This window comes from Sminthopsis crassicaudata, chromosome 2 (genome assembly GCF_048593235.1).
Source record: "Sminthopsis crassicaudata isolate SCR6 chromosome 2, ASM4859323v1, whole genome shotgun sequence".
Classification (NCBI taxonomy): domain Eukaryota; kingdom Metazoa; phylum Chordata; class Mammalia; order Dasyuromorphia; family Dasyuridae; genus Sminthopsis; species Sminthopsis crassicaudata.
In genome coordinates this window covers 351,395,863-351,467,951 of record NC_133618.1, presented here as the reverse complement: position 1 = coordinate 351,467,951, position 72,089 = coordinate 351,395,863, and positions in this window count along the sequence as shown.

Sequence of the window (72,089 nt, the reverse complement as noted above, 5' to 3'; positions counted from 1 at the left end):
CTATCCAAGAACATTGAATGTCTTTCCAATTATTTAAATCTGACTTTATTTTTGTGGCAAGTGTTTTGTAATTTTGCTCATATAATTCCTGACTCTCCTTTGGTAGATATATTCCCAAATATTTGATACTATCGACTGTTATTTTGAATGGAATTTCTCTTTGTATCTCTTGCTGTTGGATTGTGTTGGTAATGTATAAAAATCCTGAGGATTTATGTGGATTTATTTTGTATCCTGCGACTTTGCTAAAATTCTGAATTATTTCTAATAGCTTTTTAGCAGAGTCTTTGGGGTTCTCTAAGTATACCATCATGTCATCTGCGAAAAGTGACAATTTGATTTCTTCATTTCCTACTCTAATTCCTTGGATCTCTTTCTCGGCTCTTATTGCCAAGGCTAGAGTTTCTAGTACTATATTGAATAGTAATGGTGATAGTGGGCAACCTTGTTTCACTCCTGATCTAACAGGGAAAGGTTCTAGTTTATCACCATTACATATGATGTTTACTGAAGGTTTTAAATATATGCTCCTTATTATTTTAAGGAATAGTCCATTTATTCCTATACTCTCAAGCGTTTTTAGTAGGAATGGATGTTGGATTTTATCAAATGCCTTTTCTGCATCTATTGAGATGATCATATGGTTTTTATTAATTTGATTATTAATATGGTCAATTATACTAATAGTTTTCCTAATATTAAACCAGCCCTGCATTCCTGGTATAAATCCCACTTGGTCATAGTGTATTATTCTGGGGATGATTTTCTGAAGTCTATTTGCTAATATCTTATTTAAGATTTTAGCATCAATATTCATTAAGGAAATTGGTCTATAGTTTTCTTTCTCAGTTTTCGATCTACCTGGTTTAAGTATCAGTACCATGTCTGTGTCATAGAAGGAATTTGGTAGGACTCCTTCAATCCCTATTTTTTCAAATAGTTTACATAGCATTGGAGTTAGTTGTTCTTTAAATGTTTGGTAGAATTCACCTGTAAATCCATCTGGTCCTGGGGACTTTTTCTTAGGAAGTTGGTTAATAGCTTGGTCTATTTCTTTTTCTGAGATGGGACTATTTAGACTACTTACTTCTTCCTCTGTTAATCTGGGCAAGCTATATTTTTGAAGGTATTCTTCCATTTCATTTAAGTTATCAAATTTATCGGCATAAAGTTGAGCAAAGTAGCTCCTAACTATTGTTCTAATTTCCTCTTCATTAGTGGTGAGTTCACCCTTTTCATTTTCAAGACTATCAATTTGCTTTTTCTCTTTCCTTTTTTTAATCAGGTTTACTAAGGGTTTGTCTATTTTGTTGGTTTTTTCATAAAACCAACTCTTAGTTTTATTAATTAATTCAATAGTTTTTTTACTTTCAATTTTATTAATCTCACCTTTTATTTTTTGAATTTCAAGTTTTGTGTTTGTCTGGGGGTTTTTAATTTGTTCCTTTTCTAGCAATTTTAGTTGTAAACCCAATTCGTTGGCCCTCTCTTTCTCTATTTTATGCAAGTAGGCCTGTAGAGATATAAAACTTCCCCTAATTACTGCTTTGGCTGTATCCCACACATTTTGGTATGATGTCTCATTATTGTCATTTTCTTGGGTGAAGTTATTAATTATGTCTATGATTTGCTGTTTTACCCAATCATTCTTTAGTATAAGATTATTTAGTTTCCAATTATTTTTTGGTCTATTTTCCCCTGGCTTTTTATTAAATGTTATTTTGATTGCATTATGGTCTGAAAAGGATGCATTTACTATTTCTGCCTTACTGCATTTGATTTTGAGGTTTTTATGCCCTAGTATATGATCAATTTTTGTATAGGTTCCATGAACTGCTGAGAAGAAAGTATATTCCTTTCTGTCTCCATTTAGCTTTCGCCAAAGATCTATCATATCAAACTTTTCTAGTATTCTATTTACCTCTTTGACTTCTTTCTTATTTATTTTGTGGTTTGATTTATCTAATTCTGATAGTGCAAGGTTGAGATCTCCCGCTATTATAGTTTTGCTATCTATTTCCTCTTGCAGCTCTCTTAATTTCTCTTTTAAGAATTTAGATGCTGCACCACTTGGTGCATACATGTTTAATATTGATACGGCTTCACTATTGATGCTTCCCTTTAGCAGGATATAATGCCCTTCCTTATCTCTTTTAATTAGATCAATTTTTGTTTTTGCTTGATCTGAGATGAGGATGGCTACTCCTGCTTTTTTGGTTTTGCCTGAAGCATAATAGATTCTGCTCCACACTTTTACTTTTAGTTTGAATGTCTCATCCTGTTTCAGGTGTGTTTCCTGTAAACAACATATAGTAGGATTCTGACTTTTAATCCAGTCTGCTAACTGCTTCCTCTTTATGAGGCAGTTTGCCCCATTCACATTTATGGTTAGAAGGACTAATTCTATATTGCTTGCCATCCTATTAACCCCTGCTTATGCTTTTCCCCTTTCCTTCCCTTTTACCCTCCTATCCAGTATTAAACTGGTAAACACCACTTGCTTTTCACAGCCCTCCCTTTTTAGGATCCCTCCCCCACCTTAAAGATCCTCCCCTTATTTTATCCCTTTTCCTCGAAATTACTGTATTCCCTTCCCCTTAGCTTACTCCTTCCCTTTCACTTTTCAATGAAGTGGAAGAAGTTTCACCATAAATCGAATATGTCTATTGATACACGCTATGTTCATCTCCCTCCTTTCTTTCTCTCAGATATAATAGGTTACCTTTGCCTCTTCATGAGATGTAGTACCACCACTTTATACTTTTTTATGATATAATCTCCTTTCCACCTCTAGTTTCTAAGACAAATTGTACATATGTTCTTTACATATTTTTTTGACAGAACTATAGTTCTCAAGATTTCTTTTTACCTTTTTTAGATTTCTCTTGAGTTCTGTATTTGAAGATCAAACCTTTTATGTAGGTCTGGCTTTTTCATCAAAAATAGATGGAATTCATTTATTTCGTTAAATGTCCATCGTCTTCCCTGGAAAACGATGCTCATTCTTGCTGGGTAAGTCACTCTTGGCTGCATACCAAGTTCCTTAGCCTTTCGGAATATCATGTTCCAGGCCCTGCGTTCTTTTAATGTGGACGCTGCTAGATCCTGTGTTATCCTTATTGTGGATCCTCCATATCTGAATTGTTTTTTTCTAGCAGCTTCCAATATCTTTTCCTTTGTCTGATGGTTCTTGAACTTGGCCACTATATTTCTTGGCGTTTTGATTTTAGGGTCCCTTTCAGTAGGTGATCGATGAATTTTCTCAATGTCTATTTTACCCTCTGTTTCCAAAACGTCTGGGCAGTTCTCTTTGATAATTTCCTCGAAAATGGTGTCCAAGCTCTTTTTTTCCTCCCATTTTTCAGGGAGTCCGATTATTCTCAAATTGTCTCTCCTGGATCTGTTTTCCAGGTCTGTTGTCTTTCTGGTAAGGTACTTGACAGTCTTTTCAATTGTCTCATTTCTCTGGTTTTGCTTGACTCCCTCTTGGTTTCTCCTTGAGTCATTCATTTCTACTTGTTCCAGTCTAATTTTCAATGATGTATTTTCTTCACTCACTTTTTTTTATATCTCTTTGTAATTGTCCAATTGAGTTTTTATCTTCTATGGAATTTTTTTCCATTGTATTTTTTAGAGAGCTGATTTCTTTTTCCAGCTCTCTAATCCTGTTTTCCTTGGAGTTGTTTACCTTTTCCAGCTCACTAATCTTGTTTCTCAATGATTTGATTTCTTTATCCATTCTGTCTTTGAATGCATGGGATGACTTCTCCAGGCTCTCTTGCCAAGCTTCCCTTTCCTTTTCCCATTTCTCTTCCAGCTCTCTTGTGAGAGCCTTTTTGATTTCCTCTATGAGGTTCTTTTGTATTGAGGAGCAGCTTATATCCCTCCCAGGGGATACATCTGGGGACATTCTGTTCCTAGTCTCTTCAGCATTTGAAGTCTGCTCCCTCTCCACACAGAAGCTGTCAATGGTTAGAGCCCTTTTGAATTTTTTGTTCATTTTGTCAGAGTAGGAATCAAAGAAAACAAACTGACAAGAGAAACAATTGGTCTGTTTTGCGGGGGATAGGGCTGGATGGTATTAATGGGCTTCCTCTACAGACTGGGGGTAGGGCAGCAGAGAGCCTCTAACAGAACAGCAATGACTGTACTGAGTCTGCGCTCTGAGGCTCTGAGAACGCACCGAGTCAGTCCAGGTGGGGGTTGGGGGTGGCCGGGCTCTGAGAGACGCTGGCTTTCTGGGGTTTTAATCTTCACCTCCAGTGTTTACACCCTCTCCACCGCTCCTGGCTTGCTGCCAAGACGGAGCATCCACACTGGGGCAAAAGCCCTTTCACAAAAACGACAGAGATCACACCCCTCCCCCTCCGGTCTGAGCTGTGTGAGCTGCCTGTCTTGCTCTGGCTGGCTGCCCTCAGTCTGCGCCCAGTCTGATTGACCCTCCCCTGAACAAACACAGACCTTTTCTGGCGACTTTCAAGGATGTCTTCTCTTGGTGATAATTTGTGGATTTCTTTCTGGGTCAAGCATTAAGTCAGAGGCTTGTCATGAAGTAAGTTCTGAGAGAAAACGAGGAGCTCAAGCAGCTGTCTGCCTCCACGCCGCCATCTTGGCCGGAAGTCTCTGATCAAGGGATTCTTAACAGGAATCCTTTACAGTGGAATGAGTGTATATGCAGGCAATATTTCCAGTTATTTCCTTTAGGAAAATCCATTCCTTCGGGTACTTGTTCCTCTCTATTTCCCATTCTATTGAGTCTAGTTTTCCCTTTGTTTCTTTTTCAATTAGGAACTTTATGGTTGATGATAATTCTCTCCTATTTACTTCAACTGGACTTTCTGTACAAGATGCATTATCTTCTGTATATCTAAGGCTGATCAAGGGATTCTTAACAGGAATCCTTTACAATGGAATGAGTGAATGTGCAGGCAATAGTTCCAATTATTTCCTTTAGGAAAATCCATTCTTGTGGATACTTGTTCCTGTCTATTTCCCATTCTATTGAGTCTAGTTTTCCCTTTGTTTCCTTTTCAATTAGGAACTTTATAGTTTATGTTAATTAAATCCTATTTGCTTCAACTGGACTTTCTGTACAAGATGCATTATCTTCTGTATATCTAAAGCTGATCAAGGGATTCTTAACAGGAATCCTTTACAGTGGAATGAGTGAATGTGCATGCAATAGTTCCAGTTATTTTCTTTAGGAAAATCCATTCCTTCGGATACTTGTTCCTCTCTATTTACCATTCTATTGAGGCTAGTGTGCCTGATGTTTCCTTTTCAATGAGGAATTTTATAGTTGATGATAATTCTCTCCTATTTGCTTCAACCGGACTTTGTATTAAAGATGCATTATCTTCTGTATATCTAAACCTGATCAAGGGATTCTTAACAGGAATCCTTTACAGTGGAATGAGTGAATGTGCAGGCAATAGTTCCAGTGATTTCCTTAGGGAAAATCCATTCCATCGGATACTTGTTCCTGTCTATTTCCCATTCTATTGAATCTAATTTTCCCTTTGTTTCCTTTTCAATTAGGAACTTTATAGTTGATGTTAATTAAATCCTATTTGCTTCAACTGGACTTTCTGTACAAGATGCATTATCTTCTGTATATCTAAAGCTGATCAAGGGATTCTTAACAGGAATCCTTTACAGTGGAATGAGTTAATATGGAGGCAATATTTCCAGTTATTTCCTTTAGGAAAATCCATTCCTTCGGATCCTTGTTCCTCTCTATTTCCCATTCTATTGAGTCTAGTTTTCCCTTTGTTTCCTTTTCAATTAGGAACTTTATGGTTGATGATAATTCTCTCCTATTTACTTCAACTGGACTTTCTGTACAAGATGCATTATCTTCTGTATATCTAAAGTGATCAAGGGATTCTTAACAGGAATCCTTTACAATGGAATGAGTGAATGTGCAGGCAATAGTTCCAATTATTTCCTTTAGGAAAATCCATTCCTGTGGATACTTGTTCCTGTCTATTTCCCATTCTATTGAGTTTAGTTTTCCCTTTGTTTCCTTTTCAATTAGGAACTTTATAGATTATGTTAATTAAATCCTATTTGCTTCAACTGGACTTTCTGTACAAGATGCATTATCTTCTGTATATCTAAAGCTGATCAAGGGATTCTTAACAGGAATCCTTTACAGTGGAATGAGTGATTGTGAATGCAATAGTTCCAGTTATTTCCTTAGGGAAAATCCATTCCTTCGGATACTTGTTCCTCTCTATTTACCATTCTATTGAGGCTAGTGTGCCTGATGTTTCCTTTTCAATTAGGAATTTTATAGTTGATGATAATTCTCTCCTATTTGCTTCAACTAGACTTTGTATTAAAGATGCATTATCTTCTGTATATCTAAACCTGATCAAGGGATTCTTAACAGGAATCCTTTACAGTGGAATGAGAGAATGTGCAGGCAATAGTTCCAGTTATTTCCTTAGGGTAAATCCATTCCATCGGAAACTTGTTCCTGTCTATTTCCCATTCTATTGAATCTAATTTTCCCTTTGTTTCCTTTTCAATTAGGAACTTTATAATTGATGTTAATTAAATCCTATTTGCTTCACTGGAATTTCTGTACAATAAGCATTATCTTCTGTATATCTAAAGTGATCAAGGGATTCTTAACAGGAATCCTTTACAATGGAATGAGTGAATGTGCAGGCAATAGTTCCAGTTATTTCCTTTAGCAAAATCCATTCCTGTGGATACTTGTTGCTCTCTATTTCCCATTCTATTGAGGCTAGTTTTCCCTTTGTTTACTTTTCAATTAGGAACTTTATAGTTGATGTTAATTCTCTCCTATTTGCTTCAACTGGACTTTCTGTACAAGATGCATTATCTTCTGTATATCTAAAGCTTACCAAGGGATTCTTAACAGGAATCCTTTACAGTGGAATGAGTGAATGTGCAGGCAATAGTTCCAGTTATTTTCTTAGGGAAAATCCATTCCTTTGGATACTTGTTCCTCTCTCTTTCCCATTCTATTAAGTCTAGTTTTCCCTTTGTTTCCTTTTCAATTAGGAATTTTATAGTTGATGATAATTCTCTCCTATTTGCTTCAACTGGACTTTCTATTAAAGATGCATTATCTTCTGTATATCTAAAGCTGATCAAGGGATTCTTAACAGGAATCCTTTACAATGGAATGAGTGAATGTGCAGGCAATAGTTCCAGTTATTTCCTTAGGGAAAATCCATTCCATCGGATACTTGTTCCTGTCTATTTCCCATACTATTGAATCTAATTTTCCCTTTGTTTCCTTTTCAATTAGGAATTTTATAGTTGATGTTAATTAAATCCTATTTGCTTCAACTGGACTTTCTGTACAAGATGCATTATCTTCTGTATATCTAAAGCTGATCAAGGGATTCTTAACAGGAATCCTTTACAGTGGAATGAGAGAATGTGCAGGCAATAGTTGCAGTTATTTCCTTTAGGAAAATCCATTCCTTCGTATACTTGTTCCTCTCTATTTACCATTCTATTGAGGCTAGTGTGCCTGATGTTTCCTTTTCAATTAGGAATTTTATAGTTGATGAAAATTCTCTCCTATTTGCTTCAATTGGACTTTGTATTAAAGATGCATTATCTTCTGTATATCTAAACCTGATCAAGGGATTCTTAACAGGAATCCTTTACAGTGGAATGAGAGAATGTGCAGGCAATAGTTCCAGTTATTTCCTTAGGGTAAATCCATTCCTTCGGATACTTGTTCGTCTAACTTTCCCAATCTATTGAGGCTAGTGTGCCTGATGTTTCCTTTTCAATTAGGAACTTTATAGTTCATGTTAATTAAATCCTATTTGCTTCACTGGAATTTCTGTACAATAAGCATTATCTTCTGTATATCTAAAGTGATCAAGGGATTCTTAACAGGAATCCTTTACAATGGAATGAGTGAATGTGCAGGCAATAGTTCCAGTTATTTCCTTTAGGAAAATCCATTCCTGTGGATACTTGTTGCTCTCTATTTCCCATTCTATTGAGGCTAGTTTTCCCTTTGTTTACTTTTCAATTAGGAACTTTATAGTTGATGTTAATTCTCTCCTATTTGCTTCAACTGGACTTTCTGTACAAGATGCATTATCTTCTGTATATCTAAAGCTTACCAAGGGATTCTTAACAGGAATCCTTTACAGTGGAATGAGTGAATGTGCAGGCAATAGTTCCAGTTATTTTCTTAGGGAAAATCCATTCCTTTGGATACTTGTTCCTCTCTCTTTCCCATTCTATTAAGTCTAGTTTTCCCTTTGTTTCCTTTTCAATTAGGAATTTTATAGTTGATGATAATTCTCTCCTATTTGCTTCAACTGGACTTTCTATTAAAGATGCATTATCTTCTGTATATCTAAAGCTGATCAAGGGATTCTTAACAGGAATCCTTTACAATGGAATGAGTGAATGTGCAGGCAATAGTTCCAGTTATTTCCTTAGGGAAAATCCATTCCATCGGATACTTGTTCCTGTCTATTTCCCATACTATTGAATCTAATTTTCCCTTTGTTTCCTTTTCAATTAGGAATTTTATAGTTGATGTTAATTAAATCCTATTTGCTTCAACTGGACTTTCTGTACAAGATGCATTATCTTCTGTATATCTAAAGCTGATCAAGGGATTCTTAACAGGAATCCTTTACAGTGGAATGAGAGAATGTGCAGGCAATAGTTCCAGTTATTTTCTTAGGGAAAATCCATTCCTTTGGATACTTGTTCCTCTCTCTTTCCCATTCTATTAAGTCTAGTTTTCCCTTTGTTTCCTTTTCAATTAGGACTTTTATAGTTGATGATAATTCTCTCCTATTTGCTTCAACTGGACTTTCTATTAAAGATGCATTATCTTCTGAATATCTAAAGCTGATCAAGGGATTCTTAACAGGAATCCTTTACAATGGAATGAGTGAATGTGCAGGCAATAGTTGCAGTTATTTCCTTAGGGAAAATCCATTCCATCGGATACTTGTTCCTGTCTATTTCCCATACTATTGAATCTAATTTTCCCTTTGTTTCCTTTTCAATTAGGAACTTTATAGTTGATGTTAATTAAATCCTATTTGCTTCAACTGGACTTTTTGTACAAGATGCATTATCTTCTGTATATCTAAAGCTGATCAAGGGATTCTTAACAGGAAACCTTTAGAGTGGAATGAGTGAATGTGCAGGCAATAGTTCCAGTTATTTCCTTTAGAAAATCCATTCCTGTGGATACTTGTTCCTCTCCATTTCCCATTCTATTGAGTCTAGTTTTCCCTTTGTTTCCTTTTCAATTAGGAACTTTATAGTTGATGTTAATTCTGTCCTATTTGCTTCAACTGGACTTTCTGTACAAGATGCATTATCTTCTGTTTATCTAAAGCCGATCATGGGATTCTTAACAGGAATCCTTTACAGTGGAATGAGTGAATGTGCAGGAAATAGTTGCAGTTATTTCCTTTAGGAAAATCCATTCCTGTGGATACTTGTTACTCTCTATTTCCCATTCTATTGAGTCTAGTTTAACTTTTGTTTCCTTTTCAATTAGGTACTTTATAGTTGATGTTAATTAAATCCTATTTGCTTCAACTGGACTTTCTGTACAAGATGAATTATCTTCTGTATATCTAAAGCTGATCAAGGGATTCTTAACAGGAATCCTTTACATTGGAATGAGTGAATGTGCAGGCAATAGTTCCGGTTATTTCCTTAGGGAAAATCCATTCCTTCGGATACTTGTTCCTCTCTATTTCCCATTCTATTGAGGCTAGTGTGCCTGATGTTTCCTTTTCAATTAGGAATTTTATAGTTGATGATAATTCTCTCCTATTTGCTTCAACTGGACTTTCTGTACAAGATGCATTATCTTCTGTATATCAAAAGCTGATCAAGGGATACTTAACAGGAATCCTTTACAGTGGAATGAGTGAATGTGCAGGCAATAGTTCCAGTTATTTCCTTAGGGAAAATCCATTCCTTCGGATACTTGTTCCTCTCTATTTCCCATTCTATTGAGGCTAGTGTGCCTGATGTTTCCTTTTCAATTAGGAATTTTATAGTTGATGATAATTCTCTCCTATTTGCTTCAACTGGACTTTCTGTTAAAGATGCATTATCTTCTGAATATCTAAACCTGGTCAAGTGATTCGTAACAGGAATCCTTTACAGTGGAATGAGTGAATGTGCAGGCAATAGTTCCAGTTATTTCCTTTAGGAAAATCCATTCCTGTGGATACTTGTTCCTCTCTATTTCCCATTCTATTGAGGCTAGTGTGCCTGATGTTTCCTTTTCAATTAGGAATTTTATAGTTGATGATAATTCTCTCCTATTGGCTTCAACTGGACTTTCTGTACAAGATGCATTATCTTCTGTATATCAAAAGCTGATCAAGGGATACTTAACAGGAATCCTTTACAGTGGAATGAGAGAATGTGCAGGCAATAGTTCCAGTTATTTCCTTAGGGAAAATCCATTCCTTCGGATACTTGTTCTTCTCTATTTCCCATTCTATTGAGGCTAGTGTGCCTGATGTTTCCTTTTCAATTAGGAATTTTATATTTGATGATAATTCTCTCCTATTTGCTTCAACTGGACTTTCTGTTAAAGATGCATTATCTTCTGAATATCTAAACCTGGTCAAGTGATTCGTAACAGGAATCCTTTACAGTGGAATGAGTGAATGTGCAGGCAATAGTTTCCGTTATTTCCTTTAGGAAAATCCATTCCTTCGGATACTTGTTCCTCTCGATTTCCCATTCTATTGAGGCTAGTTTCCCAGATGTTTCCTTTTCAATTAGGAACTTTATAGTTGATGATAATTCTCTCCTATTTGCTTCAACTGGACTTTCTGTACAAGATGCATTATCTTCTGTATATCTAAAGATGATCAAGGGATTCTTAACAGGAATCCTTTACATTGGAATGAGTGAATGTGCAGGCAATAGTTCCAGTTATTTCCTTTAGGAAAATCCATTCCTGTGGATACTTGTTGCACTCTATTTCCCATTCTACTGAGTCTAGTTTTCCCTTTGTTTCCTTTTCAATTAGGAACTTTATAGTTGATGATAATTCTCTCCTATTTGCTTCAACTGGACTTTCTGTACAAGATGCATTATCTTCTGTATATCTAAGGCTGATCAAGGGATTCTTAACAGGAAACCTTTACAATGGAATGAGTAAATGTGCAGGCAATAGTTCCAATTATTTCCTTTAGGAAAATCTATTCTTGTGGATACTTGTTCCTCTCTATTTCCCATTCTATTGAGTCTAGTTTTCCCTTTGTTTCCTGTTCAATTAGGAAATTTATAGTTTATGTTAATTAAATCCTATTTGCTTCAACTGGACTTTCTGTACAAGATGCATTATCTCCTGTATATCTAAAGCTGATCAAGGGATTCTTAACAGGAATCCTTTACGGTGGAATGAGTGAATGGGCATGCAATAGTTCCAGTTATTTCCTTTAGGAAAATCCATTCCTTCGGATACTTGTTCCTCTCTATTTCCCATTCTATTGAGGCTAGTGTGCCTGATGTTTCCTTTTCAATTAGGAATTTTATAGTTGATGATAATTCTCTCCTATTTGCTTCAACTGGACTTTCTGTTAAAGATGCATTATCTTCTGTATATCTAAACCTGATCAAGGGATTCTTAACAGGAATCCTTTACAGTGCAATGAGTGAATGTGCAGGCAATAATTCCAGTTATTTCCTTTAGGAAAATCCATTCTTGTGGATACTTGTTCCTGGCTATTTCCAATTCTATTGAATCTAATTTTCCCTTTGTTTCCTTTTCAATTAGGTACTTTATAGTTGATGTTAATTAAATCCTATTTGCTTCAACTGGACTTTCTGTACAAGATGCATTATATTCTGTATATCTAAAGCTGATCAAGGGATTCTTAACAGGAATCCTTTACAGTGGAATGAGTGAATGTGCAGGCAATAGTTCCAGTTATTTCCTTTAGGAAAATCCATTCCTTCGGATACTTGTTCCTCTCTATTCCCCATTCTATTGAATCTAATTTTCCCTTTGTTTCCTTTTCAATTAGGAACTTTATAGTTGATGTTAATTGAATCCTATTTGCTTCAACTGGACTTTCTGTACAAGATGCATTATCTTCTGTATATCTAAAGCTGATCAAGGGATTCTTAACAGGAATCCTTTACAGTCGAATGAGTGAATGTGCAGGCAATAGTTCCAGTTATTTCCTTAGGGAAAATCCATTCCTTCGGATACTTGTTCCTCTCTCTTTCCCAATCTATTGAGGCTAGTGTGCCTGATGTTTCCTTTTCAATTAGGTACTTTATAGTTGATGTTAATTAAATCCTATTTGCTTCACTGGAATTTCTGTACAATAAGCATTATCTTCTGTATATCTAAAGTGATCAAGGGATTCTTAACAGGAATCCTTTACAGTGGAATGAGTGAATGTGCAGGCAATAGTTCCAGTTATTTCCTTTAGGAAAATCCATTCCTGTGGATACTTGTTGCTCTCTATTTCCCATTCTATTGAGGCTAGTTTTCCCTTTGTTTATTTTTCAATTAGGAACTTTATAGTTGATGTTAATTCTCTCCTATTTGCTTCAACTGGACTTTCTGTACAAGATGCATTATCTTCTGTATATCTAAAGCTTACCAAGGGATTCTTAACAGGAATCCTTTACAGTGGAATGAGTGAATGTGCAGGCAATAGTTCCAGTTATTTCCTTAGGGAAAATCCATTCCATCGGATACTTGTTCCTGTCTATTACCCATAATATTGAATCTAATTTTCCCTTTGGTTCCTTTTCAATTCGGAATTTTATAGTTGATGTTAATTAAATCCTATTTGCTTCAACTGGACTTTCTGTACAAGATGCATTATCTTCTGTATATCTAAAGCTGATCAAGGGATTCTTAACAGCAATCCTTTACAGTGGAATGAGAGAATGTGCAGGCAATAGTTCCAGTTATTTCCTTAGGGTAAATCCATTCAATCGGAAACTTGTTCCTGTCTATTTCCCATTCTATTGAATCTAATTTTCCCTTTGTTTCCTTTTCAATTAGGAACTTTATAGTTGATGTTAATTAAATCCTATTTGCTTCAACTGGACTTTCTGTACAAGATGCATTATATTCTGTATATCTAAAGCTGATCAAGGGATTCTTAACAGGAATCCTTTACAGTGGAATGAGTGAATGTGCAGGCAGTAGTTCCAGTTATTTCCTTTAGGAAAATCCATTCCTTCAGATACTTGTTCCTCTCTATTCCCCATTCTATTGAATCTAATTTTCCCTTTGTTTCCTTTTCAATTAAGAACTTTATAGTTGATGTTAATTGAATCCTATTTGCTTCAACTGGACTTTCTGTACAAGATGCATTATCTTCTGTATATCTAAAGCTGATCAAGGGATTCTTAACAGGAATCCTTTACAGTCGAATGAGTGAATGTGCAGGCAATAGTTCCAGTTATTTCCTTAGGGAAAATCCATTCCTTCGGATACTTGTTCCTCTCTCTTTCCCAATCTATTGAGGCTAGTGTGCCTGATGTTTCCTTTTCAATTAGGAACTTTATAGTTGATGTTAATTAAATCCTATTTGCTTCACTGGAATTTCTGTACAATAAGCATCATCTGCTGTATATCTAAAGTGATCAAGGGATTCTTAACAGGAATCCTTTACAGTGGAATGAGTGAATGTGCAGGCAATAGTTCCAGTTATTTCCTTTAGGAAAATCCATTCCTGTGGATACTTGTTGCTCTCTATTTCCCATTCTATTGAGGCTAGTTTTCCCTTTGTTTACTTTTCAATTAGGAACTTTATAGTTGATGTTAATTCTCTCCTATTTGCTTCAACTGGACTTTCTGTACAAGATGCATTATCTTCTGTATATCTAAAGTGATCAAGGGATTCTTAACAGGAATCCTTTACAGTGGAATGAGTGAATGTACAGGCAATAGTTCCAGTTATTTCCTTTAGGAAAATCCATTCTTGTGGATACTTGTTCCTGTCTATTTCCCATTCTATTGAATCTAATTTTCCCTTTGTTTCCTTTTCAATTAGGAACTTTATAGTTGATGTTAATTAAATCCTATTTGCTTCAACTGGACTTTCTGTACAAGATGCATTATCGTCTGTATATCTAAAGCTGATCAAGGCATTCTGAACAGGAATCCTTTACAGTGGAATGAGTGAAAGTGCAGGAAATAATTCCACTTATTTCCTTTAGGAAAATCCATTCCTGTGGATACTTGTTCCTCTCTATTTCCCATTCTATTGAATCTAGTTTTCCCTTTGTTTCCTTTTCAATTCAGAATTTTATAGTTGATGTTAATTAAATCCTATTTGCTTCAACTGGACTTTCTGTACCAGATGCATTATATTCTGTATATCTAAAGCTGATCAAGGGATTCTAAACAGGAATCCTTTACAGTGGAATGAGTGAATGTGCAGGCAATAGTTCCAGGTATTTCCTTTAGGAAAATCCATTCCTTCGGATACTTGTTCCTCTCTATTCCCCATTCTATTGAATCTAATTTTCCCTTTGTTTCCTTTTCAATTAGGAACTTTATAGTTGATGTTAATTGAATCCTATTTGCTTCAACTGGACTTTCTGTACAAGATGCATTATCTTCTGTATATCTAAAGCTGATCAAGGGATTCTTAACAGGAATCCTTTACAGTCGAATGAGTGAATGTGCAGGCAATAGTTCCAGTTATTTCCTTAGGGAAAATCCATTCCTTCGGATACTTGTCCCTCTCTCTTTCCCAATCTATTGAGGCTAGTGTGCCTGATGTTTCCTTTTCAATTAGGAACTTTATAGTTGATGTTAATTAAATCCTATTTGCTTCACTGGAATTTCTGAACAATAAGCATCATCTGCTGTATATCTAAAGTGATCAAGGGATTCTTAACAGGAATCCTTTACAGTGGAATGAGTGAATGTGCAGGCAATAGTTCCAGTTATTTCCTTTAGGAAAATCCATTCCTGTGGATACTTGTTGCTCTCTATTTCCCATTCTATTGAGGCTAGTTTTCCCTTTGTTTACTTTTCAATTAGGAACTTTATAGTTGATGTTAATTCTCTCCTATTTGCTTCAACTGGACTTTCTGTACAAGATGCATTATCTTCTGTATATCTAAAGCTGATCAAGGGATTCTTAACAGGAATCCTTTACAGTCGAATGAGTGAATGTGCAGGCAATAGTTCCAGTTATTTCCTTAGGGAAAATCCATTCCATCAGATACTTGTTCCTGTCTAATACCCATACTATTGAATCTAATTTTCCCTTTGTTTCCTTTTCAATTCGGAATTTTATAGTTGATGTTAATTAAATCCTATTTGCTTCAACTGGACTTTCTGTACAAGATGCATTATCTTCTATATATCTAAAGCTGATCAAGGGATTCTTTTTTTTTTTTTTTTTTTTTTTTTTTCAGATTCATGTTCCTTTATTAAAGAAGAAGAGGTAGTAAAGAACTGGAAATTTGGGGGATGCCCACTATTTGGGGAATTGTTGAAGAAATTGAAGAACTACAATGATGAGTTTGATAATCTTAGAAAGCCACAGATAAACTTGCATGAAATAATGAAGTGAAATGAGCAGAACCAAGATAACATTGTTTATGATAATAGCAATATTGTTTTTAAGAATAATTCTAAGTGACTAAGTCATTTTTTTTTTTTTTTTTTTTAGAGTAATCTCAAATTGGCATGGGGGTATTTGTTTTTTTTTTGTTGTTTTTTTTTTTATTTTTTTTTATTATATATATATATATATATATATATATTTTATAATATTATCCCTTGTATTCATTTTTCCAATTTACCCCCCCTCCCTCTATTCCCTCCCCCCGACGACAGGCAATACCATACATTTTACATGTGTTACAATATAGTCTAGGTACAATACATGTGTGCGAATATCATGATCAAGGGATTCTTAACAGCAATCCTTTACAGTGGAATGAGAGAATGTGCAGGCAATAGTTCCAGTTATTTCCTTAGGGTAAATCCATTCAATCGGAAACTTGTTCCTGTCTATTTCCCATTCTATTGAATCTAATTTTCCCTTTGTTTCCTTTTCAATTAGGAACTTTATAGTTGATGTTAATTAAATCCTATTTGCTTCAACTGGACTTTCTGTACAAGATGCATTATCTTCTGTATATCTAAAGCTGATCAAGGGATTCTTAACAGGAATCCTTTACAGTGGAATGAGTGAATATGCAGGCAATATTTCCAGTTATTTCCTTTAGGAAAATCCATTCCTTCGGATACTTGTTCCTCTCTATTTCCCATTCTATTGAGTCTAGTTTTCCCTTTGTTTCCTTTTCAATTAGGAACTTTATGGTTGATGATAATTCTCCCCTATTTACTTCAACTGGACTTTCTGTACAAGATGCATTTTCTTCTGTATATCTAAGGCTGATCAAGGGATTCTTAACAGGAATCCTTTACAATGGAATGAGTGAATGTGCAGGCAATAGTTCCAATTATTTCCTTTAGGAAAATCCATTCTTGTGGATACTTGTTCCTGTCTATTTTCCATTCTATTGAGTCTAGTTTTCCCTTTGTTTCCTTTTCAATTAGGAATTTTATAGTTGATGATAATTCTCTCCTATTTGCTTCAACTGGACTTTCTGTACAAGATGCATTATCTTCTGTATATCTAAAGCTGATCAAGGGATTCTTAACAGGAATCCTTTACAGTGGAATGAGTGAATGTGCATGCAATAGTTCCAGTTATTTCCTTTAGGAAAATCCATTCCTTCGGATACTTGTTCCTCTCTATTTACCCTTCTATTGAGGCTAGTGTGCCTGATGTTTCCTTTTCAATTAGGAATTTTATAGTTGATGATAATTCTCTCCTATTTGCTTCAACTGGACTTTGTATTAAAGATGCATTATCTTCTGTATATCTAAACCTGATCAAGGGATTCTTAACAGGAATCCTTTACAGTGGAATGAGTGAATGTGCAGGCAATAATTCCAGTTATTTCCTTAGGGAAAATCCATTCCATCGGATACTTGTTCCTGTCTATTTCCCATTCTATTGAATCTAATTTTCCCTTTGTTTCCTTTTCAATTAGGAACTTTATAGTTGATGTTAATTAAATCCTATTTCCTTCAACTGGACTTTCTGTACAAATTGCATTATCTTCTGTATATCTAAAGCCGATCAAGGGATTCTTAACAGGAATCCTTTACAGTGGAATGAGTGAATGTGCAGGCAATAGTTGCAGTTTTTTCCTTTAGGAAAATCCATTCCTGTGGATACTTGTTGCTCTCTATTTCCCATTCTATTGAGTCTAGTTTTCCTTTTGTTTCCTTTTCAATTAGGTACTTTATAGTTGATGTTAATTAAATCCTATTTGCTTCAACTGGACTTTCTGTACAAGATGCATTATCTTCTATATATCTAAAGCTGATCAAGGGATTCTTAACAGGAATCCTTTACATTGGAATGAGTGAATGTGCAGGCAATAGTTCCAGTTATTTCCTTAGGGAAAATCCATTCCTTCAGATACTTGTTCCTCTCTATTTCCCATTCTATTGAGGCTAGTGTGCCTGATGTTTCCTTTTCAATTAGGAATTTTATAGTTGATGATAATTCTCTCCTATTTGCTTCAACTGGACTTTCTGTAAAAGATGCATTATCTTCTGTATATCTAAAGCTGATCAAGGGATTCTTAACAGGAATCCTTTACAGTCGAATGAGTGAATGTGCAGGCAATAGTTCCAGTTATTTCCTTAGGAAAATCCATTCCTTCGGATACTTGTTCCTCTCTCTTTCCCAATCTATTGAGGCTAGTGTGCCTGATGTTTCCTTTTCAATTAGGAACTTTATAGTTGATGTTAATTAAATCCTATTTGCTTCACTGGAATTTCTGTACAAGAAGCATTATCTTCTGTATATCTAAAGTGATCAAGGGATTCTTAACAGGAATCCTTTACAGTGGAATGAGTGAATGTGCAGGCAATAGTTCCAGTTATTTCCTTTAGTAAAATCCATTCCTGTGGATACTTGTTGCTCTCTATTTCCCATTCTATTGAGGCTAGTTTTCCCTTTGTTTACTTTTAAATTAGGAACTTTATAGATGATGTTAATTAAATCCAATTTGCTTCAACTGGACTTTCTGTACAAGATGCATTATCTTCTGTATATCTAAAGCTGATCAAGGGATTCTTAACAGGAATCCTTTACATTGGAATGAGTGAATGTGCAGGCAATAGTTCCAGTTATTTCCTTAGGGAAAATCCATTCCTTCAGATACTTGTTCCTCTCTATTTCCCATTCTATTGAGGCTAGTGTGCCTGATGTTTCCTTTTCAATTAGGAATTTTATAGTTGATGATAATTCTCTCCTATTTGCTTCAACTGGACTTTCTGTACAAGATGCATTTTCTTCTGTATATCTAAGGCTGATCAAGGGATTCTTAACAGGAATCCTTTACAATGGAATGAGTGAATGTGCAGGCAATAGTTCCAATTATTTCCTTTAGGAAAATCCATTCTTGTGGATACTTGTTCCTGTCTATTTTCCATTCTATTGAGTCTAGTTTTCCCTTTGTTTCCTTTTCAATTAGGAATTTTATAGTTGATGATTATTCTCTCCTATTTGCTTCAACTGGACTTTCTGTACAAGATGCATTATCTTCTGTATATCTAAAGCTGATCAAGGGATTCTTAACAGGAATCCTTTACAGTGGAATGAGTGAATGTGCATGCAATAGTTCCAGTTATTTCCTTTAGGAAAATCCATTCCTTCGGATACTTGTTCCTCTCTATTTACCCTTCTATTGAGGCTAGTGTGCCTGATGTTTCCTTTTCAATTAGGAATTTTATAGTTGATGATAATTCTCTCCTATTTGCTTCAACTGGACTTTGTATTAAAGATGCATTATCTTCTGTATATCTAAACCTGATCAAGGGATTCTTAACAGGAATCCTTTACAGTGGAATGAGTGAATGTGCAGGCAATAATTCCAGTTATTTCCTTAGGGAAAATCCATTCCATCGGATACTTGTTCCTGTCTATTTCCCATTCTATTGAATCTAATTTTCCCTTTGTTTCCTTTTCAATTAGGAACTTTATAGTTGATGTTAATTAAATCCTATTTCCTTCAACTGGACTTTCTGTACAAATTGCATTATCTTCTGTATATCTAAAGCCGATCAAGGGATTCTTAACAGGAATCCTTTACAGTGGAATGAGTGAATGTGCAGGCAATAGTTGCAGTTTTTTCCTTTAGGAAAATCCATTCCTGTGGATACTTGTTGCTCTCTATTTCCCATTCTATTGAGTCTAGTTTTCCTTTTGTTTCCTTTTCAATTAGGTACTTTATAGTTGATGTTAATTAAATCCTATTTGCTTCAACTGGACTTTCTGTACAAGATGCATTATCTTCTGTATATCTAAAGCTGATCAAGGGATTCTTAACAGGAATCCTTTACATTGGAATGAGTGAATGTGCAGGCAATAGTTCCAGTTATTTCCTTAGGGAAAATCCATTCCTTCAGATACTTGTTCCTCTCTATTTCCCATTCTATTGAGGCTAGTGTGCCTGATGTTTCCTTTTCAATTAGGAATTTTATAGTTGATGATAATTCTCTCCTATTTGCTTCAACTGGACTTTCTGTAAAAGATGCATTATCTTCTGTATATCTAAAGCTGATCAAGGGATTCTTAACAGGAATCCTTTACAGTCGAATGAGTGAATGTGCAGGCAATAGTTCCAGTTATTTCCTTAGGAAAATCCATTCCTTCGGATACTTGTTCCTCTCTCTTTCCCAATCTATTGAGGCTAGTGTGCCTGATGTTTCCTTTTCAATTAGGAACTTTATAGTTGATGTTAATTAAATCCTATTTGCTTCACTGGAATTTCTGTACAAGAAGCATTATCTTCTGTATATCTAAAGTGATCAAGGGATTCTTAACAGGAATCCTTTACAGTGGAATGAGTGAATGTGCAGGCAATATTTCCAGTTATTTCCTTTAGGAAAATCCATTCCTGTGGATACTTGTTGCTCTCTATTTCCCATTCTATTGAGGCTAGTTTTCCCTTTGTTTACTTTTAAATTAGGAACTTTATAGATGATGTTAATTAAATCCAATTTGCTTCAACTGGACTTTCTGTACAAGATGCATTATCTTCTGTATATCTAAAGCTGATCAAGGGATTCTTAACAGGAATCCTTTACATTGGAATGAGTGAATGTGCAGGCAATAGTTCCAGTTATTTCCTTAGGGAAAATCCATTCCTTCAGATACTTGTTCCTCTCTATTTCCCATTCTATTGAGGCTAGTGTGCCTGATGTTTCCTTTTCAATTAGGAATTTTATAGTTGATGATAATTCTCTCCTATTTGCTTCAACTGGACTTTCTGTAAAAGATGCATTATCTTCTGTATATCTAAAGCTGATCAAGGGATTCTTAACAGGAATCCTTTACAGTCGAATGAGTGAATGTGCAGGCAATAGTTCCAGTTATTTCCTTAGGAAAATCCATTCCTTCGGATACTTGTTCCTCTCTCTTTCCCAATCTATTGAGGCTAGTGTGCCTGATGTTTCCTTTTCAATTAGGAACTTTATAGTTGATGTTAATTAAATCCTATTTGCTTCACTGGAATTTCTGTACAAGAAGCATTATCTTCTGTATATCTAAAGTGATCAAGGGATTCTTAACAGGAATCCTTTACAGTGGAATGAGTGAATGTGCAGGCAATAGTTGCAGTTATTTCCTTTTGGAAAATCCATTCCTGTGGATACTTGTTCCTCTCTATTTCCCATTCTATTGAGTCTAGTTTTCCCTTTGTTTCCTTTTCAACTAGGAACTTTATAGTTGATGTTAATTCTCTCCTTTTTACTTCAACTGGACTTTCTGTACAAGATGCGTTATCTTCTGTATATCTAAAGCTGATCAAGGGATTCTTAACAGGAATCCTTTACAGTGGAAGGAGTGAATGTGCAGGCAATAGTTCCAGTTATTTCCTTAGGGAACATCCATTCCTTCGGATACTTGTTCCTCTCTATTTCCCATTCTATTGAATCTAGTTTTCCATTTGTTTCCTTTTCAATTAGGTACTTTAAAGTTGATGTTAATTCTGTCCTATTTGCTTCAACTGGACTTTCTGTTAAAGATGCATTATCTTCTGTATATCTAAACCTGATCAAGGGATTCTTAACAGGAATCCTTTACAGTGGAATGAGTGAATGTGCAGGCAATAGTTCCAGTTATTTCCTTTAGGAAAATCCATTCTTGTGGATACTTGTTCCTGTCTATTTCCCATTCTATTGAATCTAATTTTCCCTTTGTTTCCTTTTCAATTAGGAACTTTATAGTTGATGTTAATTAAATCCTATTTGCTTCAACTGGACTTTCTGTACAAGATGCATTATCGTCTGTATATCTAAAGCTGATCAAGGGATTCTGAACAGGAATCCTTTACAGTGGAATGAGTGAATGTGCAGGCAATAATTCCACTTATTTCCTTTAGGAAAATCCATTCCTGTGGATACTTGTTCCTCTCTATTTCCCATTCTATTGAATCTAGTTTTCCCTTTGTTTCCTTTTCAATTAGGTACTTTATAGTTGATGTTAATTAAATCCTATTTGCTTCAACTGGACTTTCTGTACAAGATGCATTATATTCTGTATATCTAAAGCTGATCAAGGGATTCTTAACAGGAATCCTTTACAGTGGAATGAGTGAATGTGCAGGCAATAGTTCCAGTTATTTCCTTTAGGAAAATCCATTCCTTCGGATACTTGTTCCTCTCTATTCCCCATTCTATTGAATCTAATTTTCCCTTTGTTTCCTTTTGAATTAGGAACTTTATAGTTGATGTTAATTGAATCCTATTTGCTTCAACTGGACTTTCTGTACAAGATGCATTATCTTCTGTATATCTAAAGCTGATCAAGGGATTCTTAACAGGAATCCTTTACAGTCGAATGAGTGAATGTGCAGGCAATAGTTCCAGTTATTTCCTTAGGGAAAATCCATTCCTTCGGATACTTGTTCCTCTCTCTTTCCCAATCTATTGAGGCTAGTGTGCCTGATGTTTCCTTTTCAATTACGAACTTTATAGTTGATGTTAATTAAATCCTATTTGCTTCACTGGAATTTCTGTACAATAAGCATTATCTGCTGTATATCTAAAGTGATCAAGGGATTCTTAACAGGAATCCTTTACAGTGGAATGAGTGAATGTGCAGGCAATAGTTCCAGTTATTTCCTTTAGGAAAATCCATTCCTGTGGATACTTGTTGCTCTCTATTTCCCATTCTATTGAGGCTAGTTTTCCCTTTGTTTACTTTTCAATTAGGAACTTTATAGTTGATGTTAATTCTCTCCTATTTGCTTCAACTGGACTTTCTGTACAAGATGCATTATCTTCTGTATATCTAAAGCTGATCAAGGGATTCTTAACAGCAATCCTTTACAGTGGAATGAGAGAATGTGCAGGCAATAGTTCCAGTTATTTCCTTAGGGTAAATCCATTCAATCGGAAACTTGTTCCTGTCTATTTCCCATTCTATTAAATCTAATTTTCCCTTTGTTTCCTTTTCAATTAGGAACTTTATAGTTGATGTTAATTAAATCCTATTTGCTTCAACTGGACTTTCTGTACAAGATGCATTATCTTCTGTATATCTAAAGCTGATCAAGGGATTCTTAACAGGAATCCTTTACAGTGGAATGAGTGAATATGCAGGCAATATTTCCAGTTATTTCCTTTAGGAAAATCCATTCCTTCGGATACTTGTTCCTCTCTATTTCCCATTCTATTGAGTCTAGTTTTCCCTTTGTTTCCTTTTCAATTAGGAACTTTATGGTTGATGATAATTCTCTCCTATTTACTTCAACTGGACTTTCTGTACAAGATGCATTTTCTTCTGTATATCTAAGGCTGCTCAAGGGATTCTTAACAGGAATCCTTTACAATGGAATGAGTGAACGGGCAGGCAATAGTTCCAATTATTTCCTTTAGGAAAATCCATTCTTGTGGATACTTGTTCCTGTCTATTTTCCATTCTAATGAGTCTAGTTTTCCCTTTGTTTCCTTTTCAATTAGGAATTTTATAGTTGATGATAATTCTCTCCTATTTGCTTCACCTGGACTTTCTGTACAAGATGCATTATCTTCTGTATATCTAAAGCTGATCATGGGATTCTTAACAGGAATCCTTTACAGTGGAATGAGTGAATGTGCATGCAATAGTTCCAGTTATTTCCTTTAGGAAAATCCATTCCTTCGGATACTTGTTCCTCTCTATTTACCCTTCTATTGAGGCTAGTGTGCCTGATGTTTCCTTTTCAATTAGGAATTTTATAGTTGATGATAATTCTCTCCTATTTGCTTCAACTGGACTTTGTATTAAAGATGCATTATCTTCTGTATATCTAAACCTGATCAAGGGATTCTTAACAGGAATCCTTTACAGTGGAATGAGTGAATGTGCAGGCAATAGTTCCAGTTATTTCCTTAGGGAAAATCCATTCCATCGGATACTTGTTCCTGTCTATTTCCCATTCTATTGAATCTAATTTTCCCTTTGTTTCCTTTTCAATTAGGAACTTTATAGTTGATGTTAATTAAATCCTATTTCCTTCAACTGGACTTTCTGTACAAATTGCATTATCTTCTGTATATCTAAAGCAGATCAAGGGATTCTTAACAGGAATCCTTTACATTGGAATGAGTGAATGTGCAGGCAATAGTTCCAGTTATTTCCTTAGGGAAAATCCATTCCTTCGGATACTTGTTCCTCTCTATTTCCCATTCTATTGAGGCTAGTATGCCTGATGTTTCCTTTTCAATTAGGAATTTTATAGTTGATGTTAATTAAATCCTATTTGCTTCACTGGAATTTCTGTACAAGAAGCATTATCTTCTGTATATCTAAAGTGATCAAGGGATTCTTAACAGGAATCCTTTACAGTGGAATGAGTGAATGTGCAGGCAATAGTTGCAGTTATTTCCTTTTGGAAAATCCATTCCTGTGGATACTTGTTCCTCTCTATTTCCCATTCTATTGAGTCTAGTTTTCCCTTTGTTTCCTTTTCAACTAGGAACTTTATAGTTGATGTTAATTCTCTCCTTTTTACTTCAACTGGACTTTCTGTACAAGATGCGTTATCTTCTGTATATCTAAAGCTGATCAAGGGATTCTTAACAGGAATCCTTTACAGTGGAAGGAGTGAATGTGCAGGCAATAGTTCCAGTTATTTCCTTAGGGAACATCCATTCCTTCGGATACTTGTTCCTCTCTATTTCCCATTCTATTGAATCTAGTTTTCCATTTGTTTCCTTTTCAATTAGGTACTTTATAGTTGATGTTAATTCTGTCCTATTTGCTTCAACTGGACTTTCTGTACAAGATGCATTATGTTCTGTATATCTAAAGCTGATCAAGGGATTCTTAACAGGAATCCTTTACAGTGGAAGGAGTGAATGTGCAGGCAATAGTTCCAGTTATTTTCTTAGGGAAAATCCATTCCTTCGGATACTTGTTCCTCTCTCTTTCCCAATCTATTGAGGCTAGTGTGCTTGATATTTACTTTTCAATTAGGAACTTTATAGTTGATGATAATTCTCTCCTATTTCCTTCAACTGGACTTTCTATACAAGATGCATTATCTTCTGTATATCTAAAGCTGATCAAGGGATTCTTAACAGGAATCCTTTACAGTGGAATGAGTGAATATGCAGGCAATATTTCCAGTTATTTCCTTTAGGAAAATCCATTCCTTCGGATACTTGTTCCTCTCTATTTCCCATTCTATTGAGTCTAGTTTTCCCTTTGTTTCCTTTTCAATTAGGAACTTTATGGTTGATGATAATTCTCTCCTATTTACTTCAACTGGACTTTCTGTACAAGATGCATTAGCTTCTGTATATCTAAGGCTGATCAAGGGATTCTTAACAGGAATCCTTTACAATGGAATGAGTGAATGTGCAGGCAATAGTTCCAATTATTTCCTTTAGGAAAATCCATTCTTGTGGATACTTGTTCCTGTCTATTTTCCATTCTATTGAGTCTAGTTTTCCCTTTGTTTCCTTTTCAATTAGGAAATTTATAGTTTATGTTAATTAAATCCTATTTGCTTCAACTGGACTTTCTGTACAAGATGCATTATCTTCTGTATATCTAAAGCTGATCAAGGGATTCTTAACAGGAATCCTTTACAGTGGAATGAGTGAATGTGCATGCAATAGTTCCAGTTATTTCCTTTAGGAAAATCCATTCCTTCGGATACTTGTTCCTCTCTATTTACCATTCTATTGAGGCTAGTGTGCCTGATGTTTCCTTTTCAATTAGGAATTTTATAGTTGATGATAATTCTCTCCTATTTGCTTCAACTGGACTTTGTATTAAGATGCATTATCTTCTGTATATCTAAAGCTGATCAAGGGATTCTTAACAGGAATCCTTTACAGTGGAATGAGTGAATGTGCAGGCAATAGTTCCAGTTATTTCCTTTAGGAAAATCCATTCCTTCGGATACTTGTTCCTCTCTATTCCCCATTCTATTGAATCTAATTTTCCCTTTGTTTCCTTTTGAATTAGGAACTTTATAGTTGATGTTAATTGAATCCTATTTGCTTCAACTGGACTTTCTGTACAAGATGCAGTATCTTCTGTATATCTAAAGCTGATCAAGGGATTCTTAACAGGAATCCTTTACAGTCGAATGAGTGAATGTGCAGGCAATAGTTCCAGTTATTTCCTTAGGGAAAATCCATTCCTTCGGATACTTGTTCCTCTCTCTTTCCCAATCTATTGAGGCTAGTGTGCCTGATGTTTCCTTTTCAATTAGGAACTTTATAGTTGATGTTAATTAAATCCTATTTGCTTCACTGGAATTTCTGTACAATAAGCATTATCTGCTGTATATCTAAAGTGATCAAGGGATTCTTAACAGGAATCCTTTACAGTGGAATGAGTGAATGTGCAGGCAATAGTTCCAGTTATTTCCTTTAGGAAAATCCATTCCTGAGGATACTTGTTGCTCTCTATTTCCCATTCTATTGAGGCTAGTTTTCCCTTTGTTTACTTTTCAATTAGGAACTTTATAGTTGATGTTAATTCTCTCCTATTTGCTTCAACTGGACTTTCTGTACAAGATGCATTATCTTCTGTATATCTAAAGCTGATCAAGGGATTCTTAACAGGAATCCTTTACAGTCGAATGAGTGAATGTGCAGGCAATAGTTCCAGTTATTTCCTTAGGGAAAATCCATTCCATCGGATACTTGTTCCTGTCTATTACCCATACTATTGAATCTAATTTTCCCTTTGTTTCCTTTTCAATTCGGAATTTTATAGTTGATGTTAATTAAATCCTATTTGCTTCAACTGGACTTTCTGTACAAGATGCATTATCTTCTGTATATCTAAAGCTGATCAAGGGATTCTTTTTTTTTTTTTTTTTTTTTTTTTTTTTCAGATTCATGTTCCTTTATTAAAGAAGAAGAGGTAGTAAAGAATTGGAAATTTGGGGGATGCCCACTATTTGGGGAATTGTTGAAGAAATTGAAGAACTACAATGATGAGTTTGATAATCTTAGAAAGCCACAGATAAACTTGCATGAAATAATGAAGTGAAATGAGCAGAACCAAGATAACATTGTTTATGATAATAGCAATATTGTTTTTAAGAATAATTCTAAGTGACTAAGTCATTTTTTTTTTTTTTTTTTTTTTTTTAGAGTAATCTCAAATTGGCATGGGGGTATTTGTTTTTTTTTTTTTTTTTTTATTATATATATATATATATATATATTTTATAATATTATCCCTTGTATTCATTTTTCCAATTTACCCCCCCTCCCTCTATTCCCTCCCCCCGACGACAGGCAATACCATACATTTTACATGTGTTACAATATAGTCTAGGTACAATACATGTGTGCGAATATCATGATCAAGGGATTCTTAACAGCAATCCTTTACAGTGGAATGAGAGAATGTGCAGGCAATAGTTCCAGTTATTTCCTTAGGGTAAATCCATTCAATCGGAAACTTGTTCCTGTCTATTTCCCATTCTATTGAATCTAATTTTCCCTTTGTTTCCTTTTCAATTAGGAACTTTATAGTTGATGTTAATTAAATCCTATTTGTTTCAACTGGACTTTCTGTACAAGATGCATTATCTTCTGTATATCTAAAGCTGATCAAGGGATTCTTAACAGGAATCCTTTACAGTGGAATGAGTGAATATGCAGGCAATATTTCCAGTTATTTCCTTTAGGAAAATCCATTCCTTCGGATACTTGTTCCTCTCTATTTCCCATTCTATTGAGTCTAGTTTTCCCTTTGTTTCCTTTTCAATTAGGAACTTTATGGTTGATGATAATTCTCTCCTATTTACTTCAACTGGACTTTCTGTACAAGATGCATTTTCTTCTGTATATCTAAGGCTGATCAAGGGATTCTTAACAGGAATCCTTTACAATGGAATGAGTGAATGTGCAGGCAATAGTTCCAATTATTTCCTTTAGGAAAATCCATTCTTGTGGATACTTGTTCCTGTCTATTTTCCATTCTATTGAGTCTAGTTTTCCCTTTGTTTCCTTTTCAATTAGGAATTTTATAGTTGATGATAATTCTCTCCTATTTGCTTCAACTGGACTTTCTGTACAAGATGCATTATCTTCTGTATATCTAAAGCTGATCAAGGGATTCTTAACAGGAATCCTTTACAGTCGAATGAGTGAATGTGCAGGCAATAGTTCCAGTTATTTCCTTAGGAAAATCCATTCCTTCGGATACTTGTTCCTCTCTCTTTCCCAATCTATTGAGGCTAGTGTGCCTGATGTTTCCTTTTCAATTAGGAACTTTATAGTTGATGTTAATTAAATCCTATTTGCTTCACTGGAATTTCTGTACAAGAAGCATTATCTTCTGTATATCTAAAGTGATCAAGGGATTCTTAACAGGAATCCTTTACAGTGGAATGAGTGAATGTGCAGGCAATAGTTCCAGTTATTTCCTTTAGGAAAATCCATTCCTGTGGATACTTGTTGCTCTCTATTTCCCATTCTATTGAGGCTAGTTTTCCCTTTGTTTACTTTTAAATTAGGAACTTTATAGATGATGTTAATTAAATCCAATTTGCTTCAACTGGACTTTCTGTACAAGATGCATTATCTTCTGTATATCTAAAGCTGATCAAGTGATTCTTAACAGGAATCCTTTACAGTGGAATGAGTGAATGTGCAGGCAAAAGTTGCAGTTATTTCCTTTTGGAAAATCCATTCCTGTGGATACTTGTTCCTCTCTATTTCCCATTCTATTGAGTCTAGTTTTCCCTTTGTTTCCTTTTCAACTAGGAACTTTATAGTTGATGTTAATTCTCTCCTTTTTACTTCAACTGGACTTTCTGTACAAGATGCGTTATCTTCTGTATATCTAAAGCTGATCAAGGGATTCTTAACAGGAATCCTTTACAGTGGAAGGAGTGAAAGTGCAGGCAATAGTTCCAGTTATTTCCTTAGGGAACATCCATTCCTTCGGATACTTGTTCCTCTCTATTTCCCATTCTATTGAATCTAGTTTTCCATTTGTTTCCTTTTCAATTAGGTACTTTATAGTTGATGTTAATTCTGTCCTATTTGCTTCAACTGGACTTTCTGTTAAAGATGCATTATCTTCTGTATATCTAAACCTGATCAAGGGATTCTTAACAGGAATCCTTTACAGTGGAATGAGTGAATGTGCAGGCAATAGTTCCAGTTATTTCCTTTAGGAAAATCCATTCTTGTGGATACTTGTTCCTGTCTATTTCCCATTCTATTGAATCTAATTTTCCCTTTGTTTCCTTTTCAATTAGGAACTTTATAGTTGATGTTAATTAAATCCTATTTGCTTCAACTGGACCTTCTGTACAAGATGCATTATCGTCTGTATATCTAAAGCTGATCAAGGGATTCTGAACAGGAATCCTTTACAGTGGAATGAGTGAATGTGCAGGCAATAATTCCACTTATTTCCTTTAGGAAAATACATTCCTGTGGATACTTGTTCCTCTCTATTTCCCATTCTATTGAATCTAGTTTTCCCTTTGTTTCCTTTTCAATTAGGTACTTTATAGTTGATGTTAATTAAATCCTATTTGCTTCAACTGGACTTTCTGTACAAGATGCATTATATTCTGTATATCTAAAGCTGATCAAGGGATTCTTAACAGGAATCCTTTACAGTGGAATGAGTGAATGTGCAGGCAATAGTTCCAGTTATTTCCTTTAGGAAAATCCATTCCTTCGGATACTTGTTCCTCTCTATTCCCCATTCTATTGAATCTAATTTTCCCTTTGTTTCCTTTTGAATTAGGAACTTTATAGTTGATGTTAATTGAATCCTATTTGCTTCAACTGGACTTTCTGTACAAGATGCATTATCTTCTGTATATCTAAAGCTGATCAAGGGATTCTTAACAGGAATCCTTTACAGTGGAATGAGTGAATGTGCAGGCAATAGTTCCAGTTATTTCCTTAGGGAAAATCCATTCCTTCGGATACTTGTTCCTCTCTCTTTCCCAATCTATTGAGGCTAGTGTGCCTGATGTTTCCTTTTCAATTAGGAACTTTATAGTTGATGTTAATTAAATCCTATTTGCTTCACTGGAATTTCTGTACAATAAGCATTATCTGCTGTATATCTAAAGTGATCAAGGGATTCTTAACAGGAATCCTTTACAGTGGAATGAGTGAATGTGCAGGCAATAGTTCCAGTTATTTCCTTTAGGAAAATCCATTCCTGAGGATACTTGTTGCTCTCTATTTCCCATTCTATTGAGGCTAGTTTTCCCTTTGTTTACTTTTCAATTAGGAACTTTATAGTTGATGTTAATTCTCTCCTATTTGCTTCAACTGGACTTTCTGTACAAGATGCATTATCTTCTGTATATCTAAAGCTGATCAAGGGATTCTTAACAGGAATCCTTTACAGTCGAATGAGTGAATGTGCAGGCAATAGTTCCAGTTATTTCCTTAGGGAAAATCCATTCCATCGGATACTTGTTCCTGTCTATTACCCATACTATTGAATCTAATTTTCCCTTTGTTTCCTTTTCAATTCGGAATTTTATAGTTGATGTTAATTAAATCCTATTTGCTTCAACTGGACTTTCTGTACAAGATGCATTATCTTCTGTATATCTAAAGCTGATCAAGGGATTCTTTTTTTTTTTTTTTTTTTTTTTTTCAGATTCATGTTCCTTTATTAAAGAAGAAGAGGTAGTAAAGAATTGGAAATTTGGGGGATGCCCACTATTTGGGGAATTGTTGAAGAAATTGAAGAACTACAATGATGAGTTTGATAATCTTAGAAAGCCACAGATAAACTTGCATGAAATAATGAAGTGAAATGAGCAGAACCAAGATAACATTGTTTATGATAATAGCAATATTGTTTTTAAGAATAATTCTAAGTGACTAAGTCATTTTTTTTTTTTTTTTTTTTTTTAGAGTAATCTCAAATTGGCATGGGGGTATTTGTTTTTTTTTTTTTTTTTTTTTTTTTATATATATATATATATATATATTTTATAATATTATCCCTTGTATTCATTTTTCCAATTTACCCCCCCTCCCTCTATTCCCTCCCCCCGACGACAGGCAATACCATACATTTTACATGTGTTACAATATAGTCTAGGTACAATACATGTGTGCGAATATCATGATCAAGGGATTCTTAACAGCAATCCTTTACAGTGGAATGAGAGAATGTGCAGGCAATAGTTCCAGTTATTTCCTTAGGGTAAATCCATTCAATCGGAAACTTGTTCCTGTCTATTTCCCATTCTATTGAATCTAATTTTCCCTTTGTTTCCTTTTCAATTAGGAACTTTATAGTTGATGTTAATTAAATCCTATTTGTTTCAACTGGACTTTCTGTACAAGATGCATTATCTTCTGTATATCTAAAGCTGATCAAGGGATTCTTAACAGGAATCCTTTACAGTGGAATGAGTGAATATGCAGGCAATATTTCCAGTTATTTCCTTTAGGAAAATCCATTCCTTCGGATACTTGTTCCTCTCTATTTCCCATTCTATTGAGTCTAGTTTTCCCTTTGTTTCCTTTTCAATTAGGAACTTTATGGTTGATGATAATTCTCTCCTATTTACTTCAACTGGACTTTCTGTACAAGATGCATTTTCTTCTGTATATCTAAGGCTGATCAAGGGATTCTTAACAGGAATCCTTTACAATGGAATGAGTGAATGTGCAGGCAATAGTTCCAATTATTTCCTTTAGGAAAATCCATTCTTGTGGATACTTGTTCCTGTCTATTTTCCATTCTATTGAGTCTAGTTTTCCCTTTGTTTCCTTTTCAATTAGGAATTTTATAGTTGATGATAATTCTCTCCTATTTGCTTCAACTGGACTTTCTGTACAAGATGCATTATCTTCTGTATATCTAAAGCTGATCAAGGGATTCTTAACAGGAATCCTTTACAGTCGAATGAGTGAATGTGCAGGCAATAGTTCCAGTTATTTCCTTAGGAAAATCCATTCCTTCGGATACTTGTTCCTCTCTCTTTCCCAATCTATTGAGGCTAGTGTGCCTGATGTTTCCTTTTCAATTAGGAACTTTATAGTTGATGTTAATTAAATCCTATTTGCTTCACTGGAATTTCTGTACAAGAAGCATTATCTTCTGTATATCTAAAGTGATCAAGGGATTCTTAACAGGAATCCTTTACAGTGGAATGAGTGAATGTGCAGGCAATAGTTCCAGTTATTTCCTTTAGGAAAATCCATTCCTGTGGATACTTGTTGCTCTCTATTTCCCATTCTATTGAGGCTAGTTTTCCCTTTGTTTACTTTTAAATTAGGAACTTTATAGATGATGTTAATTAAATCCAATTTGCTTCAACTGGACTTTCTGTACAAGATGCATTATCTTCTGTATATCTAAAGCTGATCAAGTGATTCTTAACAGGAATCCTTTACAGTGGAATGAGTGAATGTGCAGGCAAAAGTTGCAGTTATTTCCTTTTGGAAAATCCATTCCTGTGGATACTTGTTCCTCTCTATTTCCCATTCTATTGAGTCTAGTTTTCCCTTTGTTTCCTTTTCAACTAGGAACTTTATAGTTGATGTTAATTCTCTCCTTTTTACTTCAACTGGACTTTCTGTACAAGATGCGTTATCTTCTGTATATCTAAAGCTGATCAAGGGATTCTTAACAGGAATCCTTTACAGTGGAAGGAGTGAAAGTGCAGGCAATAGTTCCAGTTATTTCCTTAGGGAACATCCATTCCTTCGGATACTTGTTCCTCTCTATTTCCCATTCTATTGAATCTAGTTTTCCATTTGTTTCCTTTTCAATTAGGTACTTTATAGTTGATGTTAATTCTGTCCTATTTGCTTCAACTGGACTTTCTGTTAAAGATGCATTATCTTCTGTATATCTAAACCTGATCAAGGGATTCTTAACAGGAATCCTTTACAGTGGAATGAGTGAATGTGCAGGCAATAGTTCCAGTTATTTCCTTTAGGAAAATCCATTCTTGTGGATACTTGTTCCTGTCTATTTCCCATTCTATTGAATCTAATTTTCCCTTTGTTTCCTTTTCAATTAGGAACTTTATAGTTGATGTTAATTAAATCCTATTTGCTTCAACTGGACCTTCTGTACAAGATGCATTATCGTCTGTATATCTAAAGCTGATCAAGGGATTCTGAACAGGAATCCTTTACAGTGGAATGAGTGAATGTGCAGGCAATAATTCCACTTATTTCCTTTAGGAAAATCCATTCCTGTGGATACTTGTTCCTCTCTATTTCCCATTCTATTGAATCTAGTTTTCCCTTTGTTTCCTTTTCAATTAGGTACTTTATAGTTGATGTTAATTAAATCCTATTTGCTTCAACTGGACTTTCTGTACAAGATGCATTATATTCTGTATATCTAAAGCTGATCAAGGGATTCTTAACAGGAATCCTTTACAGTGGAATGAGTGAATGTGCAGGCAATAGTTCCAGTTATTTCCTTTAGGAAAATCCATTCCTTCGGATACTTGTTCCTCTCTATTCCCCATTCTATTGAATCTAATTTTCCCTTTGTTTCCTTTTCAATTAGGAACTTTATAGTTGATGTTAATTGAATCCTATTTGCTTCAACTGGACTTTCTGTACAAGATGCATTATCTTCTGTATATCTAAAGCTGATCAAGGGATTCTTAACAGGAATCCTTTACAGTCGAATGAGTGAATGTGCAGGCAATAGTTCCAGTTATTTCCTTAGGGAAAATCCATTCCTTCGGATACTTGTTCCTCTCTCTTTCCCAATCTATTGAGGCTAGTGTGCCTGATGTTTCCTTTTCAATTAGGAACTTTATAGTTGATGTTAATTAAATCCTATTTGCTTCACTGGAATTTCTGTACAAGAAGCATTATCTGCTGTATATCTAAAGTGATCAAGGGATTCTTAACAGGAATCCTTTACAGTGGAATGAGTGAATGTGCAGGCAATAGTTCCAGTTATTTCCTTTAGGAAAATCCATTCCTGTGGATACTTGTTGCTCTCTATTTCCCATTCTATTGAGGCTAGTTTTCCCTTTGTTTACTTTTCAATTAGGAACTTTATAGTTGATGTTAATTCTCTCCTATTTGCTTCAACTGGACTTTCTGTACAAGATGCATTATCTTCTGTATATCTAAAGCTTACCAAGGGATTCTTAACAGGAATCCTTTACAGTGGAATGAGTGAATGTGCAGGCAATAGTTCCAGTTATTTCCTTAGGGAAAATCCATTCCATTGGATACTTGTTCCTGCCTATTACCCATACTATTGAATCTAATTTTCCCTTTGTTTCCTTTTCAATTCGGAATTTTATAGTTGATGTTAATTAAATCCTATTTGCTTCAACTGGACTTTCTGTACAAGATGCATTATCTTCTGTATATCTAAAGCTGATCAAGGGATTCTTAACAGCAATCCTTTACAGTGGAATGAGAGAATGTGCAGGCAATAGTTCCAGTTATTTCCTTAGGGTAAATCCATTCAATCGGAAACTTGTTCCTGTCTATTTCCCATTCTATTGAATCTAATTTTCCCTTTGTTTCCTTTTCAATTAGGAACTTTATAGTTGATGTTAATTAAATCCTATTTGCTTCAACTGGACTTTCTGTACAAGATGCATTATCTTCTGTATATCTAAAGCTGATCAAGGGATTCTTAACAGGAATCCTTTACAGTGGAATGAGTGAATATGCAGGCAATATTTCCAGTTATTTCCTTTAGGAAAATCCATTCCTTCGGATACTTGTTCCTCTCTATTTCCCATTCTATTGAGTCTAGTTTTCCCTTTGTTTCCTTTTCAATTAGGAACTTTATGGTTGATGATAATTCTCTCCTATTTACTTCAACTGGACTTTCTGTACAAGATGCATTTTCTTCTGTATATCTAAGGCTGATCAAGGGATTCTTAACAGGAATCCTTTACAATGGAATGAGTGAATGTGCAGGCAATAGTTCCAATTATTTCCTTTAGGAAAATCCATTCTTGTGGATACTTGTTCCTGTCTATTTTCCATTCTATTGAGTCTAGTTTTCCCTTTGTTTCCTTTTCAATTAGGAATTTTATAGTTGATGATAATTCTCTCCTATTTGCTTCAACTGGACTTTCTGTACAAGATGCATTATCTTCTGTATATCTAAAGCTGATCAAGGGATTCTTAACAGGAATCCTTTACAGTGGAATGAGTGAATGTGCATGCAATAGTTCCAGTTATTTCCTTTAGGAAAATCCATTCCTTCGGATACTTGTTCCTCTCTATTTACCCTTCTATTGAGGCTAGTGTGCCTGATGTTTCCTTTTCAATTAGGAATTTTATAGTTGATGATAATTCTCTCCTATTAGCTTCAACTGGACTTTGTATTAAAGATGCATTATCTTCTGTATATCTAAACCTGATCAAGGGATTCTTAACAGGAATCCTTTACAGTGGAATGAGTGAATGTGCAGGCAATAGTTCCAGTTATTTCCTTAGGGAAAATCCATTCCATCGGATACTTGTTCCTGTCTATTTCCCATTCTATTGAATCTAATTTTCCCTTTGTTTCCTTTTCAATTAGGAACTTTATAGTTGATGTTAATTAAATCCTATTTCCTTCAACTGGACTTTCTGTACAAATTGCATTATCTTCTGTATATCTAAAGCCGATCAAGGGATTCTTAACAGGAATCCTTTACAGTGGAATGAGTGAATGTGCAGGCAATAGTTGCAGTTTTTTCCTTTAGGAAAATCCATTCCTGTGGATACTTGTTGCTCTCTATTTCCCATTCTATTGAGTCTAGTTTTCCTTTTGTTTCCTTTTCAATTAGGTACTTTATAGTTGATTTTAATTAAATCCTATTTGCTTCAACTGGACTTTCTGTACAAGATGCATTATCTTCTGTATATCTAAAGCTGATCAAGGGATTCTTAACAGGAATCCTTTACATTGGAATGAGTGAATGTGCAGGCAATAGTTCCAGTTATTTCCTTAGGGAAAATCCATTCCTTCGGATACTTGTTCCTCTCTATTTCCCATTCTATTGAGGCTAGTGTGCCTGATGTTTCCTTTTCAATTAGGAATTTTATAGTTGATGATAATTCTCTCCTATTTGCTTCAACTGGACTTTCTGTAAAAGATGCATTATCTTCTGTATATCTAAAGCTGATCAAGGGATTCTTAACAGGAATCCTTTACAGTCGAATGAGTGAATGTGCAGGCAATAGTTCCAGTTATTTCCTTAGGAAAATCCATTCCTTCGGATACTTGTTCCTCTCTCTTTCCCAATCTATTGAGGCTAGTGTGCCTGATGTTTCCTTTTCAATTAGGAACTTTATAGTTGATGTTAATTAAATCCTATTTGCTTCACTGGAATTTCTGTACAAGAAGCATTATCTTCTGTATATCTAAAGTGATCAAGGGATTCTTAACAGGAATCCTTTACAGTGGAATGAGTGAATGTGCAGGCAATAGTTCCAGTTATTTCCTTTAGGAAAATCCATTCCTGTGGATACTTGTTGCTCTCTATTTCCCATTCTATTGAGGCTAGTTTTCCCTTTGTTTACTTTTAAATTAGGAACTTTATAGATGATGTTAATTAAATCCAATTTGCTTCAACTGGACTTTCTGTACAAGATGCATTATCTTCTGTATATCTAAAGCTGATCAAGTGATTCTTAACAGGAATCCTTTACAGTGGAATGAGTGAATGTGCAGGCAAAAGTTGCAGTTATTTCCTTTTGGAAAATCCATTCCTGTGGATACTTGTTCCTCTCTATTTCCCATTCTATTGAGTCTAGTTTTCCCTTTGTTTCCTTTTCAACTAGGAACTTTATAGTTGATGTTAATTCTCTCCTTTTTACTTCAACTGGACTTTCTGTACAAGATGCGTTATCTTCTGTATATCTAAAGCTGATCAAGGGATTCTTAACAGGAATCCTTTACAGTGGAAGGAGTGAAAGTGCAGGCAATAGTTCCAGTTATTTCCTTAGGGAACATCCATTCCTTCGGATACTTGTTCCTCTCTATTTCCCATTCTATTGAATCTAGTTTTCCATTTGTTTCCTTTTCAATTAGGTACTTTATAGTTGATGTTAATTCTGTCCTATTTGCTTCAACTGGACTTTCTGTTAAAGATGCATTATCTTCTGTATATCTAAACCTGATCAAGGGATTCTTAACAGGAATCCTTTACAGTGGAATGAGTGAATGTGCAGGCAATAGTTCCAGTTATTTCCTTTAGGAAAATCCATTCTTGTGGATACTTGTTCCTGTCTATTTCCCATTCTATTGAATCTAATTTTCCCTTTGTTTCCTTTTCAATTAGGAACTTTATAGTTGATGTTAATTAAATCCTATTTGCTTCAACTGGACTTTCTGTACAAGATGCATTATCGTCTGTATATCTAAAGCTGATCAAGGGATTCTGAACAGGAATCCTTTACAGTGGAATGAGTGAATGTGCAGGCAATAATTCCACTTATTTCCTTTAGGAAAATCCATTCCTGTGGATACTTGTTCCTCTCTATTTCCCATTCTATTGAATCTAGTTTTCCCTTTGTTTCCTTTTCAATTAGGTACTTTATAGTTGATGTTAATTGAATCCTATTTGCTTCAACTGGACTTTCTGTACAAGATGCATTATCTTCTGTATATCTAAAGCTGATCAAGGGATTCTTAACAGGAATCCTTTACATTGGAATGAGTGAATGTGCAGGCAATAGTTCCAGTTATTTCCTTAGGGAAAATCCATTCCTTCGGATACTTGTTCCTCTCTATTTCCCATTCTATTGAGGCTAGTGTGCCTGATGTTTCCTTTTCAATTAGGAATTTTATAGTTGATGATAATTCTCTCCTATTTGCTTCAACTGGACTTTCTGTAAAAGATGCATTATCTTCTGTATATCTAAAGCTGATCAAGGGATTCTTAACAGGAATCCTTTACAGTCGAATGAGTGAATGTGCAGGCAATAGTTCCAGTTATTTCCTTAGGAAAATCCATTCCTTCGGATACTTGTTCCTCTCTCTTTCCCAATCTATTGAGGCTAGTGTGCCTGATGTTTCCTTTTCAATTAGGAACTTTATAGTTGATGTTAATTAAATCCTATTTGCTTCACTGGAATTTCTGTACAAGAAGCATTATCTTCTGTATATCTAAAGTGATCAAGGGATTCTTAACAGGAATCCTTTACAGTGGAATGAGTGAATGTGCAGGCAATAGTTCCAGTTATTTCCTTTAGGAAAATCCATTCCTGTGGATACTTGTTGCTCTCTATTTCCCATTCTATTGAGGCTAGTTTTCCCTTTGTTTACTTTTAAATTAGGAACTTTATAGATGATGTTAATTAAATCCAATTTGCTTCAACTGGACTTTCTGTACAAGATGCATTATCTTCTGTATATCTAAAGCTGATCAAGTGATTCTTAACAGGAATCCTTTACAGTGGAATGAGTGAATGTGCAGGCAAAAGTTGCAGTTATTTCCTTTTGGAAAATCCATTCCTGTGGATACTTGTTCCTCTCTATTTCCCATTCTATTGAGTCTAGTTTTCCCTTTGTTTCCTTTTCAACTAGGAACTTTATAGTTGATGTTAATTCTCTCCTTTTTACTTCAACTGGACTTTCTGTACAAGATGCGTTATCTTCTGTATATCTAAAGCTGATCAAGGGATTCTTAACAGGAATCCTTTACAGTGGAAGGAGTGAAAGTGCAGGCAATAGTTCCAGTTATTTCCTTAGGGAACATCCATTCCTTCGGATACTTGTTCCTCTCTATTTCCCATTCTATTGAATCTAGTTTTCCATTTGTTTCCTTTTCAATTAGGTACTTTATAGTTGATGTTAATTCTGTCCTATTTGCTTCAACTGGACTTTCTGTTAAAGATGCATTATCTTCTGTATATCTAAACCTGATCAAGGGATTCTTAACAGGAATCCTTTACAGTGGAATGAGTGAATGTGCAGGCAATAGTTCCAGTTATTTCCTTTAGGAAAATCCATTCTTGTGGATACTTGTTCCTGTCTATTTCCCATTCTATTGAATCTAATTTTCCCTTTGTTTCCTTTTCAATTAGGAACTTTATAGTTGATGTTAATTAAATCCTATTTGCTTCAACTGGACTTTCTGTACAAGATGCATTATCGTCTGTATATCTAAAGCTGATCAAGGGATTCTGAACAGGAATCCTTTACAGTGGAATGAGTGAATGTGCAGGCAATAATTCCACTTATTTCCTTTAGGAAAATCCATTCCTGTGGATACTTGTTCCTCTCTATTTCCCATTCTATTGAATCTAGTTTTCCCTTTGTTTCCTTTTCAATTAGGTACTTTATAGTTGATGTTAATTGAATCCTATTTGCTTCAACTGGACTTTCTGTACAAGATGCATTATCTTCTGTATATCTAAAGCTGATCAAGTGATTCTTAACAGGAATCCTTTACAGTCAAATGAGTGAATGTGCAGGCAATAGTTCCAGTTATTTCCTTAGGGAAAATCCATTCCTTCGGATACTTGTTCCTCTCTCTTTCCCAATCTATTGAGGCTAGTGTGCCTGATGTTTCCTTTTCAATTAGGAACTTTATAGTTGATGTTAATTAAATCCTATTTGCTTCACTGGAATTTCTGTACAAGAAGCATTATCTTCTGTATATCTAAAGTGATCAAGGGATTCTTAACAGGAATCCTTTACAGTGGAATGAGTGAATGTGCAGGCAATAGTTCCAGTTATTTCCTTTAGGAAAATCCATTCCTGTGGATACTTGTTGCTCTCTATTTCCCATTCTATTGAGGCTAGTTTTCCCTTTGTTTACTTTTCAATTAGGAACTTTATAGTTGATGTTAATTCTCTCCTATTTGCTTCAACTGGACTTTCTGTACAAGATGCATTATCTTCTGTATATCTAAAGCTTACCAAGGGATTCTTAACAGGAATCCTTTACAGTGGAATGAGTGAATGTGCAGGCAATAGTTCCAGTTATTTCCTTAGGGAAAATCCATTCCATCGGATACTTGTTCCTGTCTATTACCCATTCTATTGAATCTAGTTTTCCCTTTGTTTCCTTTTCAATTAGGAACTTTATAGTTGATGTTAATTGAATACTATTTGCTTCAACTGGACTTTCTGTACAAGATGCATTATCTTCTGTATATCTAAAGCTGATCAAGTGATTCTTAACAGGAATCCTTTACAGTGGAATGAGTGAATGTGCAGGCAAAAGTTGCAGTTATTTCCTTTTGGAAAATCCATTCCTGTGGATACTTGTTCCTCTCTATTTCCCATTCTATTGAGTCTAGTTTTCCCTTTGTTTCCTTTTCAACTAGGAACTTTATAGTTGATGTTAATTCTCTCCTTTTTACTTCAACTGGACTTTCTGTACAAGATGCGTTATCTTCTGTATATCTAAAGCTGATCAAGGGATTCTTAACAGGAATCCTTTACAGTGGTAGGAGTGAATGTGCAGGCAATAGTTCCAGTTATTTCCTTAGGGAACATCCATTCCTTCGGATACTTGTTCCTCTCTATTTCCCATTCTATTGAATCTAGTTTTCCATTTGTTTCCTTTTCAATTAGGTACTTTATAGTTGATGTTAATTCTGTCCTATTTGCTTCAACTGGACTTTCTGTTAAAGATGCATTATCTTCTGTATATCTAAACCTGATCAAGGGATTCTTAACAGGAATCCTTTACAGTGGAATGAGTGAATGTGCAGGCAATAGTTCCAGTTATTTCCTTTAGGAAAATCCATTCTTGTGGATACTTGTTCCTGTCTATTTCCCATTCTATTGAATCTAATTTTCCCTTTGTTTCCTTTTCAATTAGGAACTTTATAGTTGATGTTAATTAAATCCTACTTGCTTCAACTGGACTTTCTGTACAAGATGCATTATCGTCTGTATATCTAAAGCTGATCAAGGGATTCTGAACAGGAATCCTTTACAGTGGAATGAGTGAATGTGCAGGCAATAATTCCACTTATTTCCTTTAGGAAAATCCATTCCTGTGGATACTTGTTCCTCTCTATTTCCCATTCTATTGAATCTAGTTTTCCCTTTGTTTCCTTTTCAATTAGGAACTTTATAGTTGATGTTAATTGAATCCTATTTGCTTCAACTGGACTTTCTGTACAAGATGCATTATCTTCTGTATATCTAAAGCTGATCAAGGGATTCTTAACAGGAATCCTTTACAGTCAAATGAGTGAATGTGCAGGCAATAGTTCCAGTTATTTCCTTAGGGAAAATCCATTCCTTCGGATACTTGTTCCTCTCTCTTTCCCAATCTATTGAGGCTAGTGTGCCTGATGTTTCCTTTTCAATTAGGAACTTTATAGTTGATGTTAATTAAATCCTATTTGCTTCACTGGAATTTCTGTACAAGAAGCATTATCTTCTGTATATCTAAAGTGATCAAGGGATTCTTAACAGGAATCCTTTACAGTGGAATGAGTGAATGTGCAGGCAATAGTTCCAGTTATTTCCTTAGGGAAAATCCATTCCTTCGGATACTTGTTCCTCTCTATTTCCCATTCTATTGAATCTAGTTTTCCATTTGTTTCCTTTTCAATTAGGTACTTTATAGTTGATGTTAATTCTGTCCTATTTGCTTCAACTGGACTTTCTGTTAAAGATGCATTATCTTCTGTATATCTAAACCTGATCAAGGGATTCTTAACAGGAATCCTTTACAGTGGAATGAGTGAATGTGCAGGCAATAGTTCCAGTTATTTCCTTTAGGAAAATCCATTCTTGTGGATACTTGTTCCTGTCTATTTCCCATTCTATTGAATCTAATTTTCCCTTTGTTTCCTTTTCAATTAGGAACTTTATAGTTGATGTTAATTAAATCCTATTTGCTTCAACTGGACTTTCTGTACAAGATGCATTATCGTCTGTATATCTAAAGCTGATCAAGGGATTCTGAACAGGAATCCTTTACAGTGGAATGAGTGAATGTGCAGGCAATAATTCCACTTATTTCCTTTAGGAAAATCCATTCCTGTGGATACTTGTTCCTCTCTATTTCCCATTCTATTGAATCTAGTTTTCCCTTTGTTTCCTTTTCAATTAGGAACTTTATAGTTGATGTTAATTGAATCCTATTTGCTTCAACTGGACTTTCTGTACAAGATGCATTATCTTCTGTATATCTAAAGCTGATCAAGGGATTCTTAACAGGAATCCTTTACAGTCAAATGAGTGAATGTGCAGGCAATAGTTCCAGTTATTTCCTTAGGGAAAATCCATTCCTTCGGATACTTGTTCCTCTCTCTTTCCCAATCTATTGAGGCTAGTGTGCCTGATGTTTCCTTTTCAATTAGGAACTTTATAGTTGATGTTAATTAAATCCTATTTGCTTCACTGGAATTTCTGTACAAGAAGCATTATCTTCTGTATATCTAAAGTGATCAAGGGATTCTTAACAGGAATCCTTTACAGTGGAATGTGTGAATGTGCAGGCAATAGTTCCAGTTATTTCCTTTAGGAAAATCCATTCCTGTGGATACTTGTTGCTCTCTATTTCCCATTCTATTGAGGCTAGTTTTCCCTTTGTTTACTTTTCAATTAGGAACTTTATAGTTGATGTTAATTCTCTCCTATTTGCTTCAACTGGACTTTCTGTACAAGATGCATTATCTTCTGTATATCTAAAGCTTACCAAGGGATTCTTAACAGGAATCCTTTACAGTGGAATGAGTGAATGTGCAGGCAATAGTTCCAGTTATTTCCTTAGGGAAAATCCATTCCATCGGATACTTGTTCCTGTCTATTACCCATACTATTGAATCTAATTTTCCCTTTGTTTCCTTTTCAATTCGGAATTTTATAGTTGATGTTAATTAAATCCTATTTGCTTCAACTGGACTTTCTGTACAAGATGCATTATCTTCTGTATATCTAAAGCTGATCAAGGGATTCTTAACAGCAATCCTTTACAGTGGAATGAGAGAATGTGCAGGCAATAGTTCCAGTTATTTCCTTAGGGTAAATCCATTCAATCGGAAACTTGTTCCTGTCTATTTCCCATTCTATTGAATCTAATTTTCCCTTTGTTTCCTTTTCAATTAGGAACTTTATAGTTGATGTTAATTAAATCCTATTTGCTTCAACTGGACTTTCTGTACAAGATGCATTATCTTCTGTATATCTAAAGCTGATCAAGGGATTCTTAACAGGAATCCTTTACAGTGGACTGAGTGAATGTGCAGGCAATAGTTCCAGTTATTTCCTTTAGGAAAATCCATTCCTGTGGATACTTGTTGCACTCTATTTCCCATTCTACTGAGTCTAGTTTTCCCTTTGTTTCCTTTTCAATTAGGAACTTTATAGTTGATGATAATTCTCTCCTATTTGCTTCAACTGGACTTTCTGTACAAGATGCATTATCTTCTGTATATCTAAGGCTGATCAAGGGATTCTTAACAGGAAACCTTTACAATGGAATGAGTAAATGTGCAGGCAATAGTTCCAATTATTTCCTTTAGGAAAATCCATTCTTGTGGATACTTGTTCCTCTCTATTTCCTATTCTATTGAGTCTAGTTTTCCCTTTGTTTCCTGTTCAATTAGGAAATTTATAGTTTATGTTAATTAAATCCTATTTGCTTCAATTGGACTTTCTGTACAAGATGCATTATCTCCTGTATATCTAAAGCTGATCAAGGGATTCTTAACAGGAATCCTTTACGGTGGAATGAGTGAATGGGCATGCAATAGTTCCAGTTATTTCCTTTAGGAAAATCCATTCCTTCGGATACTTGTTCCTCTCTATTTCCCATTCTATTGAGGCTAGTGTGCCTGATGTTTCCTTTTCAATTAGGAATTTTATAGTTGATGATAATTCTCTCCTATTTGCTTCAACTGGACTTTCTGTTAAAGATGCATTATCTTCTGTATATCTAAACCTGATCAAGGGATTCTTAACAGGAATCCTTTACAGTGGAATGAGTGAATGTACAGGCAATAGTTCCAGTTATTTCCTTTAGGAAAATCCATTCTTGTGGATACTTGTTCCTGTCTATTTCCCATTCTATTGAATCTAATTTTCCCTTTGTTTCCTTTTCAATTAGGAACTTTATAGTTGATGTAAATTAAATCCTATTTGCTTCAACTGGACTTTCTGTACAAGATGCATTATCGTCTGTATATCTAAAGCTGATCAAGGGATTCTGAACAGGAATCCTTTACAGTGGAATGAGTGAATGTGCAGGCAATAATTCCACTTATTTCCTTTAGGAAAATCCATTCCTGTGGATACTTGTTCCTCTCTATTTCCCATTCTATTGAATCTAGTTTTCCCTTTGTTTCCTTTTCAATTAGGAACTTTATAGTTGATGTTAATTGAATCCTATTTGCTTCAACTGGACTTTCTGTACAAGATGCATTATCTTCTGTATATCTAAAGCTGATCAAGGGATTCTTAACAGGAATCCTTTACAGTCAAATGAGTGAATGTGCAGGCAATAGTTCCAGTTATTTCCTTAGGGAAAATCCATTCCTTCGGATACTTGTTCCTCTCTCTTTCCCAATCTATTGAGGCTAGTGTGCCTGATGTTTCCTTTTCAATTAGGAACTTTATAGTTGATGTTAATTAAATCCTATTTGCTTCACTGGAATTTCTGTACAAGAAGCATTATCTTCTGTATATCTAAAGTGATCAAGGGATTCTTAACAGGAATCCTTTACAGTGGAATGAGTGAATGTGCAGGCAATAGTTCCAGTTATTTCCTTTAGGAAAATCCATTCCTGTGGATACTTGTTGCTCTCTATTTCCCATTCTATTGAGGCTAGTTTTCCCTTTGTTTACTTTTCAATTAGGAACTTTATAGTTGATGTTAATTCTCTCCTATTTGCTTCAACTGGACTTTCTGTACAAGATGCATTATCTTCTGTATATCTAAAGCTTACCAAGGGATTCTTAACAGGAATCCTTTACAGTGGAATGAGTGAATGTGCAGGCAATAGTTCCAGTTATTTCCTTAGGGAAAATCCATTCCATCGGATACTTGTTCCTGTCTATTACCCATACTATTGAATCTAATTTTCCCTTTGTTTCCTTTTCAATTCGGAATTTTATAGTTGATGTTAATTAAATCCTATTTGCTTCAACTGGACTTTCTGTACAAGATGCATTATCTTCTGTATATCTAAAGCTGATCAAGGGATTCTTAACAGCAATCCTTTACAGTGGAATGAGAGAATGTGCAGGCAATAGTTCCAGTTATTTCCTTAGGGTAAATCCATTCAATCGGAAACTTGTTCCTGTCTATTTCCCATTCTATTGAATCTAATTTTCCCTTTGTTTCCTTTTCAATTAGGAACTTTATAGTTGATGTTAATTAAATCCTATTTGCTTCAACTGGACTTTCTGTACAAGATGCATTATCTTCTGTATATCTAAAGCTGATCAAGGGATTCTTAACAGGAATCCTTTACAGTGGACTGAGTGAATGTGCAGGCAATAGTTCCAGTTATTTCCTTTAGGAAAATCCATTCCTGTGGATACTTGTTGCACTCTATTTCCCATTCTACTGAGTCTAGTTTTCCCTTTGTTTCCTTTTCAATTAGGAACTTTATAGTTGATGATAATTCTCTCCTATTTGCTTCAACTGGACTTTCTGTACAAGATGCATTATCTTCTGTATATCTAAGGCTGATCAAGGGATTCTTAACAGGAAACCTTTACAATGGAATGAGTAAATGTGCAGGCAATAGTTCCAATTATTTCCTTTAGGAAAATCCATTCTTGTGGATACTTGTTCCTCTCTATTTCCTATTCTATTGAGTCTAGTTTTCCCTTTGTTTCCTGTTCAATTAGGAAATTTATAGTTTATGTTAATTAAATCCTATTTGCTTCAATTGGACTTTCTGTACAAGATGCATTATCTCCTGTATATCTAAAGCTGATCAAGGGATTCTTAACAGGAATCCTTTACGGTGGAATGAGTGAATGGGCATGCAATAGTTCCAGTTATTTCCTTTAGGAAAATCCATTCCTTCGGATACTTGTTCCTCTCTATTTCCCATTCTATTGAGGCTAGTGTGCCTGATGTTTCCTTTTCAATTAGGAATTTTATAGTTGATGATAATTCTCTCCTATTTGCTTCAACTGGACTTTCTGTTAAAGATGCATTATCTTCTGTATATCTAAACCTGATCAAGGGATTCTTAACAGGAATCCTTTACAGTGGAATGAGTGAATGTACAGGCAATAGTTCCAGTTATTTCCTTTAGGAAAATCCATTCTTGTGGATACTTGTTCCTGTCTATTTCCCATTCTATTGAATCTAATTTTCCCTTTGTTTCCTTTTCAATTAGGAACTTTATAGTTGATGTAAATTAAATCCTATTTGCTTCAACTGGACTTTCTGTACAAGATGCATTATCGTCTGTATATCTAAAGCTGATCAAGGGATTCTGAACAGGAATCCTTTACAGTGGAATGAGTGAATGTGCAGGCAATAATTCCACTTATTTCCTTTAGGAAAATCCATTCCTGTGGATACTTGTTGCTCTCTATTTCCCATTCTATTGAGGCTAGTTTTCCCTTTGTTTACTTTTCAATTAGGAACTTTATAGTTGATGTTAATTCTCTCCTATTTGCTTCAACTGGACTTTCTGTACAAGATGCATTATCTTCTGTATATCTAAAGTGATCAAGGGATTCTTAACAGGAATCCTTTACAGTGGAATGAGTGAATGTACAGGCAATAGTTCCAGTTATTTCCTTTAGGAAAATCCATTCTTGTGGATACTTGTTCCTGTCTATTTCCCATTCTATTGAATCTAATTTTCCCTTTGTTTCCTTTTCAATTAGGAACTTTATAGTTGATGTTAATTAAATCCTATTTGCTTCAACTGGACTTTCTGTACAAGATGCATTATCGTCTGTATATCTAAAGCTGATCAAGGGATTCTGAACAGGAATCCTTTACAGTGGAATGAGTGAATGTGCAGGAAATAATTCCACTTATTTCCTTTAGGAAAATCCATTCCTGTGGATACTTGTTCCTCTCTATTTCCCATTCTATTGAATCTAGTTTTCCCTTTGTTTCCTTTTCAATTCGGAATTTTATAGTTGATGTTAATTAAATCCTATTTGCTTCAACTGGACTTTCTGTACCAGATGCATTATATTCTGTATATCTAAAGCTGATCAAGGGATTCTAAACAGGAATCCTTTACAGTGGAATGAGTGAATGTGCAGGCAATAGTTCCAGTTATTTCCTTTAGGAAAATCCATTCCTTCGGATACTTGTTCCTCTCTATTCCCCATTCTATTGAATCTAATTTTCCCTTTGTTTCCTTTTCAATTAGGAACTTTATAGTTGATGTTAATTGAATCCTATTTGCTTCAACTGGACTTTCTGTACAAGATGCATTATCTTCTGTATATCTAAAGCTGATCAAGGGATTCTTAACAGGAATCCTTTACAGTCGAATGAGTGAATGTGCAGGCAATAGTTCCAGTTATTTCATTAGGGAAAATCCATTCCTTCGGATACTTGTCCCTCTCTCTTTCCCAATCTATTGAGGCTAGTGTGCCTGATGTTTCCTTTTCAATTAGGAACTTTATAGTTGATGTTAATTAAATCCTATTTGCTTCACTGGAATTTCTGAACAATAAGCATCATCTGCTGTATATCTAAAGTGATCAAGGGATTCTTAACAGGAATCCTTTACAGTGGAATGAGTGAATGTGCAGGCAATAGTTCCAGTTATTTCCTTTAGGAAAATCCATTCCTGTGGATACTTGTTGCTCTCTATTTCCCATTCTATTGAGGCTAGTTTTCCCTTTGTTTACTTTTCAATTAGGAACTTTATAGTTGATGTTAATTCTCTCCTATTTGCTTCAACTGGACTTTCTGTACAAGATGCATTATCTTCTGTATATCTAAAGCTGATCAAGGGATTCTTAACAGGAATCCTTTACAGTCGAATGAGTGAATGTGCAGGCAATAGTTCCAGTTATTTCCTTAGGGAAAATCCATTCCATCGGATACTTGTTCCTGTCTAATACCCATACTATTGAATCTAATTTTCCCTTTGTTTCCTTTTCAATTCGGAATTTTATAGTTGATGTTAATTAAATCCTATTTGCTTCAACTGGACTTTCTGTACAAGATGCATTATCTTCTGTATATCTAAAGCTGATCAAGGGATTCTTTTTTTTTTTTTTTTTTTTTTTTTTTTTTTTCAGATTCATGTTCCTTTATTAAAGAAGAAGAGGTAGTAAAGAACTGGAAATTTGGGGGATGCCCACTATTTGGGGAATTGTTGAAGAAATTGAAGAACTACAATGATGAGTTTGATAATCTTAGAAAGCCACAGATAAACTTGCATGAAATAATGAAGTGAAATGAGCAGAACCAAGATAACATTGTTTATGATAATAGCAATATTGTTTTTAAGAATAATTCTAAGTGACTAAGTCATTTTTTTTTTTTTTTTTTTTAGAGTAATCTCAAATTGGCATGGGGGTATTTGTTTTTTTTTTGTTGTTTTTTTTTTTATTTTTTTTTATTATATATATATATATATATATATATATATATATTTTATAATATTATCCCTTGTATTCATTTTTCCAATTTACCCCCCCTCCCTCTATTCCCTCCCCCCGACGACAGGCAATACCATACATTTTACATGTGTTACAATATAGTCTAGGTACAATACATGTGTGCGAATATCATGATCAAGGGATTCTTAACAGCAATCCTTTACAGTGGAATGAGAGAATGTGCAGGCAATAGTTCCAGTTATTTCCTTAGGGTAAATCCATTCAATCGGAAACTTGTTCCTGTCTATTTCCCATTCTATTGAATCTAATTTTCCCTTTGTTTCCTTTTCAATTAGGAACTTTATAGTTGATGTTAATTAAATCCTATTTGCTTCAACTGGACTTTCTGTACAAGATGCATTATCTTCTGTATATCTAAAGCTGATCAAGGGATTCTTAACAGGAATCCTTTACAGTGGAATGAGTGAATATGCAGGCAATATTTCCAGTTATTTCCTTTAGGAAAATCCATTCCTTCGGATACTTGTTCCTCTCTATTTCCCATTCTATTGAGTCTAGTTTTCCCTTTGTTTCCTTTTCAATTAGGAACTTTATGGTTGATGATAATTCTCTCCTATTTACTTCAACTGGACTTTCTGTACAAGATGCATTTTCTTCTGTATATCTAAGGCTGATCAAGGGATTCTTAAAAGGAATCCTTTACAATGGAATGAGTGAATGTGCAGGCAATAGTTCCAATTATTTCCTTTAGGAAAATCCATTCTTGTGGATACTTGTTCCTGTCTATTTTCCATTCTATTGAGTCTAGTTTTCCCTTTGTTTCCTTTTCAATTAGGAATTTTATAGTTGATGATAATTCTCTCCTATTTGCTTCAACTGGACTTTCTGTACAAGATGCATTATCTTCTGTATATCTAAAGCTGATCAAGGGATTCTTAACAGGAATCCTTTACAGTGGAATGAGTGAATGTGCATGCAATAGTTCCAGTTATTTCCTTTAGGAAAATCCATTCCTTCGGATACTTGTTCCTCTCTATTTACCCTTCTATTGAGGCTAGTGTGCCTGATGTTTCCTTTTCAATTAGGAATTTTATAGTTGATGATAATTCTCTCCTATTTGCTTCAACTGGACTTTGTATTAAAGATGCATTATCTTCTGTATATCTAAACCTGATCAAGGGATTCTTAACAGGAATCCTTTACAGTGGAATGAGTGAATGTGCAGGCAATAAATCCAGTTATTTCCTTAGGGAAAATCCATTCCATCGGATACTTGTTCCTGTCTATTTCCCATTCTATTGAATCTAATTTTCCCTTTGTTTCCTTTTCAATTAGGAACTTTATAGTTGATGTTAATTAAATCCTATTTCCTTCAACTGGACTTTCTGTACAAATTGCATTATCTTCTGTATATCTAAAGCCGATCAAGGGATTCTTAACAGGAATCCTTTACTGTGGAATGAGTGAATGTGCAGGCAATAGTTGCAGTTTTTTCCTTTAGGAAAATCCATTCCTGTGGATACTTGTTGCTCTCTATTTCCCATTCTATTGAGTCTAGTTTTCCTTTTGTTTCCTTTTCAATTAGGTACTTTATAGTTGATGTTAATTAAATCCTATTTGCTTCAACTGGACTTTCTGTACAAGATGCATTATCTTCTGTATATCTAAAGCTGATCAAGGGATTCTTAACAGGAATCCTTTACATTGGAATGAGTGAATGTGCAGGCAATAGTTCCAGTTATTTCCTTAGGGAAAATCCATTCCTTCAGATACTTGTTCCTCTCTATTTCCCATTCTATTGAGGCTAGTGTGCCTGATGTTTCCTTTTCAATTAGGAATTTTATAGTTGATGATAATTCTCTCCTATTTGCTTCAACTGGACTTTCTGTAAAAGATGCATTATCTTCTGTATATCTAAAGCTGATCAAGGGATTCTTAACAGGAATCCTTTACAGTCGAATGAGTGAATGTGCAGGCAATAGTTCCAGTTATTTCCTTAGGAAAATCCATTCCTTCGGATACTTGTTCCTCTCTCTTTCCCAATCTATTGAGGCTAGTGTGCCTGATGTTTCCTTTTCAATTAGGAACTTTATAGTTGATGTTAATTAAATCCTATTTGCTTCACTGGAATTTCTGTACAAGAAGCATTATCTTCTGTATATCTAAAGTGATCAAGGGATTCTTAACAGGAATCCTTTACAGTGGAATGAGTGAATGTGCAGGCAATAGTTCCAGTTATTTCCTTTAGGAAAATCCATTCCTGTGGATACTTGTTGCTCTCTATTTCCCATTCTATTGAGGCTAGTTTTCCCTTTGTTTACTTTTAAATTAGGAACTTTATAGATGATGTTAATTAAATCCAATTTGCTTCAACTGGACTTTCTGTACAAGATGCATTATCTTCTGTATATCTAAAGCTGATCAAGGGATTCTTAACAGGAATCCTTTACATTGGAATGAGTGAATGTGCAGGCAATAGTTCCAGTTATTTCCTTAGGGAAAATCCATTCCTTCAGATACTTGTTCCTCTCTATTTCCCATTCTATTGAGGCTAGTGTGCCTGATGTTTCCTTTTCAATTAGGAATTTTATAGTTGATGATAATTCTCTCCTATTTGCTTCAACTGGACTTTCTGTACAAGATGCATTTTCTTCTGTATATCTAAGGCTGATCAAGGGATTCTTAACAGGAATCCTTTACAATGGAATGAGTGAATGTGCAGGCAATAGTTCCAATTATTTCCTTTAGGAAAATCCATTCTTGTGGATACTTGTTCCTGTCTATTTTCCATTCTATTGAGTCTAGTTTTCCCTTTGTTTCCTTTTCAATTAGGAATTTTATAGTTGATGATAATTCTCTCCTATTTGCTTCAACTGGACTTTCTGTACAAGATGCATTATCTTCTGTATATCTAAAGCTGATCAAGGGATTCTTAACAGGAATCCTTTACAGTGGAATGAGTGAATGTGCATGCAATAGTTCCAGTTATTTCCTTTAGGAAAATCCATTCCTTCGGATACTTGTTCCTCTCTATTTACCCTTCTATTGAGGCTAGTGTGCCTGATGTTTCCTTTTCAATTAGGAATTTTATAGTTGATGATAATTCTCTCCTATTTGCTTCAACTGGACTTTGTATTAAAGATGCATTATCTTCTTTATATCTAAACCTGATCAAGGGATTCTTAACAGGAATCCTTTACAGTGGAATGAGTGAATGTGCAGGCAATAATTCCAGTTATTTCCTTAGGGAAAATCCATTCCATCGGATACTTGTTCCTGTCTATTTCCCATTCTATTGAATCTAATTTTCCCTTTGTTTCCTTTTCAATTAGGAACTTTATAGTTGATGTTAATTAAATCCTATTTCCTTCAACTGGACTTTCTGTACAAATTGCATTATCTTCTGTATATCTAAAGCCGATCAAGGGATTCTTAACAGGAATCCTTTACAGTGGAATGAGTGAATGTGCAGGCAATAGTTGCAGTTTTTTCCTTTAGGAAAATCCATTCCTGTGGATACTTGTTGCTCTCTATTTCCCATTCTATTGAGTCTAGTTTTCCTTTTGTTTCCTTTTCAATTAGGTACTTTATAGTTGATGTTAATTAAATCCTATTTGCTTCAACTGGACTTTCTGTACAAGATGCATTATCTTCTGTATATCTAAAGCTGATCAAGGGATTCTTAACAGGAATCCTTTACATTGGAATGAGTGAATGTGCAGGCAATAGTTCCAGTTATTTCCTTAGGGAAAATCCATTCCTTCAGATACTTGTTCCTCTCTATTTCCCATTCTATTGAGGCTAGTGTGCCTGATGTTTCCTTTTCAATTAGGAATTTTATAGTTGATGATAATTCTCTCCTATTTGCTTCAACTGGACTTTCTGTACAAGATGCATTTTCTTCTGTATATCTAAGGCTGATCAAGGGATTCTTAACAGGAATCCTTTACAATGGAATGAGTGAATGTGCAGGCAATAGTTCCAATTATTTCCTTTAGGAAAATCCATTCTTGTGGATACTTGTTCCTGTCTATTTTCCATTCTATTGAGTCTAGTTTTCCCTTTGTTTCCTTTTCAATTAGGAATTTTATAGTTGATGATAATTCTCTCCTATTTGCTTCAACTGGACTTTCTGTACAAGATGCATTATCTTCTGTATATCTAAAGCTGATCAAGGGATTCTTAACAGGAATCCTTTACAGTGGAATGAGTGAATGTGCATGCAATAGTTCCAGTTATTTCCTTTAGGAAAATCCATTCCTTCGGATACTTGTTCCTCTCTATTTACCCTTCTATTGAGGCTAGTGTGCCTGATGTTTCCTTTTCAATTAGGAATTTTATAGTTGATGATAATTCTCTCCTATTTGCTTCAACTGGACTTTGTATTAAAGATGCATTATCTTCTGTATATCTAAACCTGATCAAGGGATTCTTAACAGGAATCCTTTACAGTGGAATGAGTGAATGTGCAGGCAATAATTCCAGTTATTTCCTTAGGGAAAATCCATTCCATCGGATACTTGTTCCTGTCTATTTCCCATTCTATTGAATCTAATTTTCCCTTTGTTTCCTTTTCAATTAGGAACTTTATAGTTGATGTTAATTAAATACTATTTCCTTCAACTGGACTTTCTGTACAAATTGCATTATCTTCTGTATATCTAAAGCCGATCAAGGGATTCTTAACAGGAATCCTTTACAGTGGAATGAGTGAATGTGCAGGCAATAGTTGCAGTTTTTTCCTTTAGGAAAATCCATTCCTGTGGATACTTGTTGCTCTCTATTTCCCATTCTATTGAGTCTAGTTTTCCTTTTGTTTCCTTTTCAATTAGGTACTTTATAGTTGATGTTAATTAAATCCTATTTGCTTCAACTGGACTTTCTGTACAAGATGCATTATCTTCTGTATATCTAAAGCTGATCAAGGGATTCTTAACAGGAATCCTTTACATTGGAATGAGTGAATGTGCAGGCAATAGTTCCAGTTATTTCCTTAGGGAAAATCCATTCCTTCAGATACTTGTTCCTCTCTATTTCCCATTCTATTGAGGCTAGTGTGCCTGATGTTTCCTTTTCAATTAGGAATTTTATAGTTGATGATAATTCTCTCCTATTTGCTTCAACTGGACTTTCTGTAAAAGATGCATTATCTTCTGTATATCTAAAGCTGATCAAGGGATTCTTAACAGGAATCCTTTACAGTCGAATGAGTGAATGTGCAGGCAATAGTTCCAGTTATTTCCTTAGGAAAATCCATTCCTTCGGATACTTGTTCCTCTCTCTTTCCCAATCTATTGAGGCTAGTGTGCCTGATGTTTCCTTTTCAATTAGGAACTTTATAGTTGATGTTAATTAAATCCTATTTGCTTCACTGGAATTTCTGTACAAGAAGCATTATCTTCTGTATATCTAAAGTGATCAAGGGATTCTTAACAGGAATCCTTTACAGTGGAATGAGTGAATGTGCAGGCAATATTTCCAGTTATTTCCTTTAGGAAAATCCATTCCTGTGGATACTTGTTGCTCTCTATTTCCCATTCTATTGAGGCTAGTTTTCCCTTTGTTTACTTTTAAATTAGGAACTTTATAGATGATGTTAATTAAATCCAATTTGCTTCAACTGGACTTTCTGTACAAGATGCATTATCTTCTGTATATCTAAAGCTGATCAAGGGATTCTTAACAGGAATCCTTTACATTGGAATGAGTGAATGTGCAGGCAATAGTTCCAGTTATTTCCTTAGGGAAAATCCATTCCTTCAGATACTTGTTCCTCTCTATTTCCCATTCTATTGAGGCTAGTGTGCCTGATGTTTCCTTTTCAATTAGGAATTTTATAGTTGATGATAATTCTCTCCTATTTGCTTCAACTGGACTTTCTGTAAAAGATGCATTATCTTCTGTATATCTAAAGCTGATCAAGGGATTCTTAACAGGAATCCTTTACAGTCGAATGAGTGAATGTGCAGGCAATAGTTCCAGTTATTTCCTTAGTTAAATCCATTCCTTCGGATACTTGTTCCTCTCTCTTTCCCAATCTATTGAGGCTAGTGTGCCTGATGTTTCCTTTTAAATTAGGAACTTTATAGTTGATGTTAATTAAATCCTATTTGCTTCACTGGAATTTCTGTACAAGAAGCATTATCTTCTGTATATCTAAAGTGATCAAGGGATTCTTAACAGGAATCCTTTACAGTGGAATGAGTGAATGTGCAGGCAATAGTTGCAGTTATTTCCTTTTGGAAAATCCATTCCTGTGGATACTTGTTCCTCTCTATTTCCCATTCTATTGAGTCTAGTTTTCCCTTTGTTTCCTTTTCAACTAGGAACTTTATAGTTGATGTTAATTCTCTCCTTTTTACTTCAACTGGACTTTCTGTACAAGATGCGTTATCTTCTGTATATCTAAAGCTGATCAAGGGATTCTTAACAGGAATCCTTTACAGTGGAAGGAGTGAATGTGCAGGCAATAGTTCCAGTTATTTCCTTAGGGAACATCCATTCCTTCGGATACTTGTTCCTCTCTATTTCCCATTCTATTGAATCTAGTTTTCCATTTGTTTCCTTTTCAATTAGGTACTTTAAAGTTGATGTTAATTCTGTCCTATTTGCTTCAACTGGACTTTCTGTTAAAGATGCATTATCTTCTGTATATCTAAACCTGATCAAGGGATTCTTAACAGGAATCCTTTACAGTGGAATGAGTGAATGTGCAGGCAATAGTTCCAGTTATTTCCTTTAGGAAAATCCATTCTTGTGGATACTTGTTCCTGTCTATTTCCCATTCTATTGAATCTAATTTTCCCTTTGTTTCCTTTTCAATTAGGAACTTTATAGTTGATGTTAATTAAATCCTATTTGCTTCAACTGGACTTTCTGTACAAGATGCATTATCGTCTGTATATCTAAAGCTGATCAAGGGATTCTGAACAGGAATCCTTTACAGTGGAATGAGTGAATGTGCAGGCAATAATTCCACTTATTTCCTTTAGGAAAATCCATTCCTGTGGATACTTGTTCCTCTCTATTTCCCATTCTATTGAATCTAGTTTTCCCTTTGTTTCCTTTTCAATTAGGTACTTTATAGTTGATGTTAATTAAATCCTATTTGCTTCAACTGGACTTTCTGTACAAGATGCATTATATTCTGTATATCTAAAGCTGATCAAGGGATTCTTAACAGGAATCCTTTACAGTGGAATGAGTGAATGTGCAGGCAATAGTTCCAGTTATTTCCTTTAGGAAAATCCATTCCTTCGGATACTTGTTCCTCTCTATTCCCCATTCTATTGAATCTAATTTTCCCTTTGTTTCCTTTTGAATTAGGAACTTTATAGTTGATGTTAATTGAATCCTATTTGCTTCAACTGGACTTTCTGTACAAGATGCATTATCTTCTGTATATCTAAAGCTGATCAAGGGATTCTTAACAGGAATCCTTTACAGTCGAATGAGTGAATGTGCAGGCAATAGTTCCAGTTATTTCCTTAGGGAAAATCCATTCCTTCGGATACTTGTTCCTCTCTCTTTCCCAATCTATTGAGGCTAGTGTGCCTGATGTTTCCTTTTCAATTAGGAACTTTATAGTTGATGTTAATTAAATCCTATTTGCTTCACTGGAATTTCTGTACAATAAGCATTATCTGCTGTATATCTAAAGTGATCAAGGGATTCTTAACAGGAATCCTTTACAGTGGAATGAGTGAATGTGCAGGCAATAGTTCCAGTTATTTCCTTTAGGAAAATCCATTCCTGTGGATACTTGTTGCTCTCTATTTCCCATTCTATTGAGGCTAGTTTTCCCTTTGTTTACTTTTCAATTAGGAACTTTATAGTTGATGTTAATTCTCTCCTATTTGCTTCAACTGGACTTTCTGTACAAGATGCATTATCTTCTGTATATCTAAAGCTGATCAAGGGATTCTTAACAGCAATCCTTTACAGTGGAATGAGAGAATGTGCAGGCAATAGTTCCAGTTATTTCCTTAGGGTAAATCCATTCAATCGGAAACTTGTTCCTGTCTATTTCCCATTCTATTAAATCTAATTTTCCCTTTGTTTCCTTTTCAATTAGGAACTTTATAGTTGATGTTAATTAAATCCTATTTGCTTCAACTGGACTTTCTGTACAAGATGCATTATCTTCTGTATATCTAAAGCTGATCAAGGGATTCTTAACAGGAATCCTTTACAGTGGAATGAGTGAATATGCAGGCAATATTTCCAGTTATTTCCTTTAGGAAAATCCATTCCTTCGGATACTTGTTCCTCTCTATTTCCCATTCTATTGAGTCTAGTTTTCCCTTTGTTTCCTTTTCAATTAGGAACTTTATGGTTGATGATAATTCTCTCCTATTTACTTCAACTGGACTTTCTGTACAAGATGCATTTTCTTCTGTATATCTAAGGCTGCTCAAGGGATTCTTAACAGGAATCCTTTACAATGGAATGAGTGAACGGGCAGGCAATAGTTCCAATTATTTCCTTTAGGAAAATCCATTCTTGTGGATACTTGTTCCTGTCTATTTTCCATTCTAATGAGTCTAGTTTTCCCTTTGTTTCCTTTTCAATTAGGAATTTTATAGTTGATGATAATTCTCTCCTATTTGCTTCACCTGGACTTTCTGTACAAGATGCATTATCTTCTGTATATCTAAAGCTGATCAAGGGATTCTTAACAGGAATCCTTTACAGTGGAATGAGTGAATGTGCATGCAATAGTTCCAGTTATTTCCTTTAGGAAAATCCATTCCTTCGGATACTTGTTCCTCTCTATTTACCCTTCTATTGAGGCTAGTGTGCCTGATGTTTCCTTTTCAATTAGGAATTTTATAGTTGATGATAATTCTCTCCTATTTGCTTCAACTGGACTTTGTATTAAAGATGCATTATCTTCTGTATATCTAAACCTGATCAAGGGATTCTTAACAGGAATCCTTTACAGTGGAATGAGTGAATGTGCAGGCAATAGTTCCAGTTATTTCCTTAGGGAAAATCCATTCCATCGGATACTTGTTCCTGTCTATTTCCCATTCTATTGAATCTAATTTTCCCTTTGTTTCCTTTTCAATTAGGAACTTTATAGTTGATGTTAATTAAATCCTATTTCCTTCAACTGGACTTTCTGTACAAATTGCATTATCTTCTGTATATCTAAAGCAGATCAAGGGATTCTTAACAGGAATCCTTTACAGTGGAATGAGTGAATGTGCAGGCAATAGTTGCAGTTTTTTCCTTTAGGAAAATCCATTCCTGTGGATACTTGTTGCTCTCTATTTCCCATTCTATTGAGTCTAGTTTTCCTTTTGTTTACTTTTCAATTAGGAACTTTATAGTTGATGTTAATTCTCTCCTATTTGCTTCAACTGGACTTTCTGTACAAGATGCATTATCTTCTGTATATCTAAAGCTGATCAAGGGATTCTTAACAGGAATCCTTTACATTGGAATGAGTGAATGTGCAGGCAATAGTTCCAGTTATTTCCTTAGGGAAAATCCATTCCTTCGGATACTTGTTCCTCTCTATTTCCCATTCTATTGAGGCTAGTGTGCCTGATGTTTCCTTTTCAATTAGGAATTTTATAGTTGATGTTAATTAAATCCTATTTGCTTCACTGGAATTTCTGTACAAGAAGCATTATCTTCTGTATATCTAAAGTGATCAAGGGATTCTTAACAGGAATCCTTTACAGTGGAATGAGTGAATGTGCAGGCAATAGTTGCAGTTATTTCCTTTTGGAAAATCCATTCCTGTGGATACTTGTTCCTCTCTATTTCCCATTCTATTGAGTCTAGTTTTCCCTTTGTTTCCTTTTCAACTAGGAACTTTATAGTTGATGTTAATTCTCTCCTTTTTACTTCAACTGGACTTTCTGTACAAGATGCGTTATCTTCTGTATATCTAAAGCTGATCAAGGGATTCTTAACAGGAATCCTTTACAGTGGAAGGAGTGAATGTGCAGGCAATAGTTCCAGTTATTTCCTTAGGGAACATCCATTCCTTCGGATACTTGTTCCTCTCTATTTCCCATTCTATTGAATCTAGTTTTCCATTTGTTTCCTTTTCAATTAGGTACTTTATAGTTGATGTTAATTCTGTCCTATTTGCTTCAACTGGACTTTCTGTACAAGATGCATTATGTTCTGTATATCTAAAGCTGATCAAGGGATTCTTAACAGGAATCCTTTACAGTGGAAGGAGTGAATGTGCAGGCAATAGTTCCAGTTATTTTCTTAGGGAAAATCCATTCCTTCGGATACTTGTTCCTCTCTCTTTCCCAATCTATTGAGGCTAGTGTGCTTGATATTTACTTTTCAATTAGGAACTTTATAGTTGATGATAATTCTCTCCTATTTCCTTCAACTGGACTTTCTATACAAGATGCATTATCTTCTGTATATCTAAAGCTGATCAAGGGATTCTTAACAGGAATCCTTTACAGTGGAATGAGTGAATATGCAGGCAATATTTCCAGTTATTTCCTTTAGGAAAATCCATTCCTTCGGATACTTGTTCCTCTCTATTTCCCATTCTATTGAGTCTAGTTTTCCCTTTGTTTCCTTTTCAATTAGGAACTTTATGGTTGATGATAATTCTCTCCTATTTACTTCAACTGGACTTTCTGTACAAGATGCATTAGCTTCTGTATATCTAAGGCTGATCAAGGGATTCTTAACAGGAATCCTTTACAATGGAATGAGTGAATGTGCAGGCAATAGTTCCAATTATTTCCTTTAGGAAAATCCATTCTTGTGGATACTTGTTCCTGTCTATTTTCCATTCTATTGAGTCTAGTTTTCCCTTTGTTTCCTTTTCAATTAGGAAATTTATAGTTTATGTTAATTAAATCCTATTTTGCTTCAACTGGACTTTCTGTACAAGATGCATTATCTTCTGTATATCTAAAGCTGATCAAGGGATTCTTAACAGGAATCCTTTACAGTGGAATGAGTGAATGTGCATGCAATAGTTCCAGTTATTTCCTTTAGGAAAATCCATTCCTTCGGATACTTGTTCCTCTCTATTTACCATTCTATTGAGGCTAGTGTGCCTGATGTTTCCTTTTCAATTAGGAATTTTATAGTTGATGATAATTCTCTCCTATTTGCTTCAACTGGACTTCTGTATAAGATGCATTATCTTCTGTATATCTAAAGCTGATCAAGGGATTCTTAACAGGAATCCTTTACAGTGGAATGAGTGAATGTGCAGGCAATAGTTCCAGTTATTTCCTTTAGGAAAATCCATTCCTTCGGATACTTGTTCCTCTCTATTCCCCATTCTATTGAATCTAATTTTCCCTTTGTTTCCTTTTGAATTAGGAACTTTATAGTTGATGTTAATTGAATCCTATTTGCTTCAACTGGACTTTCTGTACAAGATGCAGTATCTTCTGTATATCTAAAGCTGATCAAGGGATTCTTAACAGGAATCCTTTACAGTCGAATGAGTGAATGTGCAGGCAATAGTTCCAGTTATTTCCTTAGGGAAAATCCATTCCTTCGGATACTTGTTCCTCTCTCTTTCCCAATCTATTGAGGCTAGTGTGCCTGATGTTTCCTTTTCAATTAGGAACTTTATAGTTGATGTTAATTAAATCCTATTTGCTTCACTGGAATTTCTGTACAATAAGCATTATCTGCTGTATATCTAAAGTGATCAAGGGATTCTTAACAGGAATCCTTTACAGTGGAATGAGTGAATGTGCAGGCAATAGTTCCAGTTATTTCCTTTAGGAAAATCCATTCCTGAGGATACTTGTTGCTCTCTATTTCCCATTCTATTGAGGCTAGTTTTCCCTTTGTTTACTTTTCAATTAGGAACTTTATAGTTGATGTTAATTCTCTCCTATTTGCTTCAACTGGACTTTCTGTACAAGATGCATTATCTTCTGTATATCTAAAGCTGATCAAGGGATTCTTAACAGGAATCCTTTACAGTCGAATGAGTGAATGTGCAGGCAATAGTTCCAGTTATTTCCTTAGGGAAAATCCATTCCATCGGATACTTGTTCCTGTCTATTACCCATACTATTGAATCTAATTTTCCCTTTGTTTCCTTTTCAATTCGGAATTTTATAGTTGATGTTAATTAAATCCTATTTGCTTCAACTGGACTTTCTGTACAAGATGCATTATCTTCTGTATATCTAAAGCTGATCAAGGGATTCTTTTTTTTTTTTTTTTTTTTTTTTTTTTTTCAGATTCATGTTCCTTTATTAAAGAAGAAGAGGTAGTAAAGAATTGGAAATTTGGGGGATGCCCACTATTTGGGGAATTGTTGAAGAAATTGAAGAACTACAATGATGAGTTTGATAATCTTAGAAAGCCACAGATAAACTTGCATGAAATAATGAAGTGAAATGAGCAGAACCAAGATAACATTGTTTATGATAATAGCAATATTGTTTTTAAGAATAATTCTAAGTGACTAAGTCATTTTTTTTTTTTTTTTTTTTTTTTTTAGAGTAATCTCAAATTGGCATGGGGGTATTTGTTTTTTTTGTTTTTTTTTTTTTTTATATATATATATATATATATTTTATAATATTATCCCTTGTATTCATTTTTCCAATTACCCCCCCTCCCTCTATTCCCTCCCCCCGACGACAGGCAATACCATACATTTTACATGTGTTACAATAATCTAGGTACAATACATGTGTGCGAATATCATGATCAAGGGATTCTTAACAGCAATCCTTTACAGTGGAATGAGAGAATGTGCAGGCAATAGTTCCAGTTATTTCCTTAGGGTAAATCCATTCAATCGGAAACTTGTTCCTGTCTATTTCCCATTCTATTGAATCTAATTTTCCCTTTGTTTCCTTTTCAATTAGGAACTTTATAGTTGATGTTAATTAAATCCTATTTGCTTCAAATGGACTTTCTGTACAAGATGCATTATCTTCTGTATATCTAAAGCTGATCAAGGGATTCTTAACAGGAATCCTTTACAGTGGAATGAGTGAATATGCAGGCAATATTTCCAGTTATTTCCTTTAGGAAAATCCATTCCTTCGGATACTTGTTCCTCTCTATTTCCCATTCTATTGAGTCTAGTTTTCCCTTTGTTTCCTTTTCAATTAGGAACTTTATGGTTGATGATAATTCTCTCCTATTTACTTAAACTGGACTTTCTGTACAAGATGCATTTTCTTCTGTATATCTAAGGCTGATCAAGGGATTCTTAACAGGAATCCTTTACAATGGAATGAGTGAATGTGCAGGCAATAGTTCCAATTATTTCCTTTAGGAAAATCCATTCTTGTGGATACTTGTTCCTGTCTATTTTCCATTCTATTGAGTCTAGTTTTCCCTTTGTTTCCTTTTCAATTAGGAATTTTATAGTTGATGATAATTCTCTCCTATTTGCTTCAACTGGACTTTCTGTACAAGATGCATTATCTTCTGTATATCTAAAGCTGATCAAGGGATTCTTAACAGGAATCCTTTACAGTCGAATGAGTGAATGTGCAGGCAATAGTTCCAGTTATTTCCTTAGGAAAATCCATTCCTTCGGATACTTGTTCCTCTCTCTTTCCCAATCTATTGAGGCTAGTGTGCCTGATGTTTCCTTTTCAATTAGGAACTTTATAGTTGATGTTAATTAAATCCTATTTGCTTCACTGGAATTTCTGTACAAGAAGCATTATCTTCTGTATATCTAAAGTGATCAAGGGATTCTTAACAGGAATCCTTTACAGTGGAATGAGTGAATGTGCAGGCAATAGTTCCAGTTATTTCCTTTAGGAAAATCCATTCCTGTGGATACTTGTTGCTCTCTATTTCCCATTCTATTGAGGCTAGTTTTCCCTTTGTTTACTTTTAAATTAGGAACTTTATAGATGATGTTAATTAAATCCAATTTGCTTCAACTGGACTTTCTGTACAAGATGCATTATCTTCTGTATATCTAAAGCTGATCAAGTGATTCTTAACAGGAATCCTTTACAGTGGAATGAGTGAATGTGCAGGCAAAAGTTGCAGTTATTTCCTTTTGGAAAATCCATTCCTGTGGATACTTGTTCCTCTCTATTTCCCATTCTATTGAGTCTAGTTTTCCCTTTGTTTCCTTTTCAACTAGGAACTTTATAGTTGATGTTAATTCTCTCCTTTTTACTTCAACTGGACTTTCTGTACAAGATGCGTTATCTTCTGTATATCTAAAGCTGATCAAGGGATTCTTAACAGGAATCCTTTACAGTGGAAGGAGTGAAAGTGCAGGCAATAGTTCCAGTTATTTCCTTAGGGAACATCCATTCCTTCGGATACTTGTTCCTCTCTATTTCCCATTCTATTGAATCTAGTTTTCCATTTGTTTCCTTTTCAATTAGGTACTTTATAGTTGATGTTAATTCTGTCCTATTTGCTTCAACTGGACTTTCTGTTAAAGATGCATTATCTTCTGTATATCTAAACCTGATCAAGGGATTCTTAACAGGAATCCTTTACAGTGGAATGAGTGAATGTGCAGGCAATAGTTCCAGTTATTTCCTTTAGGAAAATCCATTCTTGTGGATACTTGTTCCTGTCTATTTCCCATTCTATTGAATCTAATTTTCCCTTTGTTTCCTTTTCAATTAGAAACTTTATAGTTGATGTTAATTAAATCCTATTTGCTTCAACTGGACTTTCTGTACAAGATGCATTATCGTCTGTATATCTAAAGCTGATCAAGGGATTCTGAACAGGAATCCTTTACAGTGGAATGAGTGAATGTGCAGGCAATAATTCCACTTATTTCCTTTAGGAAAATCCATTCCTGTGGATACTTGTTCCTCTCTCTTTCCCAATCTATTGAGGCTAGTGTGCCTGATGTTTCCTTTTCAATTAGGAACTTTATAGTTGATGTTAATTAAATCCTATTTGCTTCACTGGAATTTCTGAACAATAAGCATCATCTGCTGTATATCTAAAGTGATCAAGGGATTCTTAACACGAATCCTTTACAGTGGAATGAGTGAATGTGCAGGCAATAGTTCCAGTTATTTCCTTTAGGAAAATCCATTCCTGTGGATACTTGTTGCTCTCTATTTCCCATTCTATTGAGGCTAGTTTTCCCTTTGTTTACTTTTCAATTAGGAACTTTATAGTTGATGTTAATTCTCTCCTATTTGCTTCAACTGGACTTTCTGTACAAGATGCATTATCTTCTGTATATCTAAAGCTGATCAAGGGATTCTTAACAGGAATCCTTTACAGTCGAATGAGTGAATGTGCAGGCAATAGTTCCAGTTATTTCCTTAGGGAAAATCCATTCCATCGGATACTTGTTCCTGTCTAATACCCATACTATTGAATCTAATTTTCCCTTTGTTTCCTTTTCAATTCGGAATTTTATAGTTGATGTTAATTAAATCCTATTTGCTTCAACTGGACTTTCTGTACAAGATGCATTATCTTCTGTATATCTAAAGCTGATCAAGGGATTCTTTTTTTTTTTTTTTTTTTTTTTTTTTTTTTTTCAGATTCATGTTCCTTTATTAAAGAAGAAGAGGTAGTAAAGAACTGGAAATTTGGGGGATGCCCACTATTTGGGGAATTGTTGAAGAAATTGAAGAACTACAATGATGAGTTTGATAATCTTAGAAAGCCACAGATAAACTTGCATGAAATAATGAAGTGAAATGAGCAGAACCAAGATAACATTGTTTATGATAATAGCAATATTGTTTTTAAGAATAATTCTAAGTGACTAAGTCATTTTTTTTTTTTTTTTTTAGAGTAATCTCAAATTGGCATGGGGGTATTTGTTTTTTTTTTGTTGTTTTTTTTTTTATTTTTTTTTATTATATATATATATATATATATATATATATTTTATAATATTATCCCTTGTATTCATTTTTCCAATTTACCCCCCCTCCCTCTATTCCCTCCCCCCGACGACAGGCAATACCATACATTTTACATGTGTTACAATATAGTCTAGGTACAATACATGTGTGCGAATATCATGATCAAGGGATTCTTAACAGCAATCCTTTACAGTGGAATGAGAGAATGTGCAGGCAATAGTTCCAGTTATTTCCTTTAGGAAAATCCATTCCTGTGGATACTTGTTGCTCTCTCTTTCCCATTCTATTGAGTCTAGTTTTCCCTTTGTTTCCTTTTCAACTAGGAACTTTATAGTTGATGTTAATTCTCTCCTTTTTACTTCAACTGGACTTTCTGTACAAGATGCGTTATCTTCTGTATATCTAAAGCTGATCAAGGGATTCTTAACAGGAATCCTTTACAGTGGAAGGAGTGAATGTGCAGGCAATAGTTCCAGTTATTTCCTTAGGGAACATCCATTCCTTCGGATACTTGTTCCTCTCTATTTCCCATTCTATTGAATCTAGTTTTCCATTTGTTTCCTTTTCAATTAGGTACTTTATAGTTGATGTTAATTCTGTCCTATTTGCTTCAACTGGACTTTCTGTACAAGATGCATTATGTTCTGTATATCTAAAGCTGATCAAGGGATTCTTAACAGGAATCCTTTACAGTGGAAGGAGTGAATGTGCAGGCAATAGTTCCAGTTATTTTCTTAGGGAAAATCCATTCCTTCGGATACTTGTTCCTCTCTCTTTCCCAATCTATTGAGGCTAGTGTGCTTGATATTTACTTTTCAATTAGGAACTTTATAGTTGATGATAATTCTCTCCTATTTCCTTCAACTGGACTTTCTATACAAGATGCATTATCTTCTGTATATCTAAAGCTGATCAAGGGATTCTTAACAGGAATCCTTTACAGTGGAATGAGTGAATATGCAGGCAATATTTCCAGTTATTTCCTTTAGGAAAATCCATTCCTTCGGATACTTGTTCCTCTCTATTTCCCATTCTATTGAGTCTAGTTTTCCCTTTGTTTCCTTTTCAATTAGGAACTTTATGGTTGATGATAATTCTCTCCTATTTACTTCAACTGGACTTTCTGTACAAGATGCATTAGCTTCTGTATATCTAAGGCTGATCAAGGGATTCTTAACAGGAATCCTTTACAATGGAATGAGTGAATGTGCAGGCAATAGTTCCAATTATTTCCTTTAGGAAAATCCATTCTTGTGGATACTTGTTCCTGTCTATTTTCCATTCTATTGAGTCTAGTTTTCCCTTTGTTTCCTTTTCAATTAGGAAATTTATAGTTTATGTTAATTAAATCCTATTTGCTTCAACTGGACTTTCTGTACAAGATGCATTATCTTCTCTATATCTAAAGCTGATCAAGGGATTCTTAACAGGAATCCTTTACAGTGGAATGAGTGAATGTGCATGCAATAGTTCCAGTTATTTCCTTTAGGAAAATCCATTCCTTCGGATACTTGTTCCTCTCTATTTACCATTCTATTGAGGCTAGTGTGCCTGATGTTTCCTTTTCAATTAGGAATTTTATAGTTGATGATAATTCTCTCCTATTTGCTTCAACTGGACTTTCTGTATAAGATGCATTATCTTCTGTATATCTAAAGCTGATCAAGGGATTCTTAACAGGAATCCTTTACAGTGGAATGAGTGAATGTGCAGGCAATAGTTCCAGTTATTTCCTTTAGGAAAATCCATTCCTTCGGATACTTGTTCCTCTCTATTCCCCATTCTATTGAATCTAATTTTCCCTTTGTTTCCTTTTGAATTAGGAACTTTATAGTTGATGTTAATTGAATCCTATTTGCTTCAACTGGACTTTCTGTACAAGATGCAGTATCTTCTGTATATGTAAAGCTGATCAAGGGATTCTTAACAGGAATCCTTTACAGTCGAATGAGTGAATGTGCAGGCAATAGTTCCAGTTATTTCCTTAGGGAAAATCCATTCCTTCGGATACTTGTTCCTCTCTCTTTCCCAATCTATTGAGGCTAGTGTGCCTGATGTTTCCTTTTCAATTAGGAACTTTATAGTTGATGTTAATTAAATCCTATTTGCTTCACTGGAATTTCTGTACAATAAGCATTATCTGCTGTATATCTAAAGTGATCAAGGGATTCTTAACAGGAATCCTTTACAGTGGAATGAGTGAATGTGCAGGCAATAGTTCCAGTTATTTCCTTTAGGAAAATCCATTCCTGAGGATACTTGTTGCTCTCTATTTCCCATTCTATTGAGGCTAGTTTTCCCTTTGTTTACTTTTCAATTAGGAACTTTATAGTTGATGTTAATTCTCTCCTATTTGCTTCAACTGGACTTTCTGTACAAGATGCATTATATTCTGTATATCTAAAGCTGATCAAGGGATTCTTAACAGGAATCCTTTACAGTGGAATGAGTGAATGTGCAGGCAATAGTTCCAGTTATTTCCTTTAGGAAAATCCATTCCTTCGGATACTTGTTCCTCTCTATTCCCCATTCTATTGAATCTAATTTTCCCTTTGTTTCCTTTTGAATTAGGAACTTTATAGTTGATGTTAATTGAATCCTATTTGCTTCAACTGGACTATCTGTACAAGATGCATTATCTTCTGTATATCTAAAGCTGATCAAGGGATTCTTAACAGGAATCCTTTACAGTCGAATGAGTGAATGTGCAGGCAATAGTTCCAGTTATTTCCTTAGGGAAAATCCATTCCTTCGGATACTTGTTCCTCTCTCTTTCCCAATCTATTGAGGCTAGTGTGCCTGATGTTTCCTTTTCAATTAGGAACTTTATAGTTGATGTTAATTAAATCCTATTTGCTTCACTGGAATTTCTGTACAATAAGCATTATCTGCTGTATATCTAAAGTGATCAAGGGATTCTTAACAGGAATCCTTTACAGTGGAATGAGTGAATGTGCAGGCAATAGTTCCAGTTATTTCCTTTAGGAAAATCCATTCCTGTGGATACTTGTTGCTCTCTATTTCCCATTCTATTGAGGCTAGTTTTCCCTTTGTTTACTTTTCAATTAGGAACTTTATAGTTGATGTTAATTCTCTCCTATTTGCTTCAACTGGACTTTCTGTACAAGATGCATTATCTTCTGTATATCTAAAGCTGATCAAGGGATTCTTAACAGCAATCCTTTACAGTGGAATGAGAGAATGTGCAGGCAATAGTTCCAGTTATTTCCTTAGGGTAAATCCATTCAATCGGAAACTTGTTCCTGTCTATTTCCCATTCTATTAAATCTAATTTTCCCTTTGTTTCCTTTTCAATTAGGAACTTTATAGTTGATGTTAATTAAATCCTATTTGCTTCAACTGGACTTTCTGTACAAGATGCATTATCTTCTGTATATCTAAAGCTGATCAAGGGATTCTTAACAGGAATCCTTTACAGTGGAATGAGTGAATATGCAGGCAATATTTCCAGTTATTTCCTTTAGGAAAATCCATTCCTTCGGATACTTGTTCCTCTCTATTTCCCATTCTATTGAGTCTAGTTTTCCCTTTGTTTCCTTTTCAATTAGGAACTTTATGGTTGATGATAATTCTCTCCTATTTACTTCAACTGGACTTTCTGTACAAGATGCATTTTCTTCTGTATATCTAAGGCTGCTCAAGGGATTCTTAACAGGAATCCTTTACAATGGAATGAGTGAACGGGCAGGCAATAGTTCCAATTATTTCCTTTAGGAAAATCCATTCTTGTGGATACTTGTTCCTGTCTATTTTCCATTCTAATGAGTCTAGTTTTCCCTTTGTTTCCTTTTCAATTAGGAATTTTATAGTTGATGATAATTCTCTCCTATTTGCTTCACCTGGACTTTCTGTACAAGATGCATTATCTTCTGTATATCTAAAGCTGATCAAGGGATTCTTAACAGGAATCCTTTACAGTGGAATGAGTGAATGTGCATGCAATAGTTCCAGTTATTTCCTTTAGGAAAATCCATTCCTTCGGATACTTGTTCCTCTCTATTTACCCATTCTATTGAGGCTAGTGTGCCTGATGTTTCCTTTTCAATTAGGAATTTTATAGTTGATGATAATTCTCTCCTATTTGCTTCAACTGGACTTTGTATTAAAGATGCATTATCTTCTGTATATCTAAACCTGATCAAGGGATTCTTAACAGGAATCCTTTACAGTGGAATGAGTGAATGTGCAGGCAATAGTTCCAGTTATTTCCTTAGGGAAAATCCATTCCATCGGATACTTGTTCCTGTCTATTTCCCATTCTATTGAATCTAATTTTCCCTTTGTTTCCTTTTCAATTAGGAACTTTATAGTTGATGTTAATTAAATCCTATTTCCTTCAACTGGACTTTCTGTACAAATTGCATTATCTTCTGTATATCTAAAGCAGATCAAGGGATTCTTAACAGGAATCCTTTACAGTGGAATGAGTGAATGTGCAGGCAATAGTTGCAGTTTTTTCCTTTAGGAAAATCCATTCCTGTGGATACTTGTTGCTCTCTATTTCCCATTCTATTGAGTCTAGTTTTCCTTTTGTTTCCTTTTCAATTAGGTACTTTATAATTGATGTTAATTAAATCCTATTTGCTTCAACTGGACTTTCTGTACAAGATGCATTATCTTCTGTATATCTAAAGCTGATCAAGGGATTCTTAACAGGAATCCTTTACATTGGAATGAGTGAATGTGCAGGCAATAGTTCCAGTTATTTCCTTAGGGAAAATCCATTCCTTCGGATACTTGTTCCTCTCTATTTCCCATTCTATTGAGGCTAGTGTGCCTGATGTTTCCTTTTCAATTAGGAATTTTATAGTTGATGTTAATTAAATCCTATTTGCTTCACTGGAATTTCTGTACAAGAAGCATTATCTTCTGTATATCTAAAGTGATCAAGGGATTCTTAACAGGAATCCTTTACAGTGGAATGAGTGAATGTGCAGGCAATAGTTGCAGTTATTTCCTTTTGGAAAATCCATTCCTGTGGATACTTGTTCCTCTCTATTTCCCATTCTATTGAGTCTAGTTTTCCCTTTGTTTCCTTTTCAACTAGGAACTTTATAGTTGATGTTAATTCTCTCCTTTTTACTTCAACTGGACTTTCTGTACAAGATGCGTTATCTTCTGTATATCTAAAGCTGATCAAGGGATTCTTAACAGGAATCCTTTACAGTGGAAGGAGTGAATGTGCAGGCAATAGTTCCAGTTATTTCCTTAGGGAAATCCATTCCTTCGGATACTTGTTCCTCTCTATTTCCCATTCTATTGAATCTAGTTTTCCATTTGTTTCCTTTTCAATTAGGTACTTTATAGTTGATGTTAATTCTGTCCTATTTGCTTCAACTGGACTTTCTGTACAAGATGCATTATGTTCTGTATATCTAAAGCTGATCAAGGGATTCTTAACAGGAATCCTTTACAGTGGAAGGAGTGAATGTGCAGGCAATAGTTCCAGTTATTTTCTTAGGGAAAATCCATTCCTTCGGATACTTGTTCCTCTCTCTTTCCCAATCTATTGAGGCTAGTGTGCTTGATATTTACTTTTCAATTAGGAACTTTATAGTTGATGATAATTCTCTCCTATTTCCTTCAACTGGACTTTCTATACAAGATGCATTATCTTCTGTATATCTAAAGCTGATCAAGGGATTCTTAACAGGAATCCTTTACAGTGGAATGAGTGAATATGCAGGCAATATTTCCAGTTATTTCCTTTAGGAAAATCCATTCCTTCGGATACTTGTTCCTCTCTATTTCCCATTCTATTGAGTCTAGTTTTCCCTTTGTTTCCTTTTCAATTAGGAACTTTATGGTTGATGATAATTCTCTCCTATTTACTTCAACTGGACTTTCTGTACAAGATGCATTAGCTTCTGTATATCTAAGGCTGATCAAGGGATTCTTAACAGGAATCCTTTACAATGGAATGAGTGAATGTGCAGGCAATAGTTCCAATTATTTCCTTTAGGAAAATCCATTCTTGTGGATACTTGTTCCTGTCTATTTTCCATTCTATTGAGTCTAGTTTTCCCTTTGTTTCCTTTTCAATTAGGAAATTTATAGTTTATGTTAATTAAATCCTATTTGCTTCAACTGGACTTTCTGTACAAGATGCATTATCTTCTGTATATCTAAAGCTGATCAAGGGATTCTTAACAGGAATCCTTTACAGTGGAATGAGTGAATGTGCATGCAATAGTTCCAGTTATTTCCTTTAGGAAAATCCATTCCTTCGGATACTTGTTCCTCTCTATTTACCATTCTATTGAGGCTAGTGTGCCTGATGTTTCCTTTTCAATTAGGAATTTTATAGTTGATGATAATTCTCTCCTATTTGCTTCAACTGGACTTTCTGTATAAGATGCATTATCTTCTGTATATCTAAAGCTGATCAAGGGATTCTTAACAGGAATCCTTTACAGTGGAATGAGTGAATGTGCAGGCAATAGTTCCAGTTATTTCCTTTAGGAAAATCCATTCCTTCGGATACTTGTTCCTCTCTATTCCCCATTCTATTGAATCTAATTTTCCCTTTGTTTCCTTTTGAATTAGGAACTTTATAGTTGATGTTAATTGAATCCTATTTGCTTCAACTGGACTTTCTGTACAAGATGCAGTATCTTCTGTATATCTAAAGCTGATCAAGGGATTCTTAACAGGAATCCTTTACAGTCGAATGAGTGAATGTGCAGGCAATAGTTCCAGTTATTTCCTTAGGGAAAATCCATTCCTTCGGATACTTGTTCCTCTCTCTTTCCCAATCTATTGAGGCTAGTGTGCCTGATGTTTCCTTTTCAATTAGGAACTTTATAGTTGATGTTAATTAAATCCTATTTGCTTCACTGGAATTTCTGTACAATAAGCATTATCTGCTGTATATCTAAAGTGATCAAGGGATTCTTAACAGGAATCCTTTACAGTGGAATGAGTGAATGTGCAGGCAATAGTTCCAGTTATTTCCTTTAGGAAAATCCATTCCTGAGGATACTTGTTGCTCTCTATTTCCCATTCTATTGAGGCTAGTTTTCCCTTTGTTTACTTTTCAATTAGGAACTTTATAGTTGATGTTAATTCTCTCCTATTTGCTTCAACTGGACTTTCTGTACAAGATGCATTATCTTCTGTATATCTAAAGCTGATCAAGGGATTCTTAACAGGAATCCTTTACAGTCGAATGAGTGAATGTGCAGGCAATAGTTCCAGTTATTTCCTTAGGGAAAATCCATTCCATCGGATACTTGTTCCTGTCTATTACCCATACTATTGAATCTAATTTTCCCTTTGTTTCCTTTTCAATTCGGAATTTTATAGTTGATGTTAATTAAATCCTATTTGCTTCAACTGGACTTTCTGTACAAGATGCATTATCTTCTGTATATCTAAAGCTGATCAAGGGATTCTTTTTTTTTTTTTTTTTTTTTTTTTTTCAGATTCATGTTCCTTTATTAAAGAAGAAGAGGTAGTAAAGAATTGGAAATTTGGGGGATGCCCACTATTTGGGGAATTGTTGAAGAAATTGAAGAACTACAATGATGAGTTTGATAATCTTAGAAAGCCACAGATAAACTTGCATGAAATAATGAAGTGAAATGAGCAGAACCAAGATAACATTGTTTATGATAATAGCAATATTGTTTTTAAGAATAATTCTAAGTGACTAAGTCATTTTTTTTTTTTTTTTTTTTTTTTAGAGTAATCTCAAATTGGCATGGGGGTATTTGTTTTTTTTTTTTTTTTTTTTTTTATATATATATATATATATATTTTATAATATTATCCCTTGTATTCATTTTTCCAATTTACCCCCCCTCCCTCTATTCCCTCCCCCCGACGACTAGGCAATACCATACATTTTACATGTGTTACAATATGTCTAGGTACAATACATGTGTGCGAATATCATGATCAAGGGATTCTTAACAGCAATCCTTTACAGTGGAATGAGAGAATGTGCAGGCAATAGTTCCAGTTATTTCCTTAGGGTAAATCCATTCAATCGGAAACTTGTTCCTGTCTATTTCCCATTCTATTGAATCTAATTTTCCCTTTGTTTCCTTTTCAATTAGGAACTTTATAGTTGATGTTAATTAAATCCTATTTGTTTCAACTGGACTTTCTGTACAAGATGCATTATCTTCTGTATATCTAAAGCTGATCAAGGGATTCTTAACAGGAATCCTTTACAGTGGAATGAGTGAATATGCAGGCAATATTTCCAGTTATTTCCTTTAGGAAAATCCATTCCTTCGGATACTTGTTCCTC